The sequence below is a fragment of the Typopeltis vanoorti genome, chromosome 1 (assembly GCF_054136105.1).
Source record: "Typopeltis vanoorti isolate ZY-2024b chromosome 1, IOZ_Tvanoo_1.0, whole genome shotgun sequence".
In the NCBI taxonomy this organism is placed as follows: Eukaryota; Metazoa; Arthropoda; class Arachnida; order Uropygi; family Thelyphonidae; genus Typopeltis; species Typopeltis vanoorti.
The window spans coordinates 165,744,232-165,816,320 of NC_143549.1; the positions used below are offsets into that span (position 1 = coordinate 165,744,232).

The 72,089-nt window shown below is 34.7% G+C and overlaps 1 protein-coding gene across 1 annotated transcript; it reads right to left on the reverse strand.

Annotated features, from left to right (window-relative positions):
* Nucleotides 1-1,930: 1,930 nt before the first annotated feature.
* On the reverse strand, nt 1,931-38,894 carry Mco4 (Multicopper oxidase 4). The gene is made up of 15 exons (XM_090395128.1): nt 38,665-38,894; nt 22,951-23,201; nt 19,059-19,265; nt 18,776-18,945; nt 18,495-18,661; nt 18,170-18,276; nt 17,045-17,213; nt 16,535-16,776; nt 15,492-15,694; nt 8,831-8,981; nt 8,500-8,712; nt 7,515-7,746; nt 6,028-6,500; nt 3,989-4,141; nt 1,931-3,426 (listed from the first exon to the last, which is right to left on the reverse strand). The coding sequence occupies exons 1-15, from the start codon at nt 38,871-38,873 to the stop codon at nt 3,122-3,124; spliced, it is 3,252 nt and encodes a 1,083-aa protein (XP_090251254.1). The 5' UTR covers nt 38,874-38,894; the 3' UTR covers nt 1,931-3,121.
* Between the last annotated feature and the right edge of the window lie 33,195 nt (nt 38,895-72,089).

Genomic DNA, 72,089 nt, shown 5'->3' on the forward strand with positions numbered 1-72,089 from the left:
AACAAGACTAGAAATTATGTAAGTAGGCAGCCCAAGAAAAGACTTATATTTCAGAGGTAGATTGTTCCTGAATATAAATCTGCACAATCGATGTAGTTAGAGGGACATCGGAATAGTTAAAAAACCTAGAAAAATATGTTAATGCAGTAACAATAGACATAAATATGTTTATCGTTTATTAGAATATTTCGGGTTGTCATACCGAAGCGTTGTGTTACTTCATACGATCTAGACACAAACAAAGAAACAAAAAAAAAAAGCCATGTTTACCCTCCACAGCACCACCACCTGCACATCTTATAGTATTGGAACGGGTCCTTCTAGCTCTGTACAAAAGTGTAGAATCGTTCCGTCGGTACTATTGTAGCTCAATCGAAGTATTGCTTGTAACGGGACTTTCTTCTCACATACACGTATAAAGGGAAATGAAACTTCATGGTGTTTCGATTTTCTTGATATCATCAGAGCAACCGATGATGCTGTTCTGTTAGAAAGTGCAATCGATGATTTTATTATTACTTGCATGTCCTTCGAGATTTAATTGTTTTCATCATTTCAATACATAGTGTTTTTTAAAGCATCTCTTAGTTTATAACGTTTTATCTGATTCTTCCATCATTCCCTCAGCCGGATATTTTGCACTTGGGAAACAAACAAACATTTTATTGTCTCTCTACCACAGTTATCAGTCACTTTATATTATTTTGGGATGTAATACCAAGATTTGTTGCATCTTCCACATTAGGTAAAACTCTCATCAAACAGAGGTAAAAAAAAAAAAAAAAGCAAAATTCGCTAATGGAAAAACGCTGCTAGGAAGAATAAAAAAAATAACAGAATAATAATTGCTTTCTTTGTTCTTCAAAAAAAGTTAGGTGATCTATATTTTAGTCCTTGCACTGCAGACCGTCCGTGGAATTGTTTTCGTGTTGTGTCCATGGTAGATACAATTCCGTAGGTGTTGCCAGATTGTTTGGGAACTTTTCATTTATTTTTATTTTTACTTAAATACTGTTCTGAAGAGTATACAATTTTTTTCCTAATCCGCTGTGACGAATATATTTCATTCAGTGTCTTATCTATGATACTTCTATCTAAAACAGTCTATCTCATCCCCCAGTTATATATATATATATATATATATATATATATATTATTTTTATTTGTACTAAGAGTTATATAGTTATATTTTTATATTTTAAGTTATATTTTAAGAATTATATAGTTATAGTTATATTGCTACTCCAGATAATGCGCCTGAACCCAAAAATGAATTAATCGACACATTTTCATACAGATCCTAATAGCCAAATTAAGAGCAGTATGAAAATTCTGTGTTGTAATGTTATTACAGAGGATTGATTTCCCATAGGAATTTTTTTCTGCTTCTTCCGAGTTAGTTTGTTCTTGAAGTAATTAAGCAGTTTTTTTTCCTTCACGAAGACTTGGATTTTCAGTCTCACAATTAAGAAAAAATCAACTCTTAACCTCGGACTATTGTAGACAATATTAATATCAATTGTGGCTTAGGATCATGAGATGGCGACAGTCTTTTTACCATCTTCTCTTCCGGGGTTCTCGAATTTGATTAGCGTCGAATTCAATTATTTTCAAAGACTGAAGGTCAAAACTGGCTGTCTACCGATTTTCAAAAGTTTGTTAAGTCTAAAGAATGTTACTTACTCCTCTGGGGGGGGGGAATAAATGGGGATTAATTATTTCCCCTCAGTTCATCTAATTTTCTGCCCACCAACCAAAACTGTGGGGAAAAATAACCATCCAAGTCTGAAAAACTAAACACTTGAAAGGTAGTACTTTAGAATAAAAATAAATTTTTGTTAGAATCTGATTTGCAAAATATATGCATTAATAAATATTAAAAATAATAAAGAGTCTAATTTTATTTATTTAAGAAATATTTCTTGATCTATTTATTGTTTTTTTTTTATTGATTTTGCTATTACAATCAGCCATTCAAAATACATGTCACATTATACTTGAACTCTGTTATTAATAAATAAAAATCCTATTCCTACATAAAACACACCAGATGAACAAAGGACAATGACACAAAAAGATTAAACAACTTCAAATAATTAAGTTCTAATAAGTAAAAAAAAAAACTGTCATTAAAAAAAATTCAACACCCACCATACAAATCCCACAGCTGTTGATTATATTTATTGTAATAAACACTTTGAAGCCAGGTATTTAGTGATGATGTGTAGTTTACAGAACATGAGTTCATTAATGAAATATTATTTCATAGAGTAGTCTATTTTTAGTGATGAAATTATATGGCAGCAGAGTTATTGCCAGATATACCGGACATGATGCTTATATTGCACACGACTTCGAAAGAATTACAAAAACAATTGACTCTGTTCACACAAATACTTCAAAATAGAGGAGCGAACAAAAATTTCTTTCTGAGTATTATGGATGGCATTACAATATACTTTCTTTTTTTTTCTAGTCAAAGGATCGTCTTGAACTTTTGGCAATTTCAAAATAAAACATACTTTTATGCACACATACGTCTCCGAACTTTATCATCTGATGAGGAACATAATTTTTTTTTTTAATTTACAAAGACCTTCTTGAACATCTTATTTCATTAAGAAACTTTCTTTTTCATTCGCAGGTATCTTTCTAAACTTTTGACAATTTGATAAAGAACATCCAAGATCATTTTCAAAGATCTTCCTGAACATTTCATTAACATCATCCTTTGTATTCAAGACTATCTAATTATCAAAAGGTCTTCTAGACCTTTTGATAATTTCATGAAGAACGTATTTGTTTTTTCTTTCCTTTACAAAAATCTTCCCAACCTTTTTTATTTTATTTTTTTATTCACAAGGACTTTCTCGAATTTTGATAATTTTATGAAGAATATAATTTTTATTTTACAAGGATTTTCCTAAACTTTGGAAGTATTATTAAGAACTCATTAACTTTTTTTTTTTTTACTTTTTTCACAACATTCTTCCTGAAATTTCGACAATTCCTTTAAGAATATCTTTTTCATAGAATCTGCTCTGAAACATCCCACAACGAAGATCTAAATACTGACTTTCATTTCATTGCACCATTATTAATGAACTACCTTTCTGGATGCTCACTTGCTACGTGTTACTGTGAACACAGCCGCCATTCCATTGCGCATATGATCATCTACGTGGCAGTGCAAAATCCACGATCCTGGATTATCTAAGTACATTTCCACTGTCAGGTAAGCCCCTGGAAGAAGATCTGCAACATCACCTCTTCGTAGATGTTCCAATCGGTACTGGAATGTCTGGCCATGGAAATGGGCAGTGTGGATATCACTTTGGGAACCCACTCCAATTACATACCAAGCAGTTCTACTATTTTGGGGAGCTGAAAGTCCTTGTACGTTACCGTAGATTTTGCCGTTTATAGCTACAAAGAAAACATTGATTTTATTAAAAACTATTTCAGACATTTATTTAAATGATAATAAAGTGATTATTCTATTTACATTAATCGGAGTGTAGTGATAGTAATTATAATAAAATTATATAATAGATGGATATGTATTTTTGAATATTTAAAATGTTAAATTTAAATTAAAACAATGAAATATCGATTTGTTTATAAATTACATAAAACGGATTCTGATTAATAGATGAATTTGCAAAAGGGTAAGAAAGTTTAACATGCATGGAAATAGTTTAATAGATTCCAATCACTGCATTTATCATTTAGGAAAGTTGATGGTGTTATTAAAATAAGGTTCATTTCAATTATTATATACTGCAGTAATTATATAATTAACATGTGGATATTGCGACCAAAATCTAAAGCTTAGAAGCATAGAGGCAATTCAAGTTTAGGTGAATTGAGACTCTCTAACACGTTAATGCTCTTTAGGTTGTTTTTATATTATTTTTGATTATTTTTACACCACACTCTCAACATTAACCTGTGGGCTCCTAAACTTTTTAATTTTTTTTAAACTTACCGTACATCCGATTGCTCATATAAAAGTCAGGGTCCTCTCGGTTGATGTTTCCAGATGTGAATCTTTGAATATTCTGATCCAAATACCAGCTTAGATTTTCATCAAAAATTGTAAACATAGCCGCAAATTCTCTATCTACATCTCTTCTTTTACCTGCAAGACAAAAAAGAGAGATTTTTAATTTATAGAATGGCAATACTTCCAGCTTTACGGATCGAACATCAGGTCTGAGACTAATATTCAAAATTGTTATGCAGTTCGGTGAGCTGTCAACTGATATCCAAAATGTTAATTGAATCTTAAAAACACTTCATTTAACATTAAAAAAAATAAGGATGGATAAAACAGACAACACGTAAAGACTAAAGAATACCTTTATATTCGACGTAGGTGACCTTCTTTAGCGATAACCTTTGAATATATGAATAAAATCCTTGTCTTCAAGGAAAGTTCCGTTTTAATAGATGAACAAGGAAAAATAACTTTGTGAACTTTTTAAACGTCCATTTTTTTATATTGCTTTTATGGACACGATTAAAATGCCAGTACCATAACAGTTCTATTGTTTCTTGTCAGCTGTTCTCCTCCACATATTCCAATGAGTACGCAAATAGTTCCGCTCAACGGGGAGCCGGTAACGCCACCGTGGAATTTATGGCGTAGCATACTTTGGGCGGATGCCAAGCGTACCACGCCTTCACAACCATACAGAAAAAAATCGGAATGGTACTCTTAACCTCCAAAGGATTATTTTCCACATCCCTGAAACATCACTCAATTATGTAGCCACCGGTTTACCTTGTTTGACTGGAACAATATCACAGAATTTAAATTCAAGTTCCTCGTGGGTAACAAAGTTATTTTTAAAGTACCTTTTAAGATTAGGTATTCATTAATTTCCAAGGTGACGCTGTTCTGATTATTCACCATGCTCAGAAAGACCGTTAATTTGATTATGCGCTATTACGGACGCCAAAGCAATTGTCTCACAGTTCTCAATTGTATTAGCCCAGATCAGGTTTCTCTCAATGGATTTCGTAGCTGTTACTTCGATACTGCTGACCTTAACCGTTTAAATTGAAGAAGTACATCGTATGCTTCATACAAATGTAACCTATACAACTCATGTCCCTTGTTATGTAAAGAAAACAACGTAAATGTACATTTTTTCCTAAATTATCAACCAAAATTTCAGAACATTTATTAATCACAGAATATATTTATTTAGTGCTAAGCATTTTCGAAAATAGGAAGTTTTTCAAACACTGGTTCAAGATATCTTCCAGAATTTTCAGCGCGTGAATAAATTTTATCGTATTAACCAGCGATTTGATGCTGAATTTTTTTATTTTTTTTTCCGTAACTTCACTATTGTTGATATGCGTGATATACTTTGCCACCCAAGCAAGTTTCCATAGAAACATGGAAACGAAATGTGATATTCTTCTTAGTCTTCTCACACCAGGAACATATATTAATCGATCCTTCCATTAGGAATAGTCAAAGAGCCAAAGCAAACTGTTTTATTTCAGATAAAGAGATTTGTAAATATTATGTATTATAACTAATGCGTGACTGGGTAGCTCTATATAAATGATGATTGCTTCCATAACGCTAAGATCTCGAAGAAAGACCGTTATAGGTTCGATTCTAGTCGCTGACTAGAGGAACTTTTTCTACGGCCTTTGACACCCATTTTCAAAAAAAAAAAAAAAACAACTATAATTCACACTCATTACAGGCAATAATACGAGTGTTAGGGTTTAGGACCACGAGATGGGAGCAATCTTTGATTCACTAACAACTTGAACTCACTATTAATGAAGACTTGAAGGATGGAAACTGGCTTCCCACCTATCTTCAGAAATGCTAGTTTGGATATTTAATCATTATATATAATGATTGCTGTTCCTGAGAATGAACACTGTAACGTTGTGTACTTTCTAAATATATAAAAAAAGCGAAATATAACGAACACACATGAAATAACCGCTTAAAATAACAGAAAATACCATATTCTGTCCAGGTGTTAATCTTACCTTGTCTTGTTAGAGTTCCTTTTCGGCAAGTTACAAGCACTCCAATAAGTCCGGAGTTAAGATCTCTAATTGGATCAACTGTAGAATAATAGGTCCAAGAGGAACAATTGAAGCCAGTTTTTCCCGGTCCAGATCTGTCTAAAACGTTCCATTCATAAACTCGTGTTTCTCCAGGTGCAACGGGCCTTTCTTCTGGTGTGACGTCATTGCTTTCGGTGTTTATTCTGGGTCTTCGGTAAATCACACCGTGAGGATGCAGAGAGTAGTTCCTCATGGCATTATTTCTCAACGTGATTCGGATGATATCTTGAACTTCGGCCTTAAGGATAGGACCCATGATCCCAAGATGTTCTTCATCGGCAGGTCTTCGTTTCAGCTGTCTGAAGCTGGCATCAGTGTATTCTCTGTATACTGCTTTGCGATACACTTTACCTATTCGGTTATTTCCCCCTTCTACAAAAATTCGACTCTCCCTATAAAAACACAGAAAAAAAAATTCTGACTTCAATTTTGAATTCTTAATTAATTCAGAGATTTTTATTTTTTCACTGCTAAAAATGAGCCAGAGAATTTTAACCCAGGTTTCTAAAAAAAAAAAAAAAGGAGTTACTTTCAGTTGAAAAGTCCCTTATAAAGTTCGCGTCACAGACACAAATGAATATCGCGGCAAATGATTGCGAGTGTGTGTGCGTGCTTGATGAGGCTTACAGTGGTTATCGTTCATCATTTAGAAGTGGATTTCTTCTTCCGGTTGCAAACGGCGATACGACTTGTCAATGCATCTGAAGACCTGTGACGCAGTCTTTACTTTAAAAAAAATGCTTTGCGTTGATATCCGGAAACCATCCTCTGAAAAAATGGATTCCAAATTTTTTCTGAATATTTGCATACAGCAGTTTCATATTACTGTGCAGCTGAGGAATAGACATTAAACCCGCCAAATAGCGGAATTTTAATAAACGAGTGCAAAATTCATTTTTCTGAACATTAAAGTCAGTGTTTATCAAATATTACCGACGAAAACCTGAGAATGTGAATGTCTAAAATACTTTAGGTGTTAATTTCAGTTCATCCGCCATGACTCACATAAAGGCTTAAATGTGCAACGGTACATTTCGGTGAGCGCTTTCCCAGTGGTGGATTCAACCTTCAGTTTTGGAAGGGACGATTGGTAAACATTAGGAACGATAATTAGAGGAAGGGAAAGATTATTATGTACTGTAATATACGCATCAGGCTCTTTTAACATTTTTTTTTATAATAACATTTGCTTTGGTTCATCAATTAATAGCATTTATTTCATATTTTTATTTGTTTGTATTATGATTTTAAAAACTCTCACCCATCAATATTTCTTTACACTGGTTTCTTGAAGATAAAGATAATTTTTCTCACCACCCCACTCAACATTCTCTATTGACTGTTAATAATGTGATGTGACTATTTGTAAATACTATATCATATGAGAGAGAGAGAGAGAGTCTTACTCATTTTCTAGAAGACTTTCCCCGGTGATGATGTGTCTCTCCAATGGGGCATAATCCCAATCAACTTCATCAATGGCAATGAAATATTCTCGCAGGGTGGCTCCACGAGCTAATGCATCTTCGACGCTTGACCCGCTGCCTGATACAGGAATACCACATTGTCCCACTCTGTAGATGGCGCCCATTCCGTGAGCAAGATGATCGTTTGTTCTACAGTCTAAAGCCCAGTTACCTGGAAGAGAATAAAATCAATATATAGTCATTAGTCTGTTTACTAACATTAAACTTGGATAAAATACTGCAATGTTTTTATGGTAGCAGCAGAGAAGAACGAAAGAGTGAATCCGTATTTATCACTAGAATATTGACCTAACATAATACCCCCCCTCCCTCACATAATTTTCTAATTGACGAGAGTCTCATCTGAGAATTGGAAAAATCAAACCGTAATTTTCAGAACGTTAAAATATGCCAGAAGAAAAGTTTGAAGTTTCCCTGTAATAACACTTATCATTAATTCAAGTACAAAAGAAATATATTTTATTATTTTAATTAGTGTTAATTAACAGAATAAAGTTTTATTAAGTTTTGCCTATTGGAGAGATGTATCAGAATATTAATGTGTAGCCTGAAAACTTTCACTACGTGTTTTGAGTCCTGTTAGACAACAACGTTAAATAATAATCAACGTAGTGAAGTAGATACTACGTAGGTACTTCTAAATACCTGCAGACATACATACACCTGGCAGTCCGTTTGAGGCAAGGCGTGTTCTTGCCTCAAGAAAAATTTATATTGCAATCAATATTAATGCGATATACATTTCTGCAGGCAGTCAAAATGTCAACTTTAAAACCTAACAATAAAAATGTATTTAAAAGTACATGCGTGCGTGCACACGCAGAGAGAAAGCAGCTATTCCTTTACAAACGGTTTAAATTTCATAGTTTAAGAACAGCGAAGTGTTATAATACCAACGGCTTACCTGGGTTGGTTGCACTCATTGTGACAGTGTAATGGGTGCTGGGAGCTACAGGGACAGTATCCCGATAGGTTCCATATTGCAGGAAAGTGTTGCCATGGAAATATGCAGTATGAAGATCAGAAATAGCCCCGAACCCAGCTATATGCCAACTGACCATTTCTGCAGGACACATGTTTAGACCTTCCAGATTTCCAAACATTCTTCCGTTGATACCTGTGGGGAAAAAAAAAAAAAAAATACTATAAAATGAGTGAGAATTCAAAAGATACCCTTAAAATCCTAGCATAATTTTTCAGTTGCAAATGAATTCAATAATACAAACGATTCTTACTGTGCATTCTGTTTGAAGAAATAAAATCTGGATCTGTCGTGTTCACCCGCTGAGGATTGCTAGCATAAGTGTCGATGTTATAACGCAGATAATGCGATCTGTTCTCATCCATGATAATGTACAATAAGGCGAATTCTCTGTCCACGTTTCTCTACAGAAAAATAAAGGTTATCATTAGTAGCCATTTATTTAATTACAACATTTTATCGAAACATTTCATTCTAATTGTGATAATAATTTTTTGTGTATTTTTTAGTCACAACCCATTTAATAACTGATTTTCAGTTGAAAAGTACCAACGCAGGTTCTTGCTTTCTACAAGGAATTTAAACCCCTACCAAATGAATTGTGAATCTATAGCACATTTAACAGTGTGGGTGGACTTAATGGTCAGATCTGGAAACCCACATTAGAAACCAAATGTGTTGGTTTTTCAACCACTTCAGGTCTACTGTAATCTCTTGACATCGAGAGATGAAAATCATTTAATAAATGATTGAATTCGAAAACTGAATGTCTTCAGATGGTAGACAATCAACTAAGCACATATGACACACACACACACACACACTTGTGCGCTAAAATCCGCGAAACCTATCCCTGACCAATTATAACGGATTAAAACCGTATATTTATTTTTATGTAAAATAAAGCAAACAGAGCTCTGCAGAAATCACATTTACATCCATAGCGATAGAACGCATGAAGAAGGGTCTTTTTTTTTTTTTTGTATGCATCCCAGCACGTTTTATAGAAAACAGAACTAACGCGTGGCTCATTTAAATAACCACTTGGAATTCACATAAAGACAAAGATGACTGAATCCGACTTGAATTATCACAAGATTGAAATCTATTTTAAGAGTTACAATTACATAAAATTAAATACGATTTATAGTGAACCCGAAGAACTTTTCTTCCATATATATATATATATAAGAAGGAAAATATAAATAAAAAATAAAACAGTTATAAAATTATTAACGGTGAAGTGTACGATCTTGTATGAATACTACTACGGGACCTTAAACCTTTAATAACTCTATGAATTTTCAAGTGCTATCATTTCCTTTCCAATGTTTATGTTCGCAGTCAACTTCCTTGTTAATATTTTAGTTATTAGCCCACCCACTTCGTAGACGTTTGGAAATTAAGCATAATACTATTACATGCTGCGCCTTATATAATTTACTGTTTGTTACGCAATGTGCTCGTTTTCAATGTCACTGTAGTATTTATTATTTTAATTGATTTTTAATTTTTTTTTTAAAGAGGAAACCTGGAGAAATGTATTCCTCATAAAAATATTCAAAACACGACACTGAATTTGAATAACTGGTAGTTATAGCCTTATATTATGGTAGCAAGTTATAACTTGATATCATTTTTTCCCCATTTATTGCTGACGTGGGTTGTGTAAAAGAAGAAAAAAAAAAGAAACAAAAGAGGTGCTAGATCCGTGGGGAAAAAGTAATGTGGAACAACATTCGTAATTATGGAATAACTCACAGAGAGAATTAAGCGAAATCATCGTCATGTGCAGTAACCAATCGCCTAAGAAAATACTAAGAAATGTATTTTCTAGGATGGCTATAGTTTCGAACGACCAAACTCATCGAATCTCAACGCAAACAAAACTTGTTAATATTATGTAATGTTAGGTTTCTGGCAATGAACCAGCCATACATAGACAACATACTATATATATTAACATAATAATTTTAGTTCCAGAATTTGAATGCACTCTCTCTCTCTCTCTCTATATATATATATATATCTATATATTAACGATACCAAGCAATTTTATAAGCTAGGTTTTAATCCTTTTTCCCAATTAAGCAAACAGACAAGTAAGTCAAGTTTGCTTCTGCACGTAGTGCAAGTCTGAGGCAACTCGTGGTAAAGGTGAAGTAAGCTCCGATCACTTTCCTTAGTATTTTCCCCTAATGCAAGGCACATTCCCTTGCGGAGATGTACGATGCTATGCATTAAAGACCAGGGCCACTACCCAGATCGGTTTCGACCTTTATTGAGGTCTCGTCAGTGGGAGCCAGACCTGACAATGCTAAGATTGAAATAATGCAGAGCTTATAAATTTTACTTAAACAAGTTGCCACAAGGTGCTTTGACCTTATTAAATTTATATATACTCTCTCTCTCTCTCTCTCTCTCTATATATATATATATATATATATATATATATATATATATATATATATATATATATATATATATATATATATATATATATATATAGGTGCATTGTGCCATATAACGAGTCACCTGTTTGTATCCTGTATAGATGGAGGTGCTCCCAAGTCAGAGCAACTGAGTCCGTGTGAAATGGAGCCATCCCAGTCGTCCACTGCTAATGGGCGACTCACCACAATCACCGAATGTGACCGTAGAGTGCTACGAAGGATAATATGTAAAAACCACCATTCGTCGGCCGACACACTGAATACGGAGTACCGGGTATTCGGCGGTACACGAATCTGCACAAAAACATTCAGAACCGAGGCTCACAACATGGTTTCATGGTAAGACCGAGATATGCAAGCCCACATTACCCACAGTGGCGCAATAAACATGTACAGTGGGACGTGGAAGTTGGTTATAGAGCTAGGAATCGTCCTACATCCTCTACCGAGAAAATGGATAGGTGTGGATGCTCTTTGAACGTCTCTTATCAGAGTGCGTAACCCCTAACTATGAAATTCGGAGGTGGCGGTGTGATGGTATGGTTCCGGTTTGACCTTGAGTCTCTGTTTGTGGTGCCACGAATATTGAATTCCAAGAGTTATCTAAACATTTTGGGAAATACTTCTTATTTTGTAACGTTTTTCTACGGAATCTCTTTCAGCAAAACGATGCACCCTGGCATAAGATGCTGCTGCTGTAACTGCAGTGTTGGAGGACATGAACTTCATCACACTTGACTGACCTCCTCAGAGTCCTGATCTCATCCTATTGAACATCTATGGGATGAACTTTGGCATCAGGTGAGTTCAAGGAATGTCCACCCCCCCCCCCATAACAGGCCAGAACCCCATTACATGACTCCAGGAAGAATGGTCCAAAATCCCCATTGATTACTATTGTACACTTCAGGAAAGCATGCCTCACAGAATTGCTGCAGTCATTGCAGCGAAAGGAGGTCCTACATCTTATTAAGGTAGGCACCATATTATGGTGTCCGTTGACTTCTATATATATATATATATATATATATATATTTTTTTTTTTTTAGTCTAACTCTCTCTCATGGGGAGGTGGAGGGAAGTTTTCTTCCTACAGTCCCTTTGACTGTTTGTGAACACACTGTAAGGCAAGCCATTCTTAGACGCAATCTAAAAGGATGGATGCATTTAGAAGATGTACTCACTGATGGTGGAATCTGGATTTTAGATTGTTTAAGCAGGGACCCTTATCTTTCTCTCTATCACACACACACAAATATAATATTTGTAGTCTCCACATTTTAGATGCGTGACTTCCGTGACTATCATCATGTGATCACACTCAAAGTTTGTATAGGAAAAAGCATGCACTGCTTGTTTCTCCAAGTACCTTTCAGTACCAACATAGACTTGAATCTCTCCATTCCTTTATATATTTATTTTTTAACAGAAAACTATGCTTTTTTAAATTCAAATTATTCCGAAATGAAATATCTTTACATTAACACTATTCTGTGCGAAAAAAACTATCGATCATAGCCATAAGCAAAAGTCAATATTATTGAAACCATTGACGAACAATCGCGAACTGGTTACGGAAATTCCCGAGTAGCAAATACATTTATTTGCTACTCGGTCATTAATGTGAAATACCTTTGATACACATTTTTCGATCATTGTTATGTATATTTTGAACACGCTAGCCTCGATATCACTCTGGAATCTCAGCCTCTTAATTAATACCGATCTGATACGTCGAACTATTTTATAGCATCGGTAGAATTGGACACGGCACCAGACGGCTTGAAAATGATAATCGCCATTTGATAGCAATATCACCTTTGGGCGTAGTACTACGAGGTGCATATCTCCGCAATTCACTTTACTCCATAATTAAGGTTTAGATGCACTAATTATTCGATAACCCCGTAACATGACACGATATTTTGAAACCGTAGCACCCGAACTGTCTTATCTTACAAAGCGGCTTGTTGGGTAGATTATTAATCAGCGCAACCCCGTTTACGAATACATCAAGGCTTGTGATTTATACGAGACTGTTATCGCTGCTAACATCCATTTGCGGGTCAGTATGCGATGGCTGTCAACACCAAAACAGACAAATGAATTCGAAAAAAAAAAAGTTTATTGAATGATTAAGAATGCCGCCGTAGATGTGGTGTAATTCAATCGCACCGAATACCAAACACTTGGTGAGTAAAAAAATGACTTATTCGCCCTAGTTGGTATTAGTTAATGGGACATTCTTTAGACTTTGACTTGCCTGTAATAAGGAGATCCGTAAACGGTGCCGTTGTTAAGGTCAAAGCAACAAACTGATCAACACCATTAATGTCATTGTTGGTGTAAAATGGGGAACGCCCAATTTGCGAGATCAAACGTAGAAGCTGATTATGGATTGCCCGCGAGAGCATGCCGGAAACTCCCATATCTCTAGTCAATCACGGGAATGTTACTTTGTATGGTATCGTTTGATGTTACGTTTACTTTCTGGTTTTCAGTCTGTAACAATATTGCGCTTTGATTTCACTTCATTCATTCCATATGACAGACAAGCAGACTCTAGAACACAGTTATACCTGCTGCTCAGTGTGTTGGAATTGGATTCCCATCCCGATTAGCCAGACCACCACCACCATCTAGAACAATAATTTTATCTGAACACTGAACAATTTGGATATATCACGTGCTATATATGATTTTTGATTGTTGCATATTGACCATTGTTCGAACAAGAAAAGCACTTCAGTGCTAATAGGATTAGTTTAATAATAGCAGTATCACTGTCATTGTTAACATGTATTATTAACAATGCACTGATTGTCGATTTAGTGTTGAAGTATCTTTAACATCCAGTGCAGCTCCCTAAACTGTAACAACGTGTCTTGTAAAAAATCTCATATTTAAAAGAGTGAGCCAAATATTAATGAAGCAGGAGGCTGGGTGCAATTTGATAGTGACATTATGTTTAACATTTAATGTGTTTTTGCAGCAGTTTTATGGTATTTCCGAGCCAAATGGAATTTCAACAATTAAAGCAATAATATCACCAAGTGGTCCCCTTCAAAATTATAGCCAACCTCTTGCTTTCTCATCACTTGTTGTATGAGATGGTTTTTTTTTTTTTAAATGACCCAAGCAAAACACTCAAGAAATAACTTGTCGGAAATCGATATGTAATGGCGTCAGTGGAATTTTAGCTTCTCCCCCCTAGCAACTTCATATTTTGGTGCGACTGTGTAGGAATTATCAGGAAAAATTAATCAACGTAAGAAACGACTGTATTTCTTTTTTTTTTTTTTTTTTTAATTTTATTTTTTTTTTTAATCATTTGCGAGAATCTACCTCTAGTGGTATCAGGGAGAATTATCTCCTCCTGGTCTGTATTTATTTTCGTTGCATTACGCTGAATTTCTCAGGGGATCTTCAGCAACATAAGAAACAACGTTAAGCTATTTTATAAAGTTCTAGATGCTCATAAAAATACTAGAATAATCATTCTTTCCCTGAATGAATGATTATAAAATCTGCTTCATAATATCCAGTATATTTTTACATGTATTTATGGCTACAGAATAGAACTAATCTAGAATAACGCAAAGTAATCAACCGATATTTATAATAATCACGTTCGACAACAGGATTTCTTCATCACGACTTGCATGCAAAGGAAATCAGATGTAATTTAATTGTAATGGAGCTAGAGTATCATAATTGCAGCTTGTTTACAATTAATTTACAAATTTTTGTCTCTGCAATTAATCCAGTTAAAACATGGAAAAAGAAGTAAGATAACCTAACAAGTCAATTCAATAACAGAACAACAGTGGAAAGAAAAATACAGAGAAAGAAAAAAAAAGCAGAACACGAACTATTAATCAGGCCATCTACGCAGCTGGGTACTTTCCCTCGTATTTGTTACTTGTTGTGATTAAATTTCGAGTTCATGTTTCGCTTAAACAGAACATAAAAAAGATAAAGAAGTGAACATAAAAGCAATGTGGTTATAAAATACGTTAAACAATGCAAGCTTTTTATGTTTTATTTGTTTGCTCACAAACATTTGTTCCTCTGAAATATGCAAAATTGAGAATGAAAAAAAAAGCATCTGTTGTAAAATGTACGTTAATGAAAGATATAAATTTCATTGTAAAAATTCTCTATTGTTGCAAAATATAAGAATGAATACTGGAACACCATGACGTCATAGTGCTTACACCGATAAATAATTCAGCTGCATAATAGTTGAGTGCCTGTACATTGTTAAAAGATAATGAAGAAAATGGGGGTAGGTGGGAAGACTATTGTTTGTGTCAAATTTATGAATCTTTCGTTGTTGTTTATATATATAATAATAATAATGCATTCACTAGCATAAGGAAATAAAGCTTCCACCAGTATAAAGAACTTAAAATACATATTTAGGGGAGATGCACTAACCGTTCATGGTGTTATACATACCTGACGACCCTCTGGGTCCAATTTATTCCGTTTGCAAATTAACAACATCCCCACTAAGCCGGAATATGTGTCATCGATGAAGTTCACTGGGGAGTAATATCGATACGTGATACAATCTGGATCTAAGTTTGTAGGAGCGTATTGTTCGGGAATTGCCCATTCTATTGTTGCTGTCTGTCCAGGTTCGACTCCAACAGTATCACCTGAAAATAAAACATGTACTGTTTATTACGTAATTGGAATAGCGGATGGTCAATAAAAAAATTACCCGGAAGTGTATAAAATGTTAACACTTTTGATAAGAATAATTTTCATTTCAATTTGTGCAATACTTTTTATTTAGCACAAATTTCGCTCATTGCTTTTCTAAACAATATTTGAGTTGACATTGTTTGTTAAAAGAATTGTTTTAACTAGTAAAATTCAAATGCATTTTATTTTGTCTCTTTCCTAATCAATGGCCTCTCTCAACAAGCATTTCGATCCCAATGTAGGCGTTTTTGTTACTGAGAAAGTAAAGTTCACTTCAATAGAAAATTCCATTGGTACCATTGGTACAGATTATCCAATTAACCGAAACTGTTTACTGCTCTCGTAACACATTTTAATGGAATTTGAGTCAGGGCGTGTCATAATCAGTTTCTAAAGGAGAAAAAAATGTAAGTACATGCAGAATTGTGAGTTTGTTTTTGCATTGGCTACTTGAGGCAAAATGACAAAAAAAAAAAAGAAAAAAAAAAGAAAAAAAGTTGCAGTTTTCTGAGAGGAGGTTTTTCGTTTATTCAATGAATTTAAGTTTATTCAATGAATATCTATCTGGCCTAGCGTATAATTTCACTTACATTATTTCACAGCTATTTCGTAAAAATGGAAGTCATTAACTGAATGCCTTCCTTCTGGTCAGTGCTTTCAAATTACAGACGGCTAAACTCGAACCTAAGTGATTTCAGCCAAGTTATTTAGCTGTTTTCTAGAACATTAAAAAATGATTGAATATGAGTCAATTTCTATTTTTCATGTATTTTTCCATCCACGTGACCTACCTCCATAGACCACGCCATTGGATGTGATTCCGTAACGTCTCGAGGCGCTGTTTCTGAACGTGATTCGAATCAAATCTCCCACTTCGGCTCGCAAAATAGGACCCAAGATGCCAAGATGTTCTTCATCTTCACCCCGGGGGATTCTGGTTCGGAACGTCTCATCCGTGTAGGCTCTGTAGACAGCTTTGCGGTATTCCCCTCCTAAATGGTTGTTCTGACGGTTGAAGAAAATGGCCGCTGCCCTATAAACAAACAGTAAGCAGCGATTAGGTTTAAGCCCAACAGTATTTAGGCCAACAATCAACGGAAAGATATCTACTAGAAAAGATTTTTTTTTCAACCAAGTCCAGTATATAGTGATTGTTTTCTCTTACAGCAAAAGTGAATAGGTATTTTGTTTAAAATCACTAAACCTAAGAATATGATGGAGAAAGAGGAAGAAGCGCCATCTGTGAAGACATGATAACCACTAATAAAACAAGACTGCTATCAACAAGTGTTTATACTCACGGTTCATCAGTCAGTCGGTTGCCTGTGAACCTGTTCACTCCAGAGGGTGCATAATTCCACGTGATCTCCTCTGCAGCAATGTAATAGGGCCGGATTGTCCCTCTCAGCACGGGAGCAGGAGCTGCTTGATTGTCGCATTGGATTACGTTAAAGAAGCCTTCCATTCCCTCTATAGAAAAGAAATTTAAAATAAAATAAAATTTAAAAGCAGAGTGTGGTTTGTGAGGATGAGTGTTTCAGGGCATAAACATCACAAGATTATTACGGCCACTAAGTTGTTTACAGCAATGAAGTGAGGTCAGTGAAACCTTAATAAAAACGTACTTGAAAGGTGAAAATAAAGTTTTGGTTGAGATCGTGTGTTTTAAGTAGTGCAGTGCCGTGTAACGTACTCACACTAATCCTACATAAATGTTGTCTGAGGACATTCACAGTCTGAAAAGTGATTTCTATTGTTGAGGTGAGGATGTGAGGATAACACATTACCTTAGCTACTTTGGAGGGAGAGAGAGAGAGAGAGAGAGAGAGAGAGAGAGAGAGAGAGAGAGAGAGAGAGAGAGAGAGACTAGTAAACACTTTAAAAACACTTTAATAACCTAAAAGAAGATAGATTAAATTATCTAAATCGGAGTGACTTGCTATGAAATGTAACGCATTCTAAATCCCGTGTGGCTACCATAAATGGTTCCAATTCCCACACACACACTCAAAACGTCTTCACAATGGATGCAGTTTGCCTGCCTACTTGATGAGAAATGATATTTTAACCTTCTACATTACTTGTCTAGGTTTAAGGAGTACCTATCATTATTCTAAGCATTTCCGTCTCCTCCAACAGGAGTCGGAACTGAAGGGACACTGCAGAAGTTCCAAATGATGCTCTTTAGGCTTCAGAAGTAGCTGGTCTTGTTCTACCATCTGCTCGAGTTTAAGTGGATTCAAAGAATTCGATCGGTACACTTTCCAGAATTTCTTTGCACGCACAATAGTCAGAGTCGAACATTCCGTTGTGTGCTACCGAACTCTAACCCTACTTTGAATGAATGATAATTGCATTCTGTACGAATTTTAATGCTTAGTCAAAATTTGTTTAGTGCGATATGTAAGCAAGAAGGAGTTACTTACGTTCAGCGTGGTTTCCGACCTCACACAGAAAACGCCATCTTCCAAGTCTCGTGGCAATCATGTAATGGGTGGTAAACCGTGCAGGATACAAAAGAACCTCAGCAGTCCTAACAAAATATAATAAGACGCATAATAAGTTCAACGCTATTGTCAATACATCAGAATCACGTCGGAATGAGCAATGCGATTCTTTTGGCATCATAAAAAAAGCAATTAATTAAACTGCACAAACGCGCATTTTCATTCATCAATCACTTTAGATAGTTTCTTTCGATTCTTACATAGTTTATTAACATTTCCTTTTTTTTTTTCCAGTTTTTCTTACCTTCTTCCTTGAGTAGTGAAGATCTGACCTAAGAAAGTAATTAAGTGGATGTCAATTTCGTTTCCTAGACCCATGGAGTGTATCGCCACTCTCTTTCCTAGACACACATCGAAACCTTGTAAGTTCCCGTATGCCATACCGTTGATGGAGAACATCAAGTTGGAAAACTGAAAGAAAAAAATATTCTTTAGAATTCAGAAGCCCGTCTCTTAAGACTGTTATAGGCTGAGATGAAGTTAACATCTGATTAGTGAAGACCGTGGAAGAAAAATTCCAAATACCTCAAAATCTTCATCCCTTCGTAGGGCTTCTCTTTGTTGCGGAGTTAGACTTGGACCATTTCGTGCGATATTCTCATCAAGGTAGAAGCTATCGTTCTCATCAAAAGCAACGAACAGAAGGGGAAATACCTTATCCACTCCTCTGGGTTTGCCATCACTTCCGAGTACACCTGGAACGCAAGACCAAAGTCGATCATTTTAGAAATAAATAATCCGCTGATTTAAATAAATGAAATATCAGGAAAATACACACGTCATCGGTAGAAGATGATTCGATGAATACCTGGCTTGCAAAGCATCAGAACACCGACAAGTCCTGCGTGAATGTCCGAGTCTGCATTTCGGTGAGAATGATATGCGTAAGTAATACAATCTGCGTCGGCGTCTGTAGGACCATCAGTAACTAGCCATACGTAACGATGACGACCTCCTGGAGGTACTCGATCATCAACTTTATCTCTGTTTTCTGTGTTGTCCTCATAGAGGGCACCTGAAGCAAGAAATTGCAGCGATTATTAGAAGACAAATCTTGCATCTACATTTTTGACAAGAAGTTAATCGGCAGTGTTAAATTTATATTTAAGCGAGTCAAGAGGACATTTCATCTACAAAAGAATTCCAATACGAAACCCCTACCAGGGGAATAATTGTGGGGAAAATAGAAATAATCAGCAAAAAAGCCTACTAAGAAAGTTTTAAAACAAATTCAAGTTGAATCTGTGATCTGCCAAATTAAATACTGTACTGGAAAAAATGTTTTTAGCATACGAACCAACCCATAATAGAGTGAATGAAAAAATCTAAAGAATTTTTTCATTCTTTAGAATGAAAAAATTCTAATTGACTTTAATTGACTCGGTGGAAAGAACCACATGATAAAATTGTCTGGAGAAACACAGAAAGTATGAATCAAAGAGTTAATGAAGTGATATCGGATTTCACCTTTTTTTTGGGGGGGGGGGAGTGTTAGCGTTATTTTGGGGATACTTAATACACAAAACAAAAACATAAAAATATCTCTCTTAATAATAACTCATAATAAATATTGTCATTTTTGGGACCCCTTAAATTAGTCATAAGCTTATGTAAAAAGATAACCCTAATGATATCCGATTGGATAAAAATTTCTTAAAAAAAAAAAAAAAAAACGTAAAGTTGCTAAAAACTTCAAAAATTTTGAAAATGAAAAATATATTATAAAAACGGTTTAAGGTAACAGGATAAAAGAAGAAAGAGAATAAATATCTGAAATATTAATATTGAAATAGCACAAAGTGGAAACAATGATAAAATTGAGGAGGAGGAAAATATTCTTCAATCGTGAGCATACCTCAGTACACAAAACTTGATATTCGACTTGGTGGTATAGAATTGTTACATTGATTACGTTGCAATATGTTTACACATTACAGATCTGATTTGATAACTATGATGAAGATCTAACTGTATCGATAAAAGAAAAAAGAAAGAAGGAATCGGGAAGGATTTATTTATCAGCAATAATCTTATAAGTAACTAGAAATATAAAAAGAATTTTCTCGATTTAACGTTTGTAGATTTAGATGAAAAGGCGTATGGTATGATATGGTGACAAGGAGGGAGAGAGAGAGAGAGAGAGAGAGAGAGAGAGAGAGATTACACAACTGAGCAAATAGAATTGATCAGTGAACAATTAATTTTATTGAATGATCACTAGAAGTGATGTGTTATTATTTGGTATGGTCCTGTTAAATAAATCCGCAAAAACAATCAACACTGGAAAATTAAATAGAAAATATTGCTAAGAAAATATGCAGTAACAATGCAAATTATGAAAACATGAAAGAAAATAAAGCAAAAATTTCAATAACGAACTTGTAAATGAAAGAACGTAATACGATAGTTAGCACGATTTTTAGTGTAAATGAAATTATATAAAAAGCACTAATTAAAAGAGTGTTTGCTAGTTTTAAGATATTGATCCAAAAGCGAGAGATTACAAAATTGATAAAACACTACAAATTATTTCAATGCGGGTTGATTAAAAGAAAAACTATTAATCTGAGAGAGAGAGAGAGAGAGAGAGAGAGAGAGGATAGCCAATGTAATGGCTGCCCCTCCTAAGAATACGAATCGGAATTTATATACAGTATATAATTCAAACATATTTTTTATATTTTAAATATTTGTTGTTGTTTTTTTAAATCTATGATCGGTCTTCTGTTACTCAAATGACGTTTCTGCTGTTGTCAAATCTGCGAATGAAGCAGATTTTGCTGTGAGACTATTTATGATGTCTGCAAGCTGCTTTCTTCTGGCCATCTTATCTGTGTCGAAGAATTAAAAAAAAAAAAAAAAACAATGTTCGTATCAGAGCAACTAACTCATCTCTAGTTGAAAATCCCTGGTAAATTTTCACGTCCTGGACAGAATTCGAACCGAGGTCTTTCTCACCTAAGGGTGTCGCCAATACGGATTATATTACGGAGGTGCCTCGCAATTCACATCAGTTATTTTTAACTACAAAAGTCAATGGAGATCCGGTCTACCTCGGATTTCTGCTTATAGGAAGCCAGTCGTGAAAAGTGTATGATATTAATCATTTGTAGTCGTTAAACAGAATGGCAAATAAGAGAGTAGCAGAACAAATATCCGAAAAACAACAATAAAATAAAATAAAATATAAAGGGCAGAAAAATGGCCAAAGGGAGATCAAGATATCAACTGATTCATGCGACTGTCAGTAGAAGACATGAAAATAGATCAATTTAGAAAGCCAACCAGGAAATATACATCAAATTTGTAAAAAAGAAAAGAAAAGAAAAAACTACTGATTTCTTAGAAATGTTTTAAATGCTTAGCGACGAGAATACACGGCATGAACTTTTCTCCTGGAGAAATCTAGTAAAGTAAGTCTTACATAGTCTGAGATACACATATATAAAACTTTTTACAACTTCTAAAACAAACCATGAATGAATGTTGTCAAATTTACGTAACTTTATTTTAAAGCAGTATTGTAAAAACGATCATGATAGACATCCACTCAGAAAGGACGTCCTTACTCGAATGAAATATGGCATGCTGTTTAAGCATTACGAAAATATTACGCAGTACCTGCTGCCATCTTTTGGCGTTATTTGTAACAACACAAAAAAGCTATTCAAAACAACAGGTAAAATACAGTTATACGATAAGTTATGAGGACTATCTTACGTATAATTAAAATTATTTGAACTAAGGACTTTTTTAATGTCAGTAGCTTCGTCTGTCCATTAAATGATTTCTAAAGATCTGGGATCTCCTTTTTTCACTCAATCATCAGGCGGACGTTGCAAAAATAGTAGTGGCATGCAACGAATAACAACTCTAATAATTATTATATGCTATAATTTATAATCATACTTTTTAATTTAGCAATATTCCCTCCTCTGCCTCTCTCTCTCTCTCTCTGTCTATATATATATATATATATATATATACAGAGAGAGAGAGAGAGAGAGAGAGAGAGTCCTAAATAGGATTCAAGCGCTTTATTTTCAAGTAAAAATAGCGCATTCTTCCGACTCTTCTACGGAAACGGTGAGTGCAAAAAAATAATTATAATAAAATCACGGAGAACAAAGCGATAGATAATTAAATTGTCCTTCATTCTCTTATTAAGAAGTTAGCTTCAAGTAAACCGGTGCCGGTGTGTTGTCAATCAGGTAACAGTACTGTCCATTCACAGCAGCAAACAACCAGCCTTGGACCTCATCCTTTTAATAAAGCATTTCGTGTCTTGCCTCTTCAGATGAACAGGTCTGATCACCAAGAGCTCGTGATATGAATAGTAGTCTTCACCTATTTTCCGGCTTCCTAACATGTAAAAGGTCGAGTGAAACTTTTATGCTGTGTCGTAATTTGCCCTTTAAACTTTCCTAATTATAGCCGCCATGAATGATGAATTCTAATTCAAGGAGATCTTGGTATTCCTTATGATATTTTTGTCTCGTGTACAAAGTTGCTGCCCTTATACATCTCACGAAGGGGTTCATTATGTTTAAGAAATGTCAGAAAGAAGGTCTTGATCTCTGCACCCACTTCTCAGACAAAAGTCACTTATGCTAATCGCAAAGAAAAAAAAAACAATTTAAGTGAAAAAAAAAAAGTCGAATGATAAAATAACGCATATTAGAAACGCAAAATTGTCTTACCTTCGTTAACCTTATTGTATCTGAGCCCATGAGGATGGACTGAGACCGGATTACTGACATTGTTGAAAAAATTAATGATCAGTTGATCTCCAGCTTCACAGAATATTGTAGGACCCAGAATTCCCATATATGGCTCCCTCGGTGACTGTTCTCGGAAAGTATCATCTCTGTACTCGCGATATACGGCTTTCCGGTAGGTATCGCCAATACGGAAGGGATTTTGACTCCTGGTCAACTTTTCTCGAGCCATCCTAGAACGAAACGAATAACATAAATCAATGAAAATCATCATGAGTACAAAGCAGATAGAATATATTAATATCTCCCAATGAAAGATGTGCATTTTCGCATCAAGTGTACACCAGCCAGTGTTTTTTTTGTTTGTTTGTTTTTCTTAGGATATTTGGTTGATTAGAGCATTATTGGGTTGTTTCCATAGTCCTTTAGATTAAGTAAATTAAAATGTTTTTAACTGATATTTTATCAAAAACCTAGTTTTTTTTTTTTTTTTGACCACAAGACCTACAGCCCAACAGTTATGTGTATAGGCAAACTACCGAGGAGAAAGAAGAAATCTATTAACGCATTTCTTGAAATGTAGAAAACAGTAGAGAGATGGCTGTCCAAAGATCAGAGGTAGATGGAACAAAAGATAAACACGAGAAATGGATTCGATATATTTAGAGTTGAGCTATGCAAGGATGCTAACCAGTGGTCCCTCGTGATCCTATGTGATTGGATGAAGAATCGTAGCGGGAGTTCCGAGCGGAGCAACACATATGAAAATACCTATAAAAAGCATATTAGACAAAAACAGATCGACTTTGAGAAAGTGACTAAAGGAAGTCTGTGAGAGATTAAAAATTAGGAGGATTGTGAAGAATATAACAGATGAAATGTGTACTTCGTATCGAATCCGGTCAAGAATGCACGTGTCTTTTATAAAAGCTTTAGAATGAAGGTAGCCAGTCTCACACAGACGTGACAGTTTTTTTTTTTGCTAAAATTGGATTTGGGACTTAGCTCTCGAAATTTTATTCTGCATTGGCTAAACTACATACACATTATGATGGTATAATTTAATATCATTGTAGCTGAAATGTCACCTGGTTGTATATCGCCCCTGTTGTTTTTTTATCAGGAGACCAGGAGGGTCAGTGAATAGTCGAAGAATTAGAGACGTACGAAGCTGAGGTAATTGGCGTGGCTGAAACTAAGAGGCGAACCAATTTCTAAAGGAGAAAATTGGAGAATGAGACTTATTTGTGACTATGATCCCATAGAAGGTTCTAGCAGAGAAGTAAAAGAATATTTGGAGACATTCGACAGAACAGCTAACCTGCAGAAAAAGGAAAGCTGGATCTTGATGGAGAACGAAACAGGAGAATAAGATATGAATCTTGACAGAGAAAAGTTCGTGTTTGCTGGTTGGAATTACTTCCCAAGAAATCAAGGCTGTTAGGCTGAGAAATATTTGAGGAAATTCGAAGAAAGGGACAGCGACAATAATAATAATAATAGTAATTGAAAGTAACTACTAGATTCATTTAAAGGAATAACTAGTCAGTAGTAACCTCGTTCTCAATTTATGAACACCCATATGTTCATAAATTGAGATGAACAGAAGATGCAAGAAATAAGAAGTTATTGGCTAAGTTATTGTTGACAGTAGTTTTTTTCTAGTAGAATCGGAATAAAAGAGCACATACCAGAAGATTTAGATCAGGAAGTGGCCACTACTTAGTAATGAGTGCAATATAAATGAATATTTCATTGAAAAATAAAAATGTTTATTAAAGATTTGAAAATAATTAAAGATCAACAGCTCTTACGCATGAAATGTAGACATTCAGATACATGAGTATTATTTTAGCAAATATTAATGAGTTTGAAAACGAGAACTAAACCTTAGAGACTCAGTAGCAAATTGTAAATACAGTATTGATTGATGGACACAGGAAGAATAAATCCATGAAATGAACAAAACCGATGTAAAACGTCCAGATGTAAAAAAAATAAAAAATTAAAAAATTTTAAAAAAAAACGCTCTAAATTAGTATGCTGTTATAAGAAAATCTATAACAAAGTAAGTCATGGATGAAAATAGCTAAACAAAATTAGACACAAAATACTGAAATATAAAATTCTAAAATACTGAAGATGAAAATATTCTGGATGTCTGGAGTATCTTACTTTGATAAATTAAATAAGGGGCTGAAGAGATTCAAAAGGAATGTTCAGGCATATTTCAATACTGGGGATAGAAAAAGCCATCAGTAAAGTGAAATATATAAAAAAGGCAGCTGGAATAGACGAGATTCAATCAGAAATGCTGAAATATTTCGGATCAAGATTTCTATATAATGCAAAAGGCTTAATCGAATATCAGATACATTGGAGCATAAATCTCATCGTACCAGATTATGAAGAAGAAAAAAAGAAAAGAAACGGAAACTATCCATGAAAGTTGCAAAGAAAGTTTAGTGTTATAGGAAAAAATTTGATTAAAAAAAGCTGAGAAAAATCGAAGGAAAAAACTGTTGTTTTAATAGAAAACCAGACCAAATAGAAACTATCAAGAGTAGTCTTAAAATACGACAAATAAGTGAGAAATCATGGAAATATACTAAGGATCTGTATGCAGGTTTTCTTATCTCTAAATGACCTATGGATGAGTCCAAGAGGGAAAAAAATTTAAAATCTTTCGCGATTTGAAAATTATGTAACTCATCGTTCTTATACTGAACGATAGAAAAGTTCCAAAACGTGAATCAGAATGGAAGATTACACGAGAAGGCGGTTTGATGTTAAATCGTAATATTTCTAATCTGTCTTGACGGCGTCATTTAAGAAAATGGAAATAAAACTGAATTACTTTACACAGACGACGTTATCCTCATAAATAAATCTTCCTACAGGGGTCCTCACGAGTCTTTAGCCAAACTAAATGAGTGCTGTCGCAGAACTGGGTTGAAAATCAGGAATAAAAAGACTAAAATGATGAAAATAGATAAGGAGAGAGAAAACAAAATCAACTGCATTCCAAGAAATGAACCGAGAGAGTAAGTAAAACATTACAACTATTTTGGTACAAATTTTTATTGAAGCTGGAGAATTAAATACGAAAATAGATAATAGAATAAGTAGGCCTATGGTAGTGGATACATTTATCCTGAATAAATGTATATGGAATTAGAGAGAAATCACTCAAAGAACTAAGCTGTGTACAAGACAGTTTTCAACGTTCTGGAGTGTTGGGTTAGGATTGCTTCGATTAATGGTAGAATCGTTTTAAACGAAAAGAGCAGAAAGAAATTTTACATGTTTGGCATTCGAGAATGTGTCAGCAGAGCAATCGAAAGTGGTAAAGTCAATTTGGGAAAGAAGGAAGGAAACGCGGTCATTAGAGGTAATCTAAGAGGGCAAGGCCAGAAATCACCGAGTGACCAAAGTAAGTGTTTGGAGTAAGAATGGAAGGAAAAAGGCCCATCTACATCATGGTGTTTCCAGAGAAACACCGAGATATAGATCAGTTGACGAAATTAGGAATGTTTTAGAAGATCGAAATATAACAGCTCATCAAATCAGAAAACTCGAAAAACAGCAGATCAACTTAGTCGAAAGTTTATAATTGGAAAGTAGTCATGAAATGGTGTTGTAATAATATCTACAGTATTACATTTCTTGAGGCTACACACCAGTAAATGAAACTTTTATCGTCTTCTAGTGTGTAGCCTAGCTCAGTTGATCTTTATTTGTAATGCCCTCATAGATGTTCCTCTCGTGCTATGATGGGATTTGAAGTCAATTCTTTTCAAACAAAATGTTGATAACAATAATGCTAACAGATTAAGTACGATTTTGAGGATTTGCTGAAACTTTTGTGGAGACCGCTTGATGTTTAGGCTTTCCTACACATTCTTCCAAACTGCGGATTTTTATCATTTAAAAGATAAGGTGTCCAATGTTTTTCTGGACATGAAAATAAAAATAGCTTTGCGAGCTCTTATTTCGGTTTGCTCGTTTTTAGTTTATTTTTAATTCGACTAATAATACCCTAACTCAGATAACTCGCCTTGAGTAATGATACCAAGTAGGAAATTTCAAGAAATATCTTCCAGCTAAGTGATGTTATATACTGATTGTCGAACAAGACAGAGGCAATAAAATCTTTACATTTTGCAAAACATTCCGATAAATAGATAAGCCGATCTAATCCGATCTAAAACTTCCCTGGCTGACCGAGTAGATAGCACACCCGTTCTCCAATCAACAGGTCGTGGGTTCAAGTCTCATCGTGGGAATGGATATTTGTAAATATCTCTTCTGGACAAGCTTGTTTAGCTCCTTCAGATTATAAAGGTTCTTCTTAAAAATAAATAAATAAAAAAATAAAAAAACTCTGTACTCTCTTCACACGCAACTGATAAACAGACTCGATGCCTAAGGCAAGAAACAGCTCTGGGAACCTTCGGAAGTAGATTATATTCGTTGAGTCCCTAAGTACCAATCCGATGGACAATTTAAAAGAAGGAAAAACAAAACAATAATAAATAAATAAACGCTTCTACCAAGGAAATATGATTATTCATTTACAATAGGTACATAATAATTTCTGTATGGCATCACAGATTTCAAAACTCTTCATTTCCTTGAAAGATATGGATATTTTGATTTCCTTAACTCGTATGTAACAAATTACAGATCGATACGGTGATCTCCTAAATATAGATAAAGAGGTGGTAAATATTGTCTTTAGCAGGTAGTCATCCACATTAGCTTCAGACGCGGCTTAGAGAATTAAATATTATTATCTTTTTACATTAAAAAATAGCAACATTCTAAAAGAATTAAAATATGTGATTATTGCACTAAATGAAATAAGTATGGAGAGAGCCAAACAAATAAATATGACAAATCATTACACACTAGAATAACAACAGGAATGAAATTCTTAACCATTATAAAATATATCTAAAGGCACAATGAGTGTGTAATCAAAGCAACAATGTATGGCAGCGAAACTTGGAACCTTACTAAAAGATCGAAATTTTGGAGAGACTAAAATAACGCAATTAAATACAGAAAGGGCCATTCTGGGAACAGCAAGGTTAGCTAAAAAAAACAATACTAAATAAAGAAATAAATGATGCAGGACATAGGATTTGATGAATGCCTATGAAGAGATGGACAAGGAGAACAACATAACGGACCACCAAATTGGAATCTCTAAACTGAAATCGGAAACCAGGCGGTTAGTAGAAAGACAGATGAGATAAAAACACATAATGGATATTTATAGCGTAGAACGAGATCGACTAAAATGGAAGAAACATGGAGAGACCAGAAGGGGACTGAAGAAAGTTGGTGTTGATGGTGATCCTTACATACACTTTGCACAAAAAATTAGCGTGATGCTCAAGTCCAATATGTGACTGCAAGAAATCACTTTGGCTTTTATTTTACGTTATTTTTTTAAAGTGGACTCCTTAAGACGCCAAGAAACCGTTTTACCTCTTACCCCCCCCCCCCGTCTTCCCCGAACTTGGAACAAAATGATTAAAGCAATAAAACATCATTATTTACTTATTTTATAGCAAAACATGTGTTAGGCATCAAACTTTGTGTAAAAATTACTGACGTCAAAAAAGGCGACTTTTAACCTGCATTTATGGAGGTAATTAAGACAACATTCTCTTCCCCTCACCTTGGTTGCAATTTCTCCGTAGCTGATCGATCCATTACAGCTAACCAAGGACAGATAACTTTGCACTCTGCGATTGGACAAAAATTGCTTTGGGCAACGAACACATTCGGTAGATACAATTCACGGTACATTCAGCCGATTTAAAGGCAACATCCGTCGCTTTTTATGTTCGTTAATAACGTGGAACCAGCATTGGAAGGAAAAAATATTTCCGATAGAAACGGTTTCGTAATTGCACTTACGATCTGATTAGGAATGCAAATGAGAAAACTTTTTGCTATCTCCACTATAATTAAAAGAAGAAAAAAAAAACATGATAAGTGAGAGGAACGTTCAAGGTGGAAATGTATCAGGTTTTGACTCGAGGCTGTATGTGATCGAAATGTATTCAAGTGCACGGAGAGATATGTGATCGGTTTCTTGAAGCTACCTGTACAGTCTAAACTCAAATTGGTGTTCAAGGTTATTTTTAGAATTATTGTTATAAATATTGAGATACAAACCGGTTTGTACGCAGATTATCACTAAAATTGCGAGGACAGTATTTCTAAATGCAATACTTCTGTTCTGTGAAGGGGACAATTTAAGGATTACAAAGGATAATGTGACTGGAATACCCTCGGGCATCTCTCTCTCTCTCTCTCTCTCTCTCACTTGGAAATTATTACCGTGCGTGTGTCAAGAGCTAGGTAATCCAGAATCCCTGCTTCAGAGACCAAACATGGAGCTTTTTAAGGGACTTCAAGGCCCCAATAAGTAGGGTGGTGGTCTCACACCAATCGATGCAATTCGTCTCCCCAAGATATTCACAAAACATCCATGCCTGGACTGTGGCATTCGAAGCCACAGCCTATTAGTTGGAAAGCAGTGAAGTTATCTGCTAGGCCAACTAAGTCACCACACAATAGTTAGCATTGATTTACTCAAATTGAAAATAGAATAGGATTTTTTACTTTGTAAGGAATCCTATTCTATTCCTCTTCATCTCCATTAGCCTAATAGAGACAGCGACATATTTACTTTAATTTGGAAAGATCTTTTTCGAATCGCGTCTAGGTCGCGAGGAATCTTTATTATTATTACGTGACACCCCCAAGGAGTCCAAAGGCTCATTGAGGGAGGGCACCTACCTACTCTAACGTTCTCCGCCTCCACCACTTAATCCACCAACTACAGCGAACCACAACTGCACCAACGCCAAAGCCATCTGCCGCCCACCACCACTAGTATTTTCACAGACAATCATAAACATCCATGCCCACGGCGAGATTCGAACCCACAGCCTTTTGGCTGGGGAGCAGATACGCTAATCACTCGGCCAATCAGCCCTTTTAAAACCATTTTTATTTAAGGAAAAGAGTGTCAGCATCGTCACATGAAGGTTGGCAGGCGATTTCGTTCTGAAAGTGGGATTTTTATTACCCCGAAACAGACAAACTGGCCAATGATATTTTGCTCATGAATTTGCCAATGCCGTAGTTTCAACCAGTCCCAATCCCTAGACGCGATTCGAATTGATCTAAATACAGAACTTCTAAATGTTATTCGTAGCTTGTTCCAACTGCAGAAACTTCCAACGTCATTCTGTAATTAAACGTGTTTATATGCGAAATATTACATTGATCGGCACAATAAATGTGTTCATATCTAAATGAATAAGACTGCATTGATTTTCATGTAAAGCATTCACAGACTCTTTTTTGCTAACATGAACCCGTGATATCTGTCGGCAGTGCAAGTCGTGTCGCACTTTTCATCTCTTAAACGAATCTTAACGAATTGTGATGACATTTGGAACAGGGAATTCCTAATAGCATATGGTCCCAGAATTTAGTTACGTGAGTACTACAGCCCACCAATGCAATGATCAGCTTTAAAAATAATGTGTTTTCATCGTAGATTCTATTTCGCTTTGACAGGACAGGAGCAAATTGTAGTACGCACATCTTGCCGCGCTAAAAGTTCTAGGTTGTAATTTATAGGTTTGTTTTTCTTGGAGCTTGTTCGTGTGCTGTTTCAAAATTATGTGGCTACATGCAATTATACGAATAAAATTTGTTATATGCGAGCTGCTCATTACACCATGTCATTTATTTCTGGGTTAACGAAACTATGTTTTTCGGAATGTTACCGGTCTATTATTGCTTTAAGTCAGAGTTTCTCAACCTTCTAAGCCCAAGAACCAGTAAAATGCCTAAAACAACTCTACGGCTCTACGGACCACTAAGTTACCGAGGCATAGTTGGGGGGGGGGGAATCCTCCCCTGGCGGCACTTTTTTGGCGTTTAAGAAATCATGCCCTACTGTCTATAAAAACAGTAACTGAGTGATGAAATAGACTTTAACGTCATCGGCGAATCTGCGAACAGAAAAGCAAGACAAATAACATTTTAGAATGTTGGAATTCAAGTTTTACTTCAAAAATAAACAGAGTGTTTTTAATTTATTTCCCTATATGTCGTATTGACTTTTTGTAATCTTTTTTTTAAAAAACCTGTGTAGGAATTACCAACATTTCGGAAAGACTGTGCCATTTATAACATAATAAATCTAAAAGCATGTTTTGAATACATATGGAAACATAATTAATTAAATTGGAAGTAAACGATTAAAAGTGTATCATCATTGAACAAAGTTTTAATTTTTATTAAACAAATAAATAATATGATATAATTATATTATTACTTACTTTTAATGAGATGGCTGAGCTTCTCGGCCCTTGCAGAGTTGCTGGATATCTGGCTCAATATTGGTCAACTTCAGTCAAAGATCGGCACACACACACACACACACACACACACACACACACACACACACACACACACACACACACACACACACACACACACACACACACACACACACACACACACACACACACACACATTAAGACGATTTCTGTATTTTGTTTTTATTTGAAGGAGCGATGAAAATCCTCTCTCACAAAGATAGGTTGTAGAAAACTGCATGACGATTTTCGATGCTTCTTCAGATAATTCGGGAAATTCACTTCTCAGTGAAGGCGAGATCCAGAATCAAGGCCAAACCAAGATCACGGAATTGCATTTTAAGCCCACTGTCACTTAGAAGCTCAATTAGCTATTATTGTTTCGATAACGAAAGGTCGTTCTTGTGACTGTAAGCCTGGAATGGATCACGAACCCAGAAATTTCTTATCAAAGTTATTCGGAAAATATGTTTCAATATTCCGTTTCAGATTTTTGCGGTGGTCACAAATCCTTTCCAAAAACTCAGAATCAAAATAGGAGATCCAAAAATTTTACAAAAATTAAACAAAAGGAGATCCAGAATCAAGGCCAAACCAAGATCACGGAATTGCATTTTAAGCCCACTGTCACTTGGAAGCTCAATTAGCTATTATTAACAAAATATACAAAAGTTAAAATTAACAAAAATTAACAAAAGGAGATCCAGAATCAAGGCCAAACCAAGATCACGGAATTGCATTTTAAGCCCACTGTCACTTGGAAGCTCAATTAGCTATTATTGTTTCGATAACGAAAGGTCGTTCTTGTGACTGTAAGCCTGGAATGGATCGCGAACCCAGAAATTTCTTATCAAAGTTATTCGGAAAATTCGCGAACCCAGAAATTGCCAAACCAACAAAAATATCATTTTCCACTAAAAAGGATTCCAATGTTGGAAAAGGTGCAAATTGTCTGTCTTTTACATAATTAATCCATAAAACCTTTTTTTTTTCTCTCTCGAATGTCTTTATTTTATCATAGGCATCAAGAACAGTTAAAGAATTTCCCCGAAGGGAGAGATTTAGTTCATTTAATTTCGAAAAAAATGTCTCTGAAAGATAGGATAGTGTTGATAACCATGCTTCGTCAACAAGGAGTAATGCAAAATCAGAATGACGTTCATTTACAAACAATAAAACTTCGTGCCTTAATTGAAATAACCTTGTTAGTACTTTGCTCCTGGAAATCCAGCGAATTTCAGAATGAAGAAAAAGATGTATATATTCACAGCCCATTTCATCGCAGAGTACTGAAAATAACCTGTTATTTAACAGGTACTGAAAATAACCTGTCGATCGAGCTTTAATAAAATTAACTAGCTTTTATAGTGTTGTATAGCACAGTTTTAAATTCTGTTGGCATTCCTTTGGAGGCTAACGCTTCCCTATGAAACAATGTACCCGATTCATATTATTGAGACTGTGAAATATTTCTTCTCCAGTTGTTCGGGATGGCAAAGTTCAACAAAACAGAATATCATCATGAATTTTGTTATCATGCGCATATCTTACGTAGCATATTAACTGCGCATCATTTGTAAAATCATGATCTCATTTATTTGTAAGGACTCTTCTTAAGTCTTTCCATTAACTGAGATTCTAACCTGCCATATCATTAATTCTGCAGTGTCATTTGAAAGAGGAATCAAATCAACATCTTTTAGTAACTTGTTGCCCAAAATTGTTTTTACCACATCTTTTATAGCTGGAAGTAACAAATTTTCCCCGATAGAAAGATATAGTTTCCGGCCATGGTTCTCATGATGTAATGTCCCTAAGCTTCGCTGAAAAAATTCAATTGGCTTATTTTTTACATCATAATGTTTAGTTTCTAAATGTCGTCGGAGTTTCGCAGCTTTCATGCACTCGTTCGACAACACTTCATAACAAAAACACATTGAGGTTCATCTCCACACCAAGTAAACCCGAATTCCAAATTGAACTGTTATATTTCCTACTGGATTTTTTTCTTTGAACTGCTTGTTTCTTCTTCTTTAATAGTATCAGATTTACTTGCCGTTACAACACGTATATCATAATTAGGGTTAGCATCACCTGTTTCATTTGCTTTTCTTTTCAAAGTCCTAGTTCTAAGCCACTTTTCCATTATTAAAAACCGTTTCGAAAAATATTAAATACTGGGGTTAATTCACGACACACTTTGTCCAAGTACCACTTAGCACCTCTGAAGATATACTGAGCCTTGGTTGATGGAGGGAAACCTTCAATAATAAAAAAAATATATTCATTTAATTAATTCAAGTCTGCCTGCGGACCACGTGTCCCATCGTCGCGGACCACCTGTGGTCCGCGGACCTCAGGTTGAGAAACACTGCTTTAAATGAATCACATGCTATTGCGAAGTACAGAACCAAACCGTATCCAATGCAGTGAACATAGAATTTGCATGACGTAAAACCTATTCCGTTATATAGTATACTTCTTTTATTTATTCGTTTGAAATAAATTGTTTTTGCGATTTTGCAGAAGAAATCTTATTGGCGAAGTTGAATGCCATCTGATGGACAAACTGAAATGAAAATGAGTTGGAAAAAAGCAAAAAGTAAGTTGGGAAGAAAATATGGCTTACTTCTTCTTTAACTACTACTCGAAGAAAAACAACCCTTAAAGATGGACGAATATTATGACAATTCTTTATTCAAACCATTGCTTAACTTTTAAAATGGCAACTAAGAAATGGAAATTCTGCTCTCGTCAATAACAAAATTCCAACATTCTGCGCACGCATTCAAAGGAAGTAGAGCAAACGCATGACATCAGCAACCAAGCTTTTCGCCATCCACCGATATATTTTTTAAAATGGTTGTTTCAAAACTCACTTCACAATGTTATTTATTACGTAATTATGGCCATTCTAACTGAAATTAAGCCTGAGGTCAGACCTTGAGTTGCACTGGAAAGGAAGAAGATGACGCCTGACTTGCTGTTTTGTCGAGGGGAAACTCGTGTGCCAAGATTAAAACCAGTCTTAAGAAGTAAGCTAGATAATTTAGAAGCGAACAAAAGAATTCTTCGCAAAATCCTCTAAGACTTTATGATCAGATTAGAACCCCACCATTGCCAATATTTTAATCCACTTTATGTATCTTAAGTAACTTACAACTTTATTTTTGACTGAGAAAACCAATTTAATGGCAATTCACACCGACGAACTTTTCAGATTGTTTCATGACATTTTTTTCACATCTCAGAGTTAATATTTTTCCAGTGGTTACTTCAATAACGATTGAAATCAATCATTATTTTAAAATTAACGAAAGATACTTGAAACATTCGAATTTCACGACATTTCAAGAGTAAGAACAGCTTCTAAAAAAACACTTGTAGGACAAGTGTGTACGCCCTTGCATACTGCTGATGTTTTATGTGAGATAATTACATTAATGTGTCCAAGAAATGCAAATCACGAACTGCTAAGACGGTGACCACCTAACCGTATGGAGTTCATCCAACGAAGTACCAGTCACTTGTTCATTCGCATGTAACTGAGCCACCTGTATGTTCCTCCAGGAGGGACAAAAAAAAAAAGGCTAACTACACCACCTTCTCAAGGGCAGACTGGTCGTGACCACTGTACAAACCTGAAGTGTGCGTCGTTTTACAAAGCTAGAGACTAAGCCAGTTCATTTACATCGGTTAATTGCAACTATCCCGTGATACATTGCGCTGCAATTGCCCACATACTGTAAACGGTCCTAAAACTACTCCAGACGATAAATGACAGAAATGTTATTTCAGAAGAACAAAGAACAATTACATTCAGAGAAATTTCATAGGACAAAAATTCTATTGTAATTTTACCGTTAATTACTTTGTTGTGTGTGATTCTAAAGCCTCCATATGATTCAACAATGCTTTCTACTATAATAAGAACTATTACAGTTGCAATTATAATTAGTTTCAAGTCTGTTTCGGTACCACGCTGTTCTCTCTATGGTTCCAGTCATGAGGATACTAACAAGGTTAATTTTGTAATTAACCGATTGGCAGTCAGAAAGTAACGTAGGAAGAGATCATACATTTCTCAAAATCAGTTATTAGTTAAGGAAGACAGCAGAGCAAGAGAAAAACCAACAAATTGCAACTGAATTACTCTACAGCCAACAATTGGAAAAGTTTACCACTAAAACAAACAATGAATATTCCGTTTGTCACGTGACGTTTCCAGCAGCTGTTGATTATATGTTGCAGTCCCTTTTTAACTCAGGTTGGAAGAGGAACAGCAACAACTTTTTCGCGACAGTGTGAACCTTGAACCTTTTATGTAATAATAATAATAATAATAAATTATGCAATCATGGAGACCTCCAATAACCAGGGTATTTCTGGGTACCGACATAGTTTCTAGACTGTAATTATGTTCATCTGTCGTGCATATTAATTAAGTTTAGAATTAGCAATAGTTTACCATTTTATGTCATTTTTATTGTCCCAGCAAGGCTGTGGTTTACACGCTGGTGATAAAATTGTTATTGCAGGAAGATTACGAAGCTGGTTGGCAATCGAATCACACTTTGTTGATGGCGTGTCTGGTGAAGAATTCTCCTGCTCAACCAGTTTTTCGTAGACATCAGAGGGGAGGAAGGGGACGAGCAATCGCTAAAGGGTCGAGGAGAGAAATGGGTTTACTCACTATTCTGGTGTGTGAGGAGAAATTTAATCAACATTCCCTTAAGTGAGTCCTGCCGTTCGGTTCCACTAAAGAAAGAATTCAACTTAGGGGCGAAGAATCCAACTTCGCCTTTAAGATAGTTTTTTTTTAATGTTGCTTGGCCATCAGTTCACTTTCAATTTATAAGGAATCCATATTGAATTAGTAAAATGGTTTTATTATAGCTTTTAGGTTTCTGTTACATTTAAGCCAAAATTTATTTGTAACTTACAATTGAATTGGTATTTATTTATTTTTAGTGCAAGATTTCCAGACTATGTAAAAAATAAGTTATATATAATTAAAAAAAAAAACTTTAACCCACTCACGGTATGAATGTACTATAAATTTACAGACAAACCTTTCGTGAATGGGAAGTACCTGAAAAAAAAAGAAAAAAAAAAAGAAAAAGAAAAAAGATTACTTTCTTAAAGATAGTACATCTCAAACTATCAAGCAGTGACATGTCTTTAATCAACGCTCTACCATCGTTACTAAATTGGCTTCATTATCTTCCTATCTCTTTAAAGAACATTCAACATTTTTGTTTTCCTGTACATTTAAAAAAAAAAGCAGGAAAGACAATTCATTGTTTGAACTATCTAACAATGAAATTTCATCTGATTATTTATGGCGATGTTATTTCTGTATACGCATGGCTCAACCCATGTAGATGTTTACTCTATACAGTTCTATCGTTTTTTTATTATTATTATTATTGTTATTATTTTTAAAGGTTTCGTACTCGCTATCGGTGATGTACTCGAGTATCTCTTGTTGCATACTTCATATCAGACATTCGTTCTTCTACAATAGGTTTTATCTTACAAATCTCAAAATCTACAGCGTGACTGGCATCTTAATGATTGCTTATTGTCTCTCCCTGTCTCAGCAGAACGTCTATTTATGCTGCGCCGTCTATCAACATAGATTTCGTGAAATGATAGAATTATCTTTTCGCTTAGATTTTAAATAATAATTGATAAAACTGATAGCAAAGCACGCGAATCTTCTAGTACCCATTCTAATAAAGGAAAAGGTATCTTAACACTTTTGGACACGATAAAAGCCGGTTATTTATGTCGACTTTTAAGTAAAGCAGTTATGTTTTCAAGGCTTTATTAAGACTCGAATCCTATTCAGAAGCATTCTTCACTATTTCCATAGATCTTACCTCCATTATAATTTCAAGGTTTTCTTGTGTCTCTTTTCGATACGGTGGCGAACACACACACACACACACACACAAGGAAAAAATCATACTAACATTATATTTGGATAATATTGCGTGTTATTTGTTTATGTTCCTAACTTTAATTTCGATGGAAATACAGTTTTTTTTCTTTTAAATTGAGTATTTAGTTAATGCTAATTCAATTTCAAACAACAAGTATCAACGGTTAAATCAAATTCCATTTCATTATCAATGGAACTACACAAAATGTTCGGATTTAAAGCATTCCAGCCGCAAAAAACAAACGACATTTTGATCGGCATTACGAAACACTCAAGTGATCTTGTTTAAGCTACCTGTTATTTTCTTGACCAAGTAAACTTTGCATCCATTTCGGAAAGGTAGGTTTCTAAGAACTGCGACTCCATTCTTTGTAGCTTCGGGGAAGGTCATACAGGAAAAGATATCTGTCACTTGAAAATCAAGATGGGGGGTCCATCCCCTAATGCATTCCCATGGGCGAGAATAAAGATGACATGCTAGTCGAATCACTTGGTAGAAAAGCAACCGAAAATAAGTAAGATTTTATTCATTTTAACTCATCATGAATTCTCGTGCTAAATGAGGTTTCTAATGAAATTAATTCGGTTTCGTTAATGCGAAGTAATTTTCATATAACGACAGGTGTAAGTTGTATCGAAGAAACTAAACAAATGTTTAGTTTCTTGGATCGCACAATCATTTTAGGTGGTGGATATTTTTTGAAACCTCAGGTGTATTGAAAAAAAAAAATCACGTGTAGTTTCTAGAGCAGAGTTGCATGGAAATACACGCAATATTAATAAAATAAATAAATATACAAATAAAGTTTCGATTATCCCAAAGGGATGAAGATCGCGAGTAGAACTTACTCAAAACTTTAGCAAACATTCTTGAAATGGGTCTCATTTAATTGCTAATTTAATGAGAAATAACGTAATGACCTGTTGACAAGCAAATTGTATGCGGCTGTTTTTCCATTTGGATTTATTATATGAATCATTCACCTATGAAAGCTAATACTTGGAAGAAGAAAAAAACTATCTTGAGTTAATTGAACTAAGTGATTTTTTTTTTTTCGTTTTCCATTTAAAGAGAAATTCCGGTATAGTAATTGGCTTCATCAAACACATAACAACCCCCGTGCTAACAATACATCGCTTCGAGTGTCATACCGTAAAGTAATTAAAGATTCGACACGCCACGATTGATCAGAATGAAAGTGACAGTGCCGTAGCACGAATGACAGTTTCCGATAATTGTCAAAAGCAATTAGTGCGTATTGAAATTTACACGAAACGAGCGAATCGTCATCACGTGACTGAAGAGAGGAAAAAAAAAATGCACACACTTACTCATCGTATTGCGATCCAAGCTGATTGCCATTAGGAGCATAGTTCCAATCCACTGCTATAGCGGCTATATTAAATTCTCTCGTTGTCCTTGGACGATCTCTTGCATTTTGACGCCTATCCCTATGTCGTTGTTGTTTAGGGGATGCGGAGGTCAAATGTATCCACAAAATCAGCCCAAAAGACAAAACTACATAACCATAACACTTCATGGCTCGGGACGACTGCTGCGACCTTTTGCACTAAATGCCCACAGCAGGTGACCCCTTCATATTTAAGTAGTTTGATAGCTGAAATTTTCCAGGAAAAAAAAAAGAAAGAAAAAGGAGTGTCACGTGCCAAGGAAATTTTGTGCAAGCTCCTCCTCTTTTCCCTGACTTTCCTCTTTTCGCAGCTGATGAGCGGCGGTCACGCGAACGCGTTGTTGCAGCAGCAGACGACACTCACTTGAGCAATCTTTGGTCGGGACGTCACGTCCGCTTGCCCTGACGTCGACGATTCACCTTCACCGCAGATGCCTCGGGGAGAAGAGACGCGACCCTGGAATGGGAACTACCATTAAGTATCGCTGGCTACATATTTGGTCAAGTAGGTCTGAACAGGAGTTGTCACCAAACAATGCTGCCGAAACAATGGATGGAAGCCTGCTTAAAAAAGCTAAATTTTAGACTGAGGAATATTGTACGTATTGTACGTTTTTAAGACTTGTATAGGTCTGAATAAAGCCACCAAACTGCACAAATAGTTTTTCTACTGATTTTAGTGAATTAATCCTTTCTTGATCAACAGACGTCGCTCACCCATGAAATAAATAAAAATAGTTTACTCTGGGAACAGATGCTTATACTGACACTGGACTCCATGTCGGTGTTAGTAGTGATAAAACTTACATGAAAGCTATCTTAGAATAATAATTTATATTCGTTTTTAATAGAAACTATGTAAAATTTATTTACAAAAATACAGCTTTAGTAGAATTTAACAATACTATAATGAACTGTAGTTCATTGTCTGTATCCATACTGCACGTACATACAAAATTTCCAGTGCCTTTGTTTTCATGCTGTTCTGTGTAATCTATATTTTAGGTGGTAGTCGATTTACATCTCCTGATGTAAATCATCTGGCGGAAGCCAGAATTCTACATATCAGATATCAGAGGCCTGAATTAGCTTGTTTGAGAGAACCGCAATTCAACTATACCCTTTATTAATAATGTTATTATTAGAAAATAAAAAAGGTATTTTGGGATATCTACAATTATTTTCTTATTGTTTAATTATTTAAATAATTAAAACAAAGATGATTATTATCATAAAAGTATTTAAATTTAAAATTAATTTAATATAACAAATCATTTAGAAAGGAATGCATGGATGAATTTTCATTTTCTGAAAAATATTGGTAGAATGCATGATGATCAAAATTAAAGTATTCCTGTTCAAGTACTTGTGGAGTGCCACCCAGTGATACAAATGCTGCGAAACTTTGCAGAAGTATATTATGCATCACGCGGAAGCGAAATCTGAGAGAGAGAGAGAGAGAGAGAGAGAGAGAGAGAGAGAGAGAGAGAGAGAGAGAGAAATGTAGCTCCAAAAGTTACTACCAGAGGCAGCATTGTAAACACCAAATCATGGAATTTGCAACTCGGCAGGTGCCATGTGGGTTTAAAAAGATGGACAAGGGATTTTTCCTTCATTCTGGTTGTTAACATCCACAATGATGGCACTAACTTTGCCACAACGTGTTTTGCTCGTGAAGATATGCTACCTAAACAATTGCAATGCTGTTGCTGCACCCCGCGAATTTCGCCGCCTGAACGTCGACGAGGTCCAATATCTACATGTGCTCTGCGAGGAATGATTAGTATATATACTGTACATGGTATATATATATATATATATATATACTCCCAACAATCCCGTTTTGAGAAGACGAGATCTTGGGAGTCAGATCTGGCAGAGGTCGTAAACCAATCGGTTCTCAACAAGTGAATGAAGTTGCTACTTCCGGTATGGAGCAGGCCACAAATAACAGAGTTGGTTCCTGCAGTTCAGGTGCTGCATCAAGGCACATGGAAGTGCCTTACGCAACTGCCTGAAACATTCTATGGAAATTTCTGCATTTCTATCCACTCAAGATAACCCTGACACAGGAGATGCGCTCGCAGGACTTTTGAAAGTCGACTGACATTCGCTTTAACATTCGTTGCTCGAGTGGAGTTGGACGCTGGTGGGGCCGTGGATGATTTTGTGAGGAGATGAAGCTCACTTTCACCTGAATAGAGTCGTGAATTCCCCAAATTGCTGCGCATGGGGTAGGAAAACTAGCATGCAATCCAACAAATTCCTTTGCATTCTTACAAAATTGCTGTCTAAGCATTTGGATCACTGGATGGTGCTCCACAAGACCTTAAACAGGGTTACTTTAATTTTGATCACCTTCTTGTATATATTCAAAATACACAATATAGTTCTTATATCTGAGAAAAGAGGTCAGAGTAGAAAATAAATTAAGAACTTTCCAAACAATCTTAAAAAATATCAAAGATAACATATCAACTGGTGGAAATGGCATTGGCATTCATGACACTAGTCCTCCCAAAGCAAGGCCATTATCGACTTGATTATAGTCGACTACTGACTAGAGGAATTTTTTCTTTGCTTTTCTTCGACTGAATTCCGAGTTAGTTGATCTGTGGCAAGCGGAAGTAGGTTTTTTTCCCTTCCGGAAACTCGGAGTTTTAATCCCGCAACCCAATAACTAGACTGTACTACACACATTGTTCGATACAATAATACGAGTGTTTGTGTTTAGGCCACAAGTGGCAGCAGTTGTCTGCCTTACTCTCGTTCTCCTGAAAATCTTTGATTCATTAATAGCCTGAGCCCGCTATCAGTGAATATTTGAAAGATCAAGACTGACTGCCTACCTATCTTCAAATAGTTAGGGATAAAAGAGCTCCACCTACTCCTTATGGGGAAAGGCGATAGAGGATTTTTTATTTTATTTTAGCCCGAAAGAACAACTTTTTATTAAGCGCTATAATTTTATATCCATTAAGACATGTCGACCATTTTTTATTTCAATAATCGTTAGAAAACCTAATTTTTCAAGTCAAAAATGAACAAGAAGGACCCGACTTTAAGTTCATGTTTTAATGGGAAGTTAAAGCAAAGTCAAAACAAAGGGGATAAAATGAGGAGGGACCAGCAACTTATCTTTTGAAATGATTATCACGAGTTGAATGTACAGAAAGACTGAGATTGGAAATTAATTTTTTTCTTTCCTTCCTGTCCAAACAGATTAAAATTTAGTGGCAAAATATTCACATGAAACTTTTGGAGGTTGTCCAGTTCTTAAGACATCTTCCATACACACGCTAATAATGCTGGAAAGTTCAAGTCCCAGATGAATTCTTTGAATACTGCTTCATACTCAGGAGTGGAAAGGTTAGAGGACATGGGACATTCATCTGTTTTCATGATTTTCTTCCTATTTGTATGCTGTTTGACGTCATTAACCAAATACGCAATATTTTGTTAACCTTGAATAAACGAGTTTTGATGCAATAATAGTTCCCCGCAGGTGTATTTTCAAATTTTTTTTCCGTTTCCTGTGATAATTCTGAGTTAAGAATTTTACGAAGAAAATCAGTAGCATTTTCTATGCGACGTTTTCAAAAAATAAATTTCAAGAAGTTCTCGCGATATAAATTAATATATCTATTGATTAACATTATCACACCAACTAAAATCGCCCACACCAGTGGGCAATGTGGGAAGAGGGAGAAGTCGGGACTCTTTGATTTCAATTTTAAGTTTAATTTAGTTAATCTTGGGTTACAGCAACATTCCAAAGAAACCAAAGAATGAGAACATTCTTTGGTTTCATTTTTCTCATTCTATGCATAGCATATGAGCTGGACCATATAGAAGTAAATCGAGAATGTCTATAAATCGCTTCATTCCCATATGCGTCAGCTCTTTAACTGGAATTTTAATTTGAACTGTAATAGCTTTATTACTATAGCATTCAAAACATATTCTAGTACGAATGAGTGATAACGTATATGCTGGTTTGTGACTCCATGTGAATGACGCCTGAATCATAATATACGTTTCGCAAAATGCATAATTCCTGTGAGAATTATTTTATTCATCTGTTTGGTATCTCTTCGTTCTCATGTTACTTCACCGCTCTACCAGAAAGGATTTTACTGAAATTTCGATTGTTACTAAAATTTGCCTAGATATTTGAATCTGGGTTTCAATGAAACCATTTTAGAAGCAAAATTTGGCAAAACTATTTGAAAATATACAAATCAATTTTGAACATTTAATGACACTTAATATATTTAGATTTTTATTAAAATTTGTCTAATTAATTATCGATTAATTTTAATAAATTTATCTCAATTTTTGCTTAAATCGAACCTGTTTTAGTGAAAAGAAATTGGCAAAATGATTCTAAAAGAAACGAAATAAACAAAATTTATAGTTTACAAATGGCAATAAATAAATGAAGGGAGATCCTTGGCTTGCAATCTTTATTTAGAATTTTATATATATATATTTTATAAATAACTTATATTATATTTATAAAAACTTATAAATATAATAGAATAGACGTCTACAGAATTAAGAAAATAATAATGGCATATCGTTGCGACACAAGAAGAGTATTTTTGATTGTCTGCAATACCCCCCCCCCCCCCGAATCACTCCTCACTTCTTTAATGTAATTTTTTACAAAATTTTTTATAAGATATCGAGAAAAGCAAATAACCAGCAAGAAAGTAGGTATTGTAGAGCCGGGGTTTCCAAATACTCGTAAATGCTCACTTATTTTATTCGAGATTAGAATTAGGTACATTGCGATTATAATCGAGAAATTAGCTTAAAACTGCTCATTTTAAAATTTTCTTGACCAAGAAATTTTATGTTATTGTTTAGCGAATGGTCAGTTTCTTAAACACGTGCAGTAGTCAACCGCTGAATTGTTTGATACTTCTTGTTTAGTTTTTATTTCTGCTACTTTATCATGAATGCAGATTTACTAGCATACAAACATTTCTCATAGGAAACTGAACAAATCTGAAAATAAAAATATGGCATCATAATATTCATCTTCACTGTTCGTTTCGAATTGCGATATCCTTAGAACACCAGTTTAAAAAAACAGAATAAAATGAAAATAAAACCCTTCAATATACAACCTCAAACATTCCATCGAAGTATTTTTCGAATAAAATCTGTAAATTTATCGTGGAGTGAAATTCTAATTAATATATTTTTTATAAAACCTTAACGAATTAAAAAATACATTTTCGTGTATTTTATGTCAATTTTATTTACATTTCTCATCCCGCCTCTTATTTTGGGATAGGAGGAACAACAGAGCATGGTCACATTTTGCGTACAATGCGCTTCCAATAAATAAATAAATAACATAAACTGGAGACTACTCACAGACGTAATCTAAAATTCTACACTTCATAAAGGCAGCCGCCGCGGGTGTTTATATAGACAAGTGGATTATCGTATTTCTTAAAAACTCAGAGATTCTGGTATCCCACAACCCATTAAACAGGATATAGTTCGATATGCTGCATTTTAAACGCAAATAAAGTCTACTCCCTCCCTCTTGCTACTCAACCCCGTTATCTTCACAATCTCCACCATAGTGCAATAAAACGAAATTTATGTGTTTACAAAAGCAAAAAAAAAAAGCTGTCATTCTAGAATGATTTGTCTGTTATTAATTGGCACTCTATAATGTTCATGCATACGCTATCTGAAATCACGTGACGTAAGAAACTTTACGCGACTTTTAATTAGCTTTTCTGTCCCAAGTTCCTGAATAAATAAATCGGCCATAGAACCCTTGCGGCCTACATCAGAAACACAACTACTCGCTTTGTAAATTTGCCTTACGGCAATTGCTTGCCACTGGATGATGGCAATCGAAACTTCAGTTAGTTCCACCACATGATGTACATTGTGATGTGTTTTGCACACAACTCTCTTTCTCATTACACTACAGGTCTGAGTAAATAGAGGAGTGATTAAGTATTCGCAATTTTCTGAGATGTACGATGCACGGATTTGATAAGATCATCAAATGATTGATGAATTTAAACGCTATAAACGCGCCTTACAGCGGACCAGTAGCGGCACACAATTGACGATAATTACTGGGTTTTTCGCTCCCTGTTTTTGACAGCGTGACGTCATACAGTGGCTTATAATTTTATATCCGCTCATGGAGTGATGGCCGACAAGCTGAGACATGTGATGAATAGATCAGTGGTTAGATGACATATATTATCTTAACACTACTGCTTAATAATTTTCAGAAAAAATAACTTTACATATTAAAATTTAAACGAAGCATCTATTCATCATAAATACTGAAACATTAATTTCTCTCATGTGAAATAGAAATGCAATTTCTGTTTTTATCAAGCTAATGTTCTGAGTTAGTTTAAAGAAAAAACAAGTAGGATGAATGATGAAAGAAAAGTCTTCTGGAAAGAGGGGGGAAATAACATTCCCCCTCTTTCCAGAAGACTTTTAATGTTTAGTTTTTAGCTAGCTATCTCCATAAGCGCTAAAATTTCCTTTATGCAAAAAAGCGGGAAGCAAGTATTGCAACATCCCCTGTAAAACAACACTGAAAATCTGATGTGTGTTGCGTGTAGATGGTAGCAATAGTACGATTTGCTTGTCAAACTGAACAGCGATGTTTGTAATTTTGGCAAATGTAGCGTCTAGAAAGAAAATAGTTGCTGTTTAGTAATGAAAAACATGTTCGCAAAACTAGAACAATTGTCTTAGAATTGAGATTGGTGTAGTGCTTTTATATTTCTCAGTCATCAATTGTGTAAGCTAAAATTATACTAATTTAAGCTTGAAAGGTAAGCGAAAATTAGTTTATTCTCATTCTTTCTGATTCCCTCTTTCTTACCCTCATTTTGAATATATATTATTATATTGAATTTAATGTATTCCGAACATCTTTTTTCCATAATCAACACGTTGGGGAAGATACCAGGAAGTAGTACTCAGAAAACTCGATTTCTTTTTTTTGGTACCACTTCCTTCACACTCTGAAACAAGTTTCTGATCGATTAAAGAATCCCTGGAATATAAACAATTACTTTGATTACACTTGATTGGATTAAATTCTAATATGCGTATATGTCTTTAGAATAGTCTGAAAACGACCAATGCCTTCCAAGTTGAAGATTCTTGTGAATTTTATCAAGGACGCGATAAATTTTCTCTACGCATTTTGAATGAACCAGAGTCGCCGATTTCATATGGAAACAGGGCTATTCTTTAGAAAACAATCCAAGATGTCCGACATAAAACAATGAAGCTTTGAGGTCTTATTCCCGTTAAACTCTTTAATATTGTCTCTCTTTTTTGTTGTAATTAAGACTGACAACAGAAACGGTTCTGACTTAGCAAGGACACTAATGATGATTTTAATTCTCAAATATTTCTCAAATATACATGAAAATACTTAACTAACCAGCCAAGTTGGATGAGAAAATCACCCTTTTGTGATAGCGATTAGTTTATCTTCAGATTCTTAGATGATATCGCTTAAATTGCCTAAAAGATTTTAGTTAGATAATAGTCATAGTAAGCTACAACAACAAGTAAGTGGTTCACTTGTCCAATAATTACGAAAGCATGACCTTATCCATACATTTATTTTGACCAGCTCATTTCCTAATGGCATATATTCGAGTTCCAGATCCAGTAAACGTTTCATGAAGGAATCGGTTCTACGTTTTCTCTTCAACAAAATGACAGTTTACTAAAGGCATCCATTTCTGAAGCGAAACTAAGTCCCACCCACCATGACATGAATTTGCTAGTCACTTACAAAGGCTAGTTCACGGCATGCCCTTCAACCGGGTGTCACACGTTCAAAGCTGTAATGGTTACGAATTTTCTCAATCACTTGTTCCCCCGATCATCTCAACATAGTAGGTCAGATTGCGAAGTATGTTTCTGTTATGTCTACGGTGTTCTAATGAAGGAGAAAATCACTTACAGTACAAGCTCCCTGTAAGGCGTATTCCAGACCTAAAAAGAACCTTGTTGAAATAATATATGGGGTATAAAAGGACAACGGTAAGGATATCAAGTATAATTTAAAAATAAAAAAAAAACTAAGAAAAACACGAACATTCAATGAATCATTAAGAGGCGTACACTCATCACAAACCCGCAAACAAACGAGACACGTGACCTTAATGATTTCATTACGAACAATAAATTCTGTAATTGCAATCAACTGCAGCATCAATGTCTTGGAAGCTATTTTCGGGTTACGATTTCAAAAATAAAAAAATTATCGGATCTTTGATAAATGGAACGGTTTTAGTATTCTTTCTGTAGCCATGACTTCTCCTTAATAATCTCAATAAGCAGTCATCTAGTTTGCAAATGAGCGCTGGAGGGTTAGTTCAGAATTATTTTAGCTATAGGGCGCGTGGTGTTTCTAGATTAGAATCCTCTTCCTGTTTGTTACGAGCAATCATTTCCGTATTGAGAATCCTTCGGCCCATGGTTCTCTGCGTGTATTCTTCTGACGCTATCAGATGGATTTTATTATGAAAAATAGATACAAATGAAGCATATTTTACCTTTTAGCGATATCCACCCGAGGGCGCTTTCATCTATTTACAAGCGCAGCTATAAATTATCATTTTCTAGTTCTTTCTACTTGAGGGCAAACCACACTTTTTAGTATTCATCGTCAGAAGGAGGCTGCTAAAATCGATGACATGCCCTGGTAGGCATAAAAAAGGGGGGAAAATAATAAAATAATTCTGCCATTCTTAGTTACAAATCTTTAGTTTCTTTCTTCCAAAATAATTCAACAGACAAATAAGAAATATAATTTTTAATCAAAATTGTCATGACAACATTAATGCAATATCTTTAAACAAGTATACAATAACAGGTATACACGTACCAATAACACGTAATGCAATGCGATACAATAACACGTATACATACATGTAAACAGCAACATCGTTATGTTATTGTTCATTGCCAAGCTGAAAATTGGAATTTCGTGCGGTAGCCAAATTTTTTTTACTTGATAGCGACGGCCACGCGAAAACGCGTGATCGGCCACCGGGCGAGAACTCGCATCACGCGATATCGCGTGATTGACAATGAACGTGCTGAAACGATTTACGATCTGCAGCAGAGCTGGCGACATATTTAAATCTGTTTGTTTTAATTTTAAATTAACGCCATCTGTCGGAAGCAATTTTGATATTATCAATTACATCATAAATAGTTAAGAACTTTTGACAACAATCATCCAGAATTCGCATAATCACCATGGCCTTTTATTTGATGTCAATTTGGAGAATTAAGAAACTTTCGCGTTTAAAATCCCTCCGTTTTCTTTTCACCATCTGATAAGAAAGAAGTTACATCACTTCCTCATCATTTCTTGTTAATTAACATGTCTGTGTCGTTTTGCGATTAAGAAAAAAAAATGTAAATTACACATTACATAAACCTTGAACGAGAGCCAGTTGAGTGTTCAACACGAAGTCCCAGCTATTAGAGAGAAGGGTGGGTGTGGCTGCTTATTAGCCGTATAAGTTGTGACTGGATGGGTAAAGGTCAAGGCTGTTTTTATATAAAGTAGCACAGATATTATCCAGCGCACACTGTTGTGTAGGGTATCCTGTAATCGGGTTAAAATCCACAGCAACTAGTCTGTATGGATCTTAAAATAACAGTTCCATACGAATCTGAACTGATGCCAAGATTAACTACTTTCAATCATATTAATTCGGGGGATTACTGAGGATTTCATAATCATTAATAGGTAGCTAGCTGACAATGTAATGACTGTCGTTTTTTAGTTGACAATATAAATTAGAAGCTCAGTAGCAGTGTCTTTTTATGTTGAAATGGGTGTGACGAGAGACCCATCAAGCGTACAATGATAAACGTTGAAAGTTGGTATTCACCGGTGGTTCTGAAACTGTGTTCCGCGAAAACTAGTAGGGGTTTCCCCTACAGCATACAGACGTTTGCAACTTGTATTAGATGTAATTGATGAAAAAAAACTTCATTAAATGGGAATTATTTTTTTTTATTAAATTGACTTATTTGTAGAACAGTTATATTACTTTATTATTTGTGTTATTATAACATGTTTTCTTAATAAAAATATTTTGCAGGCAACGGTTCATTGTCATAATTCCTTCCGGATAATATTTTATGAAAATTTTCATGGAGGTTCCACCAAAAAAAAAAAAAAAATAAATAAATAAATGTCGGGTACCTCAGTCTTAAAATGTTTTAAGGAACAATGGTAGTGGCAACATTGCGACAAGATCTTTGGAACTAGCGACTGGATTGCACAACTGCTTCCTTCGACCCATAGCCTATAAGAATGGAATAATACTCCAAAGAGGGAAGAGAAATAAAAAGAAAATGTAGAAACTTTAATCATTCAGCGACAACCTTTAGATTACTGTATATTGACATACCTTCGATTGTGTACATCGACCAAATTCCGTCATTTCGTGATAATTTTCGCATTTATGTAATTGCTTTAGAATATATAAGCCATTTCAGCAAAGGAGCTCTGCTTAAAATGATCAATAAGTCCCTATATTATTTATTTATTTTTTTATTTCCTCTTTATACTGCATAATGGTTTAAATAAAGTTTATAGAAAATGTATACTAAAATATGAATTCAGAATTTAATTTCGGTTCGGATTAGAAGCTCCTGATCCGCTTTACATTCATTTAAAGTCATATGAATGCTTAATTATGAAAGCACAAATTCCTTGTTTGTTAGGTTAGTACTATTTGCGTAAGCAAAACATCATGAAATAAGTGAATAATATTGTGTATTGTTTTATTCATCTTGAGCAGTTCTGCTTCTCTGTTTAGAAGCTGTTCGGGTAGTTTTTATTTAATTGCATTTTAAATTGGATATTTAAATATCCATTATTGGATATTTAACTCGTAAATAATCAATATTTACGAGTTAAATATCCTTGTTTGTCAATATTAATTAAGGATAACTTTTATGTGGCACAGTGTTTATATTTCCATGTGATTTAATTCATTCATTTCTTATGGTGATTCAACGGCCGTGAGCCCCTTTTACGGGGAGGTACAGCACCACCTCAATCCCCCCTATTTTTATCCGGGACCGGCATAGCTGACAATTCAGACCTATGGCTGAAGGGATTGTCTTAAGTATTCCTGACTGTATCCGTGTGTGTTCACAGGGCCGGTTTGCCTACTTGCGGGATGAAACACTCCAGATAAACTGGGAAAGAAAACCCTGCTGTCCACGCCCAAGACCGGCTAACTTGCCTATGGCTGAGAAATATTCTTAAGCTCCTCACGTCGTCGACGAGATTCGAACCCAGGACACTACTTCCCCATGCATATGGTTGCGAAGCGCAAAGCCACTAGGCTAACCGCGCGGACTTAATAATGAAAGATGATAATAATGAATTCGTAGATTTTATCTCCTAAATGTCAACCAATTGAAACAAAACAATAATATTTTTTCTTTAAATGGCTAACAATGCTTTGAATTTAAACAATTGCTTTTGATTCAATTAATCTCTGAAGTGAAAATGTAATTATCCCTAGAATCTTCTGATTAAAACAAAAATAATGGAGATGTGAAAGAAAAATCCCTTGTTTTTTCATCACGAATGTCGAAAGTGTTACGCAATGATGAACACTTTTTCCTAACACTGAAATCTAAACTCAATAATAAATTTAAAAAGTGAACTTTAAACCATAAACAATTGTTATATAATCTCTGAATGGTGAAACGAAATCGATTTCCATGACGACCTACACGTTATTATTGTTAGCAAACAGTAACAATATATGTTTATTTACGTAATAACCCAAAATATCCTTATTAGCTAACGTTCCGATAGGATTTTACAGTTTATTCGAAAAGTGTAACAATCGCTTACAAAAGAGTATTGTTGGGTAATAATATCCAACATATCATCATAATAAAACTGCCTGTATTGAGCAGTTGAGCAAACTTCACTTATTTCTACTTGTATGTGAAACAATTCGTGTGCTTACTCTTGAGGGTATTGAACTTTGTACAAAAGAAATCATTTCATAATGTTAACATATTTAAATGCCTTTCGCACACCCTCTAATAACCGTTCTATTATTCGATAACAGTTCCAATATATATATATGTGTAGAAAGTATTTTTACCTTGGGTATAAATATGTTAAGGATACCAAGCAATTTTAAACCTGGTTTTACTCCATTTCCCAAGTAAGCAAACAGACCAAAAGTCAAGTTTGCGCCTGCAATTGATGCAAGTCTAACTGATCCCACAGGTAGTGCAAGACCAGGGCAACTCGTGGTAGAGGTGGAACAAGCTCCGATCACTAATCTTAATATTTACCCTTAATGCCAAAACACATCTCCAAGAAGGGGATGTATGATGTATGATATTTCTAGCCTAGCTCCCACTGATGAGACCTCAATAAAGGTCGAAACCGGTCTGGGTCGTGGCCCCTTGCCTTTAATACAAAACATCATACTTCCCCTTCTTGGAGATGTGTTTTGGCATTAAGGGTAAATATTAAGATTAGTGATCGGAGCTTGTTCCACCTTTGCCACGAGTTGCCCTGGTCTTGCACTACCTGTGGGATCAGTTAGACTTGCATCAATTGCAGGCGCAAACTTGACTTTTGGTCTGTTTGCTTACTTGGGAAATGGAATAAAACCAGGTTTAAAATTGCTTGGTATCCTTAACATACTGTATATATATATATATATATATATATATATATATATATATATATATATATATATATATATATATATATATATATATATATATATATATATATATATATATATATATATATATATATGTATGTATGTAATTATATGCTTCAACTCGGTTGTTTGATAAAGGCAATTCCACGGTCATCCTCCACTCCGAAGATTACCACAACAAAATGCTTCAATTACTTGGAGATAGTTCGACATATTCAATTCTTCAGGAAGATCCTACAAGAGAATTACAAAACCGTACAAACAACTTGTTAAAGACTGCGAGTGAACTTCCTCATAATGTTCGCCTCTCTTTACGCTCTCTACATCCTCTTATCCCACGCATCTATGGAGTTCCCAAAATTCATAAAGAAAACATCCCTCTTCGCCCAATTGTGGAAGGAATTGATTCACCTACATATAAACTTTCAAAATATCTAGCAAAGTACCTCAAGTGTTTCTCCAATAAATTTTCATCTTTCATCAAAAACACCACAGATTTTGTTTCGCATATAAAAGATATTCCCATCAATGAAAATGACATTCTAGCAAGTTTTGACATTATATCTTTGTTTACTAACGTTCCTACAGATGAGGTACTTACATTATTAAATTAAAGGACAAATTATCCAAAAAAATGTTTGCTTTATTAAAACATTGCATTCATTCTGGTTACTTCAAATATCAGGACTTCGTTTACCAACAAAAACAAGGCCTGGCAATGGGCAATCCTTTGTCCCCAGTTCTTGCTAACATCTTCCTTGAAGATTTTGAAACGAAAGCCATATCTTCCTTCTCATTTAAACCGAAAGTTTGGAAAAGATATGTTGATGATATTTTCATTGTTTGGAATCACGGGCACACATCTCTCATAGCTTTTCTTAATCATCTTAACATCCAACATCCTAATATAAAATTTACTGCTGATCTAGAAAATAATAACTCCTTGCCTTTCCTGGATGTCATGCTTACACGTTGCTCTGAAAGATTAAAAATCTCTATATACAGAAAACCTACTCATACCAATAGATATCTGCATAATCTTTCTCATCATTTTCCACCACAAAAACTTGGAACTATATCTACCTTAGGACACAGAGTACGCTCTCTCTTGAATGAACAAGATGAACTACAAAAAGAAATAAATCAACTTTCGCTTATCTTTAAACAAAATGGTTACTCTGAAAAAACGATTAAGAAATTTCTTCTGGATCCTCCTAAACAGTGCACCACAAAAACTAGTAATTTTAAAGGCAGCATCTCCATCCCATATATTAGCACAGTCTCTAACAAATTAGCAAAAGTCCTTAAAAAATATAACATCAAGACGTTCTTCACCACCCTTCCAAAAATCAGTTCTCTAATCAGTCATCCAAAGCCTCCTCATCACAACCTAAAATATCCAGGTGTATATAAATTATGGTGCGATTGCAATATTCCTTATTTCGGACAAACTAACAAATCTGTTGAGCAACGTATAGAAGAGCATAAAAGAGACATCTCTTACAAAAGATCACATGCAACTGCGTTATCCAGTCATGTTCTTTTTTCAAATAATCCTAATGATGATCAACAAAGCCACTCCGTTTGCTGGGATAGATCAGAAAATATTTTTCGCTCTGATGATGAGTTTGAGAGAAAAATTATAGAATCAAGGGAAATCCTTCTGAATCCTGTCCACTTAAACAACGATTTGAGTTATAACATCCCAGATAGCCATGCTGCAGTTATTCAATATTGGCGTTCACGTGAGTCTGCACGCATACTTACAATAAACAATGGCACGTCTGTTAGAACAGACGTGCCATTGTTTATTGTTGAAAAAATACAACGTTTTTTATGTATCAATTATGTGTGGCGATATTTTACCTGTATTTTCAAGTTTTTAGATACTTCAATGTTTATTACTATTCTCTTCCTTTAAGAATACCCGATGAAGGCATTATAAGCCGAAACTAGTTGTATTAATCTTATTAAATCTTTATAAGTAATCTCGGTTTTTAAGTCATTAAATCTATTTTAAAAATATATATATATATATATTTTATTTTATTTTATTTTTTTTTATTTATTTTTTTTTTTCAGAAGAAAGATTGTTAGCATTGAAATGTCGGATGGATTACTTTATGGTTTGAATTTAACTGTGTAAGTTGTTCCTACTAGTCCTCTATTTGTAACCAGGAGTTGTTTCGGGAAATGCAATGCAATGGAAACAAAGGTGTCACAGATATTTTTGCAATACGTTTGCGTGTTCTCCAAAAAAGGCCGTAATACGGCCCCTGATTTGGAGAACACGTGACCAATTTGGAGAACAATTTGGATTTGGATCTGATTCTTATTGCATGTTGGGTCTTCGGACAGTTCTGAGCATATTTAGCAACATTGTCATTTTTTTACATTTGTAGCACTGAGAAATAAACCACACTTTGGAAATGGCGCTCAGTCGGCCTCTGATTCAAATGACGTTTACAATCAGGGATGCAGTGAGCCTCTAGTTTCGCACCGATACCCCCCCCCCCCCCCCCACACACACACTTAGAATGTCCCCAATACTGACAAAGAAGGAAAAGGGTGGGGGTTCAGTTATTCTCACGGAATACTTCATGATATTTCCAAACAAAGTTTAGCTTCTGAAAGCAATTGATTCTTGTTGTTACTCCGATGGGTCCTACAAGAAACTACGCCTTTGACAATGATGTATGTCGTTTTTGTATATTTTTCGTTATCTGCCCACTGTTTATTCCGATTAACCTACTAGCCAATAAATTCAACTTTTGTTCTGTTTTTATTTAAATTAACATCAAATAATTCCACTGATAATATTCTTGATACTGGCAATAAAATTCTCGAGACTAGTAGACACACGAAAAATGGTGTCAATCTACTTATCGCCACCTGTCAGAACCCTAAAAGATTAATCGCAAAAAGATTAGCTAATTTATTTTCTTTCCTCTTCCTGAATTGCTATTTTGTTTTGGTTTTTCCCATTATTTACGCTTTATTTCCCCCGTTCAATATCAGCCAGTTTAACGGAATGTGCTACAAAGCTCCACCTATCGGAATATCGTCCAAACTTGAGTATAATTGAGCAATTTTTTAATTAGGTTTATGTATTAAACACTGCTTTATCACCTTAAAGCGAAATGCTAGAACTAAACATTGCATTTTTTAAATATCAATTGTTTAAATACTCTTATTTAGTGCCTCGTAAATCAATTCAAATGAGTATTTCAGGGTCTCCACTTGAAAATGAATATATTATGACCCCATTCCATTTAAATGCCCCCTCCTACAGATAATAACTTCGAGGAGTGTTTAACAGAATAATTATATCCTTGCGGCATTTTTCGATATATTTTGTCTAAAGAACCTTTCAATAATAATTACGTCTCAGTGAAAAAAATTACAAAACGAGTTCTTGCTTTATTATTTGTGGTGTAGTTAAAGGAAACGGGAGGATTATAATCTGGAAGGAATGTTGGATTTTCCTTGTGGGAATAGTGAGAATAATCTTCGTATTAGTTGCCTCATCGTGCAATTAGTTCCAGCAGTAACTCCATTAGGACCAAAATTCTTGTAACACATCATGACGTTTTCCAATGCCTTGACACTGATATCCTGCCATAAAAAACTGACTAACATCTAGTCGAGAAGGTCTTGTAAAACATACTGTAAAGCCAACTTATTCGTTGGCTATTACAGTATGGTAATCATGAAAGCTTAGAGATAAATGTAATTTTCTTTGATTGCAGAGGATTGATGTTACGAGGATCGTCATGTATGGCTAAGACACCTGATGAGTTTCACATAATAATGAGCTCAATGCGTGTGTGTGTGTGTGTGTGTGTGTGTGTGTGTGTGTGTGTGTGCGCGCGCGCATTTTTTTTTTTTTATCCTAGTTTGTACAAGTACAAGAGACAATTACGAACACGACCTCTATTATCCGATTATTATTATCCAAATGATTTCCTTTATTTTTCTGTTGCCTATCATCTGTATATACTCGGTAAACCACATTTAGAAACAAGCAAATAAATAAATCCGCCTTTTTTTGTGTAGCAGAAATGCATGTAACCTTCTTCAAAGAAGCTTCCCAACCAATTTTCACAACAAAGCTTCTGGGAAGGATACTTCGTTGTGAAATTTTTCTTCCAGGTAAAGATATGAATTTTGATTTCTGAAATACGTTTATTATTTATGTCTGAGTCACAACTGAGGATGTATTTGTTAAGTGCCCAATATACGTAGTATTTATTATTTGTAATACACTAACTTTCAATGCTTTTGAAATGTCTATATAGTATGTCGAATGTACCACATAGGCATTAATGTTTTGGGCACGAGTCAATAATTGACTTCTCTCAGCAACAAACACATTACGAACTTAAGACGCAGATAACGTGATTTAAATGGCAAACGATGGAGGATGTTTAACAATGTGCGTTTTTAAATAGATTTCTTTGTATTCATTCCAGGAAAAATAATCTCCACTGTCCAAGTAAAAATGTAGTTTTTTCTCTTTTTTTTTAAATAAATAAATTAAATAAATAAATAAATCCTACATGTTTTATCTGGACAATGGAGATTTTTTTTCTATCTGCAGATACCGGAATTTATGATTGATTTATAAAAATTCCCTTATTATATATCTCATCGTTAACAAGTTTCAAGCAATAGCAACCTTCTGCTATTTCCGACACATATGTATGCACAGAAAGGTATCTCCTTAGACACACAAAAGACGTTTTTTTTTTTGTTTTTTTTTTTTCATACTCTTACGATAGATGATGCATCATTCAGTTAGCCAGAGAAATTTACAACATAGCGCGGCACTTTTTGGGATAAAAAAAAAGTTCTAATCTCTCACTGCTCTTTCTCAAGAAGATTATGTGTAGATAAGAAAATATGAACACTATTCATGCTCAGAGATTAACACTTCCTTGTAAGATAATTTTTTAGTAGTTGATTATACTTGAAGGCATCTTATGCTATAGAATGTTCCAAGTAAAAGATCCTGATTGGTTGAGATTTTGCCCGTCCTTGATTTGAAACTATTGAGCAACAGGAAGATGATTTTTGACACTCGCCTATTAACAGGTAGGCTCTCATTAGAAAATCGAATAGAAGAATAGATCAATAAAGACGTGTCAACTGTATGAATGTATGGACCACTTTATTTTATTTATTTTATTTTATTATTTTTATTTTTTGTTTTTTGTGGGAAGGGCGGGAATCAAAGTGAGAAAAAGCAAAATTTCTACTTGAACATTGTCATACAGCTAACAACTGCTACTGATAAAAACTACGTTAATTTCTAATTCACGATTCCTAAAACGATTCTAATTGCAATTATTAATAATTACCCAGAAAAAAATAATTTCTTATTAGTAAGTGCGACTAATTCAACAAGCTGATCGGGTGGTAGTAGTAGTAGAACGAGGTCTGATTTGGAACAGATCTTCAAAAGTGCAGTTCGTTTATATGTTTATGACAACTAGCATCTGCCAGATGTTTGGAGAAGAATCCTCACAAATATGTTTTGAGGATCTTTAGTCATAAATCCTCATTCTGATCAGGAATTGGAGACTGTGTTCGGAACTTGGTTTATCTGCTTTGGAAATAAAACCAGATAGTAAAGTCGAGGGAGAAAAAAAGGCATTCGTTCATGGTTTGAGACAGAATACCTCCTCCTCATCATCATCGTCATCATTGGCTCGACAACCCTACGTGGGCCCTGGCCTTCTTCAGAAACTTCTGCCAGTCTTCCTTATTCAATGCTAAACTCCTCCAATTTTTGACTCCTAAAACCTTAATATCTTGCATCACTCCATCTTCCCATCTTAATTTAGGTCTTCCAATTTTTCTTTTCCCTTCTGGCTTAGCATTAAACACCTTCTTAACTATTCTATTACTATCCATGCATATAATATGCCCAGCCCAGCCCAGTCCAGCCCAACCTAATCTATTTATTTTTATGTACTTAATAATGTTCGGCGCACTACATAATCTGTATAGTTCATGGTTATATCTTTTCTTCCACACACCATTCTCTTGTACTGCTCCAAAAATATATCTGAGAACTCTTCTTTCGAATAGACCTAGCAATCTTCCATCTGCCATTCATAATACCCAGAGGCATAGGTTAACACTAGTCTTACAAGTACTTTGTATATCATTATCTTTGTTTTTCTTGAGATCAGATGTTACTTTAGGTGTTTCCTAAGTGCACAAAAGCATCTATTTGCGGAAAGATACGTCTCTGAATCTCGGTACTGATACCATTTTTAAAATTAACTTCTGATCCCAAGTATATAAAACTATGTACAATTTCAAATTTGTGGGAACTAATTTCAATTTGAGACGGATTATTATCACAAATCTTTCTAGTCACTGGCATATACTTTGTTTTTTCTTGGTTAATCTGCTAATTAACCAAGAAAATTAACCATCTTCTTTGCTGCGTTTTCTAAACTAAGGAAAATTTCTTCCATTGCTTTGTCCTTCCTATAATATCGATATCATCTGCATATGCCATAATTTGTACTGACTTGTAGAAAATAGTTCCCCTTGTATTAATGCCAGCATCTCTGAAAACCTATTCAAGTGCTATGCTAAACAGTAAGCAAGTTAAGCCATATCTTTGTCGAACACCATTTTTTATATGTATTGGATCAGACAACATGTTCTGAATTTTGATCCGACAATGAGTTTTTCTCATTGTAATTTTAACTAAAGCAATAAGTTTTCGTGGAAACTGTAGTTCCTCCATTGCATTAAATAAGTTAGATCTATCTATGTTATCATATAAAAGTTCTATTTTTGGCGTTTAGAGCATTAGAGCATAGTTTCTGGACAGGTCATGGATGATTTTTTTAAATAAAAGCACTAAAATAATAATAATAATAATAATAGACAAAAAAAGTTTAGCCCACACACGGTACTAATGTGTTATAGGTTTACAACCTTCCGAAGATGGGAGTATATAAAAATTATTTTATTTTATAAGTATTTATTTTTAATATTAATGAAACCATCCTCTAGGAACGAATGCTTTCATCAATGCTGTGTTACGCAACTCCTGTTAAGTCTAATACTAATCCAAAGAAGCATCAATATCTTTTTTTTAACAAAACAATAGGGTGGCACCAAGGAGGGGAGATTATTTTAAAAAAACTCTCCCTCATAAATTTAATTTTTTAAAAGCATAACATACTTTTAATTTTAATTAACTAGAATAATTTTAAATACTATACATTTATAATAAATACACAATTCACGCTGGAATAATCATTTTCTCACTTGAAGAAAATTATTGTATATGTCTATAGGAAAAAGGCCGAAGGCAATCACCATAAAAATTCCAGACTGCAAATTTCTTTCATCATATTCTGGAAATACTTCTCAAGAAATGAAGTGCAACAGTTATTAGTGCAATTCCGCGTATTTTAACTCGGTTCTAAACTAATTTCTATTGGGTAGCTAAATATTAGAAATTTCTATCCGTTTGCATCCCCTTTTAATAAACGTTTCGTAAACTGAGTTTCACCGAAGTGAAAAGCAGTCAGGAAAGTCGCATGAGAGAAATCCCTTTCAATCTCCTCGTATTACAGCACAAAAACACCTGTGCTAACAAACAAACAGATCATTGATGCTTTGAGTGAGGTAGAGGGGAACGTTCTTATATCACAACAAACGTTTCAAATGTTGCTTGTGATTTATGCAATTCGTGTGACTGAGTGTTATGATGCACTTACGGTGTCATTTAATGAGAAATGAACAATGGTTTAACCTATTTGTCATAAAAAGTCATACACGAAGGTGGCTTCATTGATTCATCCACCAAATCACTAGATTAATGCAGACGATCTATAAATGAACTGCAGTTTTCCACAGAAATACACTCGGCAGCCAAATTATTGGAAACACCGCCATACAGAACTAAGAAATGTATCAGTAATGCAAGACCAAGGGTGTATAGAAATCTCCGTTTATAAATAGGCATTTAATAGTTTCCGGAGACAATATATACGTTTAAATGTGATGTTGGGCAGAGGTCATGATCTGAGAAACTTCGAAAGACTGAAAACCAGGGAAGTCGGAAATTGTCCTGCTAAGGCGTGATAAACGAGATGAAGGATCTGTTCATCAGATGTACTACAAATTGTCCCGAATTTAATATAGCAGCAAGAAACCGTTGAAAATAACCACGCCTTTTATGTCTAAGAAGCATAAGCATTAGACATCAGATGACTGAAGGCAAGTTGCATAGAGTAATCAATTCCAATTTCTGTTTTTTCATGCAGACGAAAGATGAGTGTATGCCGACAAAAAACGTGAAGAGCCGTGCACTCATCACGCTTGATCACATCAATACGAAGCGGTGGCAGTAAAGAGAGTGTCTGGGATATGTTTTTTTTTATTATTATTTTATTTTATTTTATTTAGACCAGTAAAGGAATTGATAAATGGTGAGTCCTACCTGAACAGCACAGTTCTTATTAATCATTTACATTGAACATTCTGTAGAATAACCACATGAAACATGATGCTGACGTCATTATAATGGATTCTTCCCACATCAGTTGTCGGTGCTCATTCTGATTAATCATCTTGGGATGTAGCCGAACAGTCGAGCTAGTAGTTCGCAACAAGGTGAATTGATGACATTTATCTATCTTGGTAGGATAGGATATCTCCAGAAGCTCGTCGAGCTGATGCCCTGATGCATTATCATGCTATGAAATGGATAATTCTAATACACTCACCACTGAGGTAGGGGGAACAATGATCGATCTAACCTTTTACTTCATTTATTTAACTGTACTTAGAAGAACTTGGGTTAGGGTAGGCATTATCTGTTTCAACATTTGTGTAAAAAAGCATATCAAACCAGCTATCAGTATTTGTTTTAAAGATATTGATTATTTGATAAGGTGTTACAACGAAGAGGATAGTTTAAAATCTTACAGATATTACAAAATATTATAATTAGTTGTTTTCTTAAAAGAAAACGAGAAAGTCCCCCCCTCCTTTATAATTGACATTTAGTTGTATCAGTGTGAAGCGAGATTAAAAATTCTACGAGTGAAGTCTAATTCTTGAATAAGAAAAACTAAGTCATGATGCAGTGTAGCAACATTTCCCAAACTTTACATAGCTGGAGTTCTTTCTTTCTTTCTTTTTTTTTTTTTTTTCAGTATAATTTTTCAATGACCATTACGCACGCGCGCGCGCGTGTGTGTGTGTGTGTGTGTGTGTGCGCCTACACTATTAAATTTGAATATACAATAATACCGTATATATATTTTATAGTATAGTTTTATTATTTTTATAGTCTGATTTTCTCCAAAAAAAACAGAAAGATTACCAAAACAAGCCTTAAAGTACAAGCCATTAGGAAAAAGAAAACCAGGACGTCCTCTTAAACGATTCAACGATGACTTCTAAGGCCGGAACAGGCCATGCTAGGCCTAAATCCTTGATACGCATGATGACGATGATGATGATGATTTTCTCCATCAACAGTTACTTGCAGTATTCGAATTTTTATATTTTGCGATGACTGGAAACAACAACAAGTATGAATGTGTTCTATTCAGCAAATGTTGCGAATAAAAGGTGTAAAATTAAAATAAATTAATAAAAAAAGTCATATAATTCTACTTTAAATGTGCTGGTGACAACTTAAATCTAGGTAGGATATTGCGTAAATCTTTTAAAGGGAACAGGGGCTAGTACACACAATTTTTAAAATTACACGTTAATTATAGGAGAGATTTTCTCGTCATTGAAAGTGATCACGACGATCGATTTTTTTCTCTCTCATGTATAAATAGTAATATTTATTTTTGCAGAATTTTCAAATAGATTGACTTCATTGCGCATAAAAAGTAATCCCCGAAAAAATTAAATTGAACTAATAAGCTCAAATAAATGCAATGGTATGTCATTTATTAGCGATAGATTCGTAGAAAAACGACGATGATGCCCTTTTTAAGGATTATATATATATATATATTCAAGGTTTCAAGAATTATATATATAAAAGGATCATGTATATTGATTCATTTAGTTTTGAAGACCGGCTAGTAAATTCATCACATTTACCTCCCGCTTTTATCTACAGACAAGCTCGTTTTTCTTTTTTCATACCCTCTAACCTCTTGTGAATGTTTCCCTCGTTCGATGTCACTAAACTGGTCATCTTTCAGACTATTTCAAGTTTTTTCACTGGTCTTTACTCTCAATGCAACTTCTGCATCTTGCGTCACATTCCTTATTGTTACTCAACCACCAGTCAGAGAATCGTTATCTGCGTCATCGGACTTACTGGTAACAGTAACACACCTGAAACGTGTTTCTGGAAAACGTGAATTTTTAATTAATTCAATGATTTAAAAAAAAAAAAAAGATTTGGTCTGAAAACTTAACACATTCTCAATTTCTGTATTACTCAATTAAAAGTCCATATCCAATATTGAATATCTATGAATATCGATCAGATATCATCATTTCCTTTTAATTGCATTAGGAAGAAACCATTCTGTATTCAAGAAACAGAAAAAAAAAAACCGTATCTAGTACTGTAGATCCGTCAATGACTGGATGAATCTTACCGCAATATTTTATTTATTAATTTTCCCCCTGAGTCATTTGGTTGACACCAATCATATAATTCGGAATCGGAAAACTGACTCGGTTTTCCGATTCCGTCTGATTATAGGGTGACTGGTGTCATATCCTGTTTTCCTGAGTCAACCTAAATCCCGAAACTTACCTTAAAATTGCTGCAGTACTTCCTTGTATCATCTTATTACTGTCACGGTTACTCCTACTGGACTTTGTTGTTCCGTCGTCTATCTATTTTTTTATATAATTTTTATGTGAAAAAAAAAGGTAACTCACCTATTTTACTACGGAATGTGGTAAACCAATGGTATACTTAATGAGATTAAACAATCATGATGCAGTGGGATTCGAAACCAGAGACTCTTTGGTTTTAACCAAATTTAACCAAAAGAGTCTGTGGTTTTGAATCCCACATGATTTTGATAATGTCCATAGTTGTTGCTTTAGTTACTTCAGCTAGATAGATAGATAGATATGAATATTACGTTTCTGGCAATCAGGTATATTTGAGTATTTCTGACTTTCCAACCAGTGTATACTCGTAATTATTCTTAGCAAGTGTATAAAGGATCTCTTTAAAAAAAATACAAAAAAATTGCTGATATTACTAATTGCAGTAACCCCTTTGATTTAAAATTTATTTTAAAGATAAATTTACATATTTCTCTTTAAAGGTTATTTTTTTTCACAGTGTATGGTAGTCACCTTTTGTTGCTTTGATATTTACGGTCGGATACTAATAAATATCTCAGCATAAATAAATTTATGCTGAGATATGTATAATTGCCCTTGTAAAGTGTTTGTATTTTTACAATTAACTGTTTACGATAATTTTAAATTCCTGATTATTGACTCGATGTCGGCTTTAGAATACATTACGAAAGATGTTCAATACATAATTGGGAGGCAACATTACAAGCACGATAATATATATAACAAATCGTTACTTCGATTTTTGTTAAGTTTTTCCCTTTCACTGCAATAAAAGTAAAGCTGACCAGATTTCCTAATTCATAAGTTAAAAAAATATTCATTTTAATTTATGAATCATTTAATTTTTAGAGGAGCTGATGGCCTATCTCTTCGACATCGCATTTGTTGCATTGCCTAGAGCAGTGCTTCCCAAACTTCTCGATGTCAGGGCCCCCTTTGCAAAAATTAAAATATTTCACGGCCCCCCTCGAAAAAGAATCGTAATAGAGAGATATATTATTATAATATTTATTGTTTTTATATTCAATACAAAACATACACAGCGAATATTGCAAAAATCAAATGCATGTATTACATTTTTTGCCTCTTAACGTTTGGTTCCGAAGACGATGCGAGCTGTTCTGGTAAAATATGAAATACTGTCCTTTTTTTTTTTGAGTCTGTTTCTGCTTCTTCTGATTATTCGCGGGAATTTTTTTTTTATCAGTCACTTATCCATCTCAGGGTTAAATTTTTTAACGTAGAATAGATCAAATAATATCACCACTTACCGATACTGGCACACCACAGACTGGTAACATGAAATTAGTGAATATTACCTGAATAAGGGAATCCCCGGACCAGGAACATTTTTCTCTTTTGTGACTTTTCTCCCTTTAAGGCAATTAAGACTAACGCGAAACAGACAGCAAAGGTAGGTTATTAAAACGTGCATATGATTGGTGCGATATTAACAAAAGATCGCGCAACCGAAAGATAAAAGCATAGCTGACAATTGAGTTGAAATGCTAACTCTCTTCAACCGAATTCCATATGTGAAACTGCTATAACATTCATTATATATATATATATGTAGAAAGTATTTTTACCTTGGGTATAAATATGTTAAAGATACCAAGCAATTTTAAACCTGGTTTTACTCCATTTCCCAAGTAAGCAAACAGACTAAAAGTCAAGTTTGCGCCTGCAATTGATGCAAGTCTAACTGATCCCACATGTAGTGCAGGACCAGGGCAACTCGTGGCAAAGGTGGAAAAAAAAAAATTGCTTGGTATCTTTAACATATATATATACATATATATATATATACATATAAATACATATATATATATATATATATATATATATATATTACTTACTTTTAACACTTTTACGAATTGTTGAATTTTATTGCTGCCTTGGGAAATCGAACTCACACACATCTAATTAATAACAATAGTTTTAGTTAGATACTGTGTTTGCCCATGCAACATATGCTTTTGTTTCAGTCTATACAGCATAGTTTCTCCATGAGGGGACATGTGATTCATTAATTAGTGTTTTTATCCCAGTTGTCTCTAATTGCACTATTTGTTGAGAAATATATTACACAGACTCCTCATACCTTATTCACTGGCATAATAAAAGTACTTGTTTTTATTGCCTCTGCAGTATAGTGGCTGTTAGGGAGGGCGTGTTGTTTACCACTGCAAGCCAGTTACTATCCCTCCACATGAACTTGTTTAAGCTTTTTTTTCATATGTGAAGTATATGCGACACTTTTATTGGTAACAGAAAACTAGCTCGGATGACAGTGATAATATAAAACGAGTTTTGATATGTATATAAAGTCAATATCAACAGTCCCTGATTCGGAACGAGTGATGAAAGGGACAGGAAGATTTGGAACTTCCCTGGAGAGCATTCGAAGTAAATTCAATTAACCACTGCTTTGAAATGAAACATATGAATAAGCAATATTTACTAATATTCGTTAAGCGCTGAAATACGCAGGAAGCAAAGTTTGTGAACCAACGCCAATGTGTGAATTTTTCCATTAAAATATAAAAATTAACAAAAGAGAAATAATAAATAATAAAAGTTAAATACATTTCTTTTAAAATAAAAAAAAATACTTAGTCTTAAAACATTTTAAATTTGCTTTCATTATTTCACGGACTCCCCCCTGAACAAAACCTAAGGTCCCCAAGGGGACCGCGGCCCACAGTTTGGGAAGTGCTGGCCTAGAGCAGTGCTTCCCAAAGTGGGTAGTACCGCCCCCTTGTGGGAGCTGGAATGATTTTCCTCATGAACAAAGGAGAGGGCTTTGAATTGAAGTAAGGGGGAGGAAAGAGCATAAATGACAAAAATTAGGTCCTGAAAAAATTTATCATCAAAAATGTTGATGATATAACTGTTGTATAACGTAAGTAATGGTTGCCTTATTTTCCAAGAAAACGTACAAAATGCAAGTTACAGCCGAACGGCGTTAAAGTCCGATGACAGGTCTTAACAAGCAAAGTGTTGGCAGTGCGCACTTTCAAGTGATCTAGATTTTACAAGTCTAGTACGCATCGGCAGCAACATGCACATGTTATGACTTGTTCACCGTATAATACTATAAATACGTTAGACGAATGAAATCAGTTTTAGATTGTTTCTGAATTGTGTGACAAACAATTAGCAATTTGATGTAGCGCATAAAATTTTTAGTGCATATTTTAGTACCTTACACAAAGCAAATTATTGTTGTTCTAATAAAACAGCAGGTTTCAGGTAAGTATTTTGGTTTAGGTACGTGAGAAATTGTATTCTAGCACCTTTGTAAATTTAACTTTTTTTTTTCCCTACAATAATATCATGGCGAACCCAAGAAGAAATATTAACAATATAATATCGCGAATATTTGAAATACAACTTTATTCAGTCGGCTACAAACAAAATATTACTAATGTGCCTGATTTGCCAAAAAGTTTTTTTCAAATGAATCTATGAAGCCTTCAAGACTAGAAGACATTTGACAAAAGTTCATGTTGATAATAAAGATTAGGATTTATCGTATTTTCAAGCACTTAAAGAAAAATTTTTGAAACAACCAACGTTGGCAGGTATGTTTTTCAGCAGCATCCAAAATAGATGATGATGGGTTGCGCGCCTCTTACAACATTTCCTTACTGACTGCTAAATCGGGAAAAACTTCATAATGTTGGTGAAGAACTAATCCTACCAGCTGTTAGTGAGGTCATTACTATTTAATGTGCGATTTTTACAAATGTGCAATTTATGTTTGTTTTCTTAATTTTAATACTGTTATTAAATTTTCAGATCCAAGTTGCCTATTGCTCACGTGCAATTTATGTTTCTTTTGTTGATTTCAATAAACAGTTTTAAAATTTCAGTTCCAAGGTGTCTTATTTCCAAACTTCAAAAATCTCTACTAGATGCATAATAAAACCAAATTTGTTTCTGTATCTATCTGTTTCTTCACTTGAAACTCGAGAAATGCTGATCCAATTTTATTTTATATGTATGAGGTAGAACTGGTCAGGTCTTAGAAAGTAGTTTCCAGGGGGGGGGGGGTGCTGAATAATTTTTTTTTTTTTTTTTTTGGAAAAGGAGCGGTAAGCCAAATAAGTATGGGAACCACTGGCCTAGATTATTCCGCTCACATCGCTTAATTATTTGGGATTATTTGTGAATCGGTACTAGCTTCAAAACGTGTGAGAGATATTTATACATTCTTGAGAGGGGAAAGTAGCATAAGGTTCTGAAAGGCTGTTTTACTTATCCCTTAATCGCACTAGAATTTCTTTCCCAAAATGAGTTGCAGGTGTTTTCAAAACCAGACCACTTTTTCTGTATTTTTACTCGCAAAATTTTACTTCTGAGTGATGATGGATGTGACTTTTGTTTCTTCTCACGTGATCACGAACATGTGTGCGTGTAATTTAGTTTCTACCTATGCGATTACGTTTCGTCACCTGCTGCAACAATCCTTCTCAATTATCAACACAACCTTGAGGGGAGGTTTTACACAAGTATCTTGGCCTACATCGCTTTGTTTTTATTCTCGGCGTTCAGAAGCCCTACACATAAGACCTATCGGGCATGAGTTTTGACCCACCTTACATTTCCCCCTTTTTTCCCTCTTTAGGGACTTCCCCGTGCAATATCCGCTCTGTTGTGTGCTTAGACAATGACAACTTATTTTCAGGACAGTGCTTCTGTTTATTTCCTGGACTTTCACCCGTCGACTCGCATTTCAAGCTAAATTTCAAGTTCGATCATTTGATTTGAATATAAGTAGTTTCCCTGTTTGCCACAAAAGCCAATTTAGGTTTGTCCTTTAGCAGAAGGTCAGGTCATTTTCAGAACTGATGACGCGTAATGTTCATAGCAGTTGTGTGATAATATATTGCTGTTTATTCTGCAATTACCTTTTGCTTCGTTGCAATTCATGATGTCATTGCCATTCCAAAAATTAAACGATTCCTTACAGATCCTAAGATAATGTTCTTATGGTTATACTACTGAAATAATTTCAGAATATCGCCACAAAGAAGTGTTATGATAGGCGAAGGTACAATTTTTGTCACATCTGCGATCATGGAATGTTTAAAATCATCTGTTTTCGTCCTCTTTACCACAAAGCTCCAGACTCTTCCCGAAATTATGTGTAGCAGTTAAAAAAAATATGTCGGTAAATGCTTTAAGACCGTCCAGGTATATTATATTCATGTAAATTCGGCATATGTTGGAGAATGTAACTTCAATAATTAAATAATTGTAACAAAAAATAATGGTTTTGTGGTAATAATACTCACGCTGTCATATTTTGAAATCATAATTCGAGGAATGCGTTATGTTGGTGATTAATAAGTTGTAGATTTTTTTTTTTAAAAAAAAAGAACTCCTAGTTGTGATGTGTAGAAGCTTGAAAATATTGACTGTAATGCAAAAAATATACAAGCACGTGAATGTTTCATAAACTCCTTTATTTTCTCAAATATCAATACATCCTTGAGCTTTGGTTGTGATTACAGATGTCAGATTTCTGGGCAGACTTTCGCTAATTTTTTAAGTTAATGTTATATAAATAAAGTATATTTAAAACATAAGTTACGTAACCGTTCTAATCAATTCTCTACACAAATCAGTAAAATATTGAGCGCATCCTCTGGTGTCAATTCGGGTCGAACATTTCAATAGCTTCGGTGGACTATCAAAATATCGAAGATGATAGCTTTCTTTAGTGTACCAAGTTCCTCCGACAAATAACGATTATTTGTGGCAGGATTGATATTAGAGACTTCTCCAGAGTCTCAAGATTGATTGAGTGTCCTGCAGAAAATTTAGTCTTCGTAAGTGATATCGCTATCATGGACTTTTTTTGTACGCGTCCAATACAACGATCTTCTTTACAGCTGTCAAGTCCGTTAGTCTGTAAATATAGCAGATATACTACTTCATCAGCATCATGCAAAATTTCTACAACTCGGAAAGCAAACATTTTTGCTTCAGGCAATTTTAAGCATTCATTTTTAACCATAAAAAAATCACGTGCACATTAAATAATTCGTATGTTGTTTTCCACACATGAACAAAACTTTAGTCAGGTATGCAGAACAGATATAATTAGTAATATTTATTATAGCGAACAATAAAAGTTAAAATGTAAAATAAAGACTGACATTTGACTCCTAAGATCAGCCTTAGAATGGGGGTAAGAGATGCACGGAATCCTACTGCATAGACATTTAGTTATGCTTTATTCTATTGACGCTTCCAGAACTCCAAAGACTGCTGTCTACAACCAGGAGCGTCACTAAAGTGAAAAATGAAACTCAGAAAATAGGTAAGTAAGGCACCAAAGGTACAGAAGAATTAAGGAAATGAATTGTATTATTACGTGTTGTAATGATACAATTAATAGACTGTCATGGAAACTGCGTCTCATGTGAAGTACCCATTGCTATATTGATCTTTATCAAATATGAATCTTCTGACGTATTTGTTTGTATAATAATTTCCACAATGTGTGGTAAATATACACAAAATCACCAGACAAACAGTCCGTATTCGCTGACACGTGGCCAATTTTTGCCACTTTTCAAACCATGATTTTCAACTGAACAGCATTTATAAAGTAAGGCAACTAAAGTGAATTTTGGCCTGCATTTTGCAATTCATTAGTTCCACAATATGTAATGAACTTTCCTCTTTCACGTCCTTATTAGAACGCTAACATGAACTTAGAGATATCAAATGTTTGCAATACTTGATTTGCTTTTCTGATTGCGAAATGATTGCTCCAAATACACAGTGAACTACTACTGGATTCGGCCTGGTAGGGAATTTATTGCCCTATCATTACAATGGAGCCCACCCATTAGTCAATTTGAGGGCTCCCAAACCTATTTCTTGAATTACAACAGTTTCGTCGCCTATCCTCGAACTGAACTGTCCTCGATTGCGTGGGGTACAAAGGTGACCGAACTCTTGAATAGCGATTGGGCGGATATTGATTTATTACATACTTAATATCGAGGTGAGTAGAGCACACTCACCAGCAAGTGATACAAAATACCAACTGGAGTTTAGTTTTGCCTGCCCCTTCATAAAAATCATCAACCCAGCGTGCCTGAAAACCATCGCACCCACACGAGAGCACAGTATTGTACGAGCAACGAGAACAATACTCGCTAACATCACAATTAAGCATGTAAATAGACACATATATTTAAACCAGTTTGAACTCAACAGCTCGCTCCCGTTTGCTACTCTATTGAATTAAATACATGCGTGGGAATGAGGGTGATAGTAAATTAAAACTTAGGTGAGGGTGCAGAGAAACTGGGACTTCTTTTTTTCCTCTCCTTCCTGGTTTTGATCTTTTTTAATATACTGACTTTGTGTGAGGCCATCAAAGTGGAACTGTAAAAGCAACGATAGAAAACTACGAAACAACAGAGAGGGGTCATAAGGAGAGGGTGCTACACAAACATATCCTGATAGAAATCAAAGATCAGTAGTTTATCAACCCTGCATGGAACGGCGGCACTGACATTAGTAAGGTCAGAGGCCAGATGCGATGAAAGAAAGTGACTTTGATAACACAGGATCCCCACGGTTATATTCTTCACTGCTGAAAGGTATTATGTGTTGACGGCGATTACATCAGGGTGGAAAAAGTAAAGGAATGAACTTTAAAAGAAGCTATTAGTGTGTTTTAACCTTACAGTTGTACCAATTTCACCTTGTTGTCCTCATGCAGGTATCCACATTCCTTTGTTATCTTCTTGAGAGCAAAATATGTTATACGTTTTTGCACTTATTTTTAATTATATTTTCCTATTAAAGAATTTATCCTCGATTGGTAGGGCAAAAGAATAGCTTTATTTATTTATTTTGAACTACGGACTTCATAACTGAAATCTGGAGTTCAATTTCATACGCCCCAATAATGCAGGTCGCTTTTAATGTTTTAGCATTTTATTTTTTAATTAAATTTTCGTTTTATAGCTTCCTTATGGTAATAAATATTTATATCAACCTAATTATAAAGTATTTTAATGAGTTTTATGTAATAGCTTTAACTTACCATCGAGATAATGAAGCCTAATTCTAATTTTATGATATATATATATACATATACATTAAAACTGAGTCAAAAATGTGCATTCGTTTACATTTGCCTTATTCAATCGAGCTTTGCACCCTAATTTATTTCGTACCTGTCTATTATTAGTAGTGCAGAAAGACATGAATTTCATTATAGACTCAACACGGTTAAAATAGCATAACTTATTTCACTTTTGTCATTCCATGCTAAGAAAATAAATTCCATACTACCATATGTATATATTGTACAAATCATTTTTATATTAGCATTTTCATATCTTTTACTTACAAGCATAATTCACTGGCTGTTCAGCTAACCAAGGTTAAGCTATTTTGTTCGTAAGTAAACGTTATTGTCATCTGTAAGACGATAGAAGAGGGGAGAGAGAGAGAGAGAGAGAGTGATTTTTACTTTGTATGGATTCTTGAAACTGGAAGCCTCAGTAGAACGGAAGGGAGTGGTAAAGTTCTTGATATTGAGGATGACTTTGAAAACATTTGAGATAATAAGAGATTTCATTCTTACAGTTTTCTGTCGGTCATGCCTTTTCCTTTTCCTTACACTGTACTGATATCCTTTATCTATTCCTAGCGTTGGGATAAATATCTCCATCTGACCCTCAGTCTTACTTCCTTATTTCTAAGTAATCGATGTAAAATTTCCAACAAGTGCATTTCTTATCCTTCGATCCCATCCTAAGAGAAAAGATGGAAAGCCAGTTGACTCTTGGAGATAACTAGAGGAAACAGATTGTGCTGTCAAGATAGTGGTCTTACCGATAAGAAATACGACTCGATTTATAGACAGGAAGTTGAAGTCAGTTTTCGTTAATTGTTTCGGACGTGAGAATTTAGCATTATTGGGGTGAATGAGATTGCCTCGTGCGTGCCCACATAGTTTGTATTATCTAATGAGTTTTCATTCTCTCTCTCTCTCTCTCTCTCTCTGACCGTAGCATGACAAAATAGTCTATTAAACTGGCTATTAATAATTGAAAACGTGGTGGCATTTCCTTATTGACGATTTTTGATTTTCTTTAGGAAGTCTGCTCGCAAGACACAGTTTTTGTTTTTGTATTTTTAAAACTTGAATAACTATTCGGGTCGAAGTATCCTCAGGTTATTTAATTAACTAAGTGTGTAATGAATATAAACGCACGTTTTCACTCCCCTAAAGTGAAATACCACACAGTTGAATACGACGGCAATGCAGATCTGCGGTGACCCATAACCACGTAACACCACGGATTATTCAGCGAGTTGTCGATTACAGCTGAAGATAAAAACACATTTCTGCCTGTTGCTGGGTTGAAAACGTGATTTTCAACTTCCACATTTTCAGGGATGTCTTTATATATGTATAATTATACTTGCGCGCGCGTGTGTGTGTGTGTGCAGTATATCGCTATTCCTCATTCGTTTCACTTAAGTGAATTTTACACACGTAAGAAAAGTTCATCATGGAAGAGTTCCTGATTTGTTTGGGACACTCATTTATTTAAAAATACACTATAAAAAAACATGGGGTTTTTAAAAATATTCGCAGCCTTATCATTGTTGTTTAAAACCATTCATTACTTTATACAGTCATATTTGAACGTATTAATGAAAACTTCAGGAAGCAATGTTTATGTTGAGTATATTT

What these genes read in the sequence shown, in the direction of transcription:
- Mco4 (XM_090395128.1), bottom strand. Translation starts at nt 38,873, where the DNA reads ATGAAGTGTTATGGTTATGTAGTTTTGTCTTTTGGGCTGATTTTGTGG. An exon ending in TCTGATGCTTTGCAAGCCAG is followed by an intron (nt 18,946 to 19,058) that starts GTATTCATCGAA and finishes CTTGCGTTCCAG; the next exon opens with GTGTACTCGGAAGTGATGGC. An exon ending in AGGAACTCTAACAAGACAAG is followed by an intron (nt 4,142 to 6,027) that starts GTAAGATTAACA and finishes TTTGTCTTGCAG; the next exon opens with GTAAAAGAAGAGATGTAGAT.